We start from the raw sequence: 72,089 nt of genomic DNA on the forward strand, positions 1-72,089 counted from the left end.
TGTTATGACCAGAAGCTGGGCTCAGCAAGTTCTCTCTCTATGCAGTTTCATGGGCTCTCAATATGGTATCTTTAGAAAGGTAGCAGAAATTCTTACCTGGCAGCTGAGAACCCCAAGGCTGAGTGTTCTGAGAGACATAAAGTGGAAGCTTCTAAAATCCTGAGCCCCAAATTGGCCTAGCATCACTTCCTCTATATTCTATTGGTCAAACCAATTGAAGAGCCTGACAGACTTAAGGGGAGGGGACATAGACCCCACTTCAGTATGGGAGAAGATCCAAAAAATTTATGGCTATCTTTGAACTGCCATGGTGGCACAGCAAGAACCCTCTTAGAAAGGAGAGTCCATACTCAGACTAAGTGTCTATTCCAGTAAGATCAAAGGTGATTTTTCTTCCATGATGTAAGCTGTCCAGCAGAATCAACTTGGCACTGTGGCCACTTTGCTCATGAGCCCATTGGGTAATGACAGGGTGGCTGAGGAAAGAGGCTGAATGGTAACCACAGAAGGGATCATCCTATCCCTTTGATTATTAAAATTCTCCTCTGCTGAAATCACACTTGGGTGAGCATTCACACAAGACACAAATGGTTTGGTTTTTGTTTTGCCTATTCAGAGAAGCAGATCCACATACTTCTTCCCCAAACCTCACTGTCACCAATATTGCAATTGTGTTCCTTGTTAAATCCCTAAACAACCAGGTTCACTGTCATTCTCCAAGATCTACCTGTCTTTCACATACGCCAAAAGAGTGAGTTGAATGGGTTTGTGGGTGGGAATCACCGCCACTCCAGTATCCCTCAGATCCTTGATGGTGGCACTAATCTCTGCAATCCCTCCAGGAACAGTGTTTCATTTTTTGTTTTGTTAACTGTTCTGGTAGAGGCTGTTCTAGTGGCTTCCACCTGGCCTTTCCTACGATGACAGCCCTCGGTCCATAGATCAGGGAACCAATGTGCGAATTGTCAGTTGCCGAGTATGTCTATTCCAATTCTGCAACTGGGCAAATAACCATACGGTGACCTCAGGGATCCACTGTAAGATGGACCGAAGCTAAAACTTTATTCAGAAATGGTGATCTTCAGAAATCACTTCAGAACCAATATGCAGTAATTTCTGAAAAGTATGATTATCTTTACCCATTGCACTGTAATGACGCTGGCAAGCAGCTTTTAATCTTTTGGGGGAAGGCTGAGAGAAAGATTAACAATATCTGTGGTTGTTTTTGGCTCTCTGCTTCTCAGTTTCACGTGTCCTACAGAAAAAAGTTTCTTTGCGGGGGTGTGGGGGATCAGGAGCGGCCAGCAGGATATTTTTATTCCTCTGGAGGTCCCTTAAAGTGATGAGAAGGGGCAAACATCTCCCTCTATGACTTTGCCAGGCCCCAGAAATGAGGTTTCTACCTGAGCCTTAAATCCACGGCCCGTTTCGGCACTACCCACCTGGTGTCTCCAGGCTCTCAGCCCATCCCCAGCCGGCCCCGCCCCGCACCCTACTGACCAATCCGAGGCTCCGATCTGGGAGAGTCACAATGGCGGCTTCGCAGCCCCGCCCATGGTGTTCCCATGGTGATAGTAGGTAGCCATTGTGTATAGAGAGGCTCACTTTCCTGAGAGCAGGCAACCTCAGGCATGGAGACCCGCACAGGTACCTTAGGAGCAGGTGAGCAGCTGAGACTGCAGGGAAAACAGTTTCTTCAGAGGGCCCCGCGCCTCCCCCGCAGCCCTCCTTGTTGGTTAGTGAAAATTTTGGGTTCACCTAGCGTCTTCTGGTTCCCTCATCTTCTCACGGGTACTCTGGCCTCTTCTTGTCTCCGAAACCAAAGCTGTAGTAACATTCGTGGGGTGCTCTGAGCAAAGTTCGCGGAGCCTCCTGAGGGCCGGTCCTTGTGTCAGGGAGGAGGCAGCCTGGCTCAGTGTTGACCGTATCCGGAGATTTGGTACGGGGGACAGGTGTGTGGTTTGGGCGAGTTTTGTTCTGGGTAAATGGTGTGTGGAACTGTGGTGCCGCCTGTGACCATGAAGGGCAGGAAGAGCTTGTTGGGGAAGTGGGCTTAGTTACGGTGGTTAAGAGGCTGAACTAACGAAGCCCACCACCGGTAATACCCATTTCAGCATCTCCCTCTCACTCACATCTCCAAGCTTTCCAGTTTACCTCACCTTCACTCTTCTTTGAAGCCCTTGTCCACAAAAAAATTATTCACAACCTTAAAGTTGAAGATTTACTGCAGGAGCCTAAGAAGGGATCCCCCTATTGCTGCTCTGGATCCCTATCTACTCTCCCCACATATTGGAACATGTCACCTTGAACTTTCCCCCCACCCCATCCCTGTTCCTGAACTTACCTGTCCTGCTCACACTGGCCCCTTGCAGTTCTCCTGGCTTTGAAAACTGTTCCTCCTGCATGACTCACCTTTGCTGATCATTATATCTAAACCTGCCCCTTGGTCCAAGGCACTCCAAAATAATACTCCAAAGTAAGGAATACCACTAATAAGCATGTAAGGTAGTGTTCAGCTTCACAGTTCCGGTGGAATTACTAGTCTGGATGCTTCACTTTCCTGCAGTAGGGAAATGCTGATGTCATCAGCCACCATGACATCATGGTGAGTGGCATGGACTTCCTGTCCCTTGACACTGGGCTTGGCAGGGACTTGTTTTGAAACTCTTGTGGTTATGATGTGAGCAGAGACTTTTTCTCCTGTGTTTCTGCAGCACACAGAATGTATGCTCTTTCTGCAGCAGAAAAATGTATGTGGGTTCTCATTGGTCCCAGGAGAATTAAAGACCCAGGGAGCAGACCTGAGCATACCCTGTTGGCTGAAGTCCAGCCACCCCATGGATGCATAAATGTGGAACAAAGTTTTTTACACCATGGAAACTTTGTGGCTGTTTGTACATAGTATTCTGGCAATAACCAACCAATATACTTTTACAGGAACTTTTATACTTCAGAGATAATTTTTCATCTGTGCAACTGGCAGAGATATATAGAGATGCAGACTATGAAATATGTTTGGGGACTTCCCTCGCGGTCCAGTGGTTAAGATTCCATGTGCTTCCAATTCAGGGAGTGTGGGTTCGATCCCTGGTTGGGGAGCTAAGATTCCACATGCCTCTTGGTGTGGCCAAAAAATAAAATTTAGAAAACCGCAAAACTATGAAATGTGTTTTTGGTAAGGGCTCAGGAAACAGGAATGCCAATTTGTGGCCATATGTGTTAAAATTATTACACTAACCCAGTACTTCTATTACTAAAAACTTACTTTAAGAAACACTTAAGGGTCTTCCCTGGTAGTCCAGTGGTTAAGAGTCTGCTAATGCAGGAGACATAGGTTCAGTCCTTGGTCTGGGAAAATTCCACATGCCTCAGGGCAACTAAGCCCATGCACCATAACTACAGAGCCTGCGCTCAGGGCCTGCATGCTGCAGCTGCAGAGCTTGTGTGCCACAGCGACTGATGCCCGAGCGCCCTGGAGCCCATGCTCTGCAACAAGAGAAGCTGCCACAGTGAGAAGCACACACTGTAACTAGAGAAAATACACGCGCAGCAACCAAGACCCAGTACAGCCAAAAAAAATGGGGGGGCATGCACAGAGAGTTTTTATTATTATTATTGACAAGGATATTCACTAAAATGTTATTTCAAATGGTGCGTGTGTACTAAGTCAGTTCAGTTGTGTACAACTCTTTGCGACCCTATGGACAGGGTTGATAAATATTCCCCTGACAGCCTGACAGGCTCCTCTGTCCATGGGATTTCCCAGGCAAGAATACTGGAGTGGGTTGCCATCTCTTATGTCTTCTGCATTAGGAGGCAGGTTCTTTACCACCAGCGCTACCTGGAAAACCCATAAGTGAAAGTGTTAGTCGCTCAGTTGTATCTAACCCTTTGCACTCCCATGAACTGTAGCCCACCAGGCTCCTCTGTCCATGGAATTCTCCATGCAAGGATACTGGAGTGGGGATTCCCTTCTCCAGAAGATCTTCCCAACCTAGGGATTGAACCTGGGTCTCTTGCACTGCAAGTGGCTTACTGTCTGAGCCACCAGGGAAGCCCATTTCAAAGGGTAGTAAAATGTAAATATTAGTAGGGGACATTGTTATTTTATAACCCTCCAATGATAGGCAATAGAGCACTTCTGACATAGGCCTCGGTTATAGGGAATGTTTATCAATGTGCCAGGCAAATATTAATAGCTCTCTGCGTGAGGACTGGGACCCACTTTCATCCTATGGCCCAGACTTCACCCTCAGGCCTAACAATATGGAGTGAAGCTTGCCGACAGCCATTTGCTTGCCCACCCTGCTCCTGCCCCAAAGAACTGGAGACAAAAACCTAGTTAGGAATGTCAGGTTCTTCAGCAGGGAGGGGCCCACAGAGGGCTCCAGCAGGAGGCAGGAGCATAGCACTGCAAGGGGAAGGGCACACCATTGTTTTAGGGAAGCTACAGAAACTTGCTATAGTGACTTCACGAGTCTCTCCTATGTTGTCAAGTGGCCCTGGGTGAAGCACTTTCCATGATCTCATTTGATCTTCAGTTTGGGGCTGAGATGGACAGTGGTCACCAGAGCTCAAGGAACAATCTTCCTCGAGGTCTCTGGATGAAAATGACAGCTAACACCATGGGCACTCATAAGGCTATTCTTAGTTTTTTGAACATATTAATTCATTGAAGGGTACAAGGCAAGGGAAGAGGCTCTCTTACCATTATTCTATAGAAAGGCAGCGAGGCCACAGCCAGTTTGTGGCAGAGCTGGGTCATAAACTTAGGAGTCGTCCCTCAGGTTCCACACACTCAGCCCCTCTGGCCTAGATCCCAACTGGCTCCTGGATCCACCTCACTGGTTTTCAGCCTGACTCTCAAATATCTTCTCTGCCTTACTGCCTGGCCCTGGGAAAAGGGCAGGCCCTGAGGGCTGGGAGTAAGTGAATTGTCCTGTCTGGCCACACTAGGGCCAAAACGTATGGTTTCCTGTTTTTTTTTAAATAATTTTTTAATTGAGTTATAATGCTCATGCTTTACTTGCACAATTCAGTGACTTTGGTATATTTACAGAGTTGTGTAACTATCACCACAGACATAGAGATTTTTTGGGGGGCTACTCCCAGCACATAGGACCTTAATTCTCCAATCAGGGATTGAAGCTGTACCCCCTATATTGGAAGAACTTAGCTTAGTCTTGGCTGCTGGACCACCAGATAAATCTCTATACAGTTTCTTCTTGATGCCAAGCCCACTTTTAGGCAGGAATGAAGCCAAGGAGGATCCTGGAGTGGCAGCTGCCGACCTCTCTCAGGCATGAGCCAGGCATCTGTCATCTTGTGGGGTGGGGGCTGGGGGCAAGGCACTCTGGGCTATCCCTGTCTTTGTTTCCTTCCCCTCCATAGCACAGGCATGTCTACTCATGGAGTTCATCAGACAGAGTGAGGGCCCTTGCCAGAAGATGTGATTCTGTTCCCCTGCACCCTGAAGACAAGGCAGTGCCAACACATGATGCAACGATGTGTCCATCTCCGTGGATTCCTGAAACACAGACAGGTCAGTGTACCAGGCACACAGTCATGATTCACTTGCTTTTGTTCTGAACTCAGAGTCCTAGAAGCTCTCACTCAGTTCCCTGGGACAGTTTTACAGGTGATGTTAGCTGATGCTAAGAATCATGTACCCATGAGTCTTTCTTGTAGTGTCCTTTGCTGAATATACAATCCAGTCCTTCCCATCCTGGCTTTGAGAGGATCTTTTGTTGGACATGCAGTTTCTGGCTCTTAGCTTAAAATGGGTCTTCAGGCAAGCCTGGCAGGAAAGCAGAAGCCATCTGCTGAAGACATGACTGCTTGACCTGGTGAAATTATTACAGTAACCAGCAATATCAGAATGAAGAGAAGTAACGTTTCGAGGGGTTTGATACAGAACTACTTCACACATGACCTTTCCCAGAGGCCTGAGCACCATGACATAGCCAGACCTTCTGAGTCACTCTGTAAAGCGTACAAACTCTAAAATTTTTTTTAAATAAAACATTTTACTTATACTCTGTACATTTTGCATATACAAAATTAACCTCTAAAAGGTTGAACTTCATTTTTAGATTTTAGGGCTTTTCCTACCCTGCAGGCTGGATAAATGGGTCAGCAGGTCAGTTCTTTAATGTTGCTTTAATAAAAAATGTGGAGCTAATTAAATGTAAAGGATAACACTATGCCTCTTATTTCTAGGGTCTCTTACATGTGACTGCTATGACAGGTGGCAAGTGAAGGAGCAAAAATTTCTGGGGCTTTTGCTTATTCAGGAGGCATCAAGATAGATTGGGTGTAAAACCACATTGAGAGCACTGTTTTTTTTCCCGGAGTTTAGTGTCTGATCATAAGAAAGGCAACACCAAAAAGGCTTATCTGGACAGACTGACCTCTTGGTTGAGGCGGAATCCTGACTTCCTGGGAGGAAGACACAGGCACAAGGTCATGGACAGAGACTGTCCAGGGCATGTAAAGCCAGCCCTTTCAGGATACGGTGCAAAGAGAGTAAGACTATGAAGAAAAGCAAGGATTAAAATTGAGGATCAAAGCGAACCCCTGGGTGGGTCTCAGGGATATGGCCACATCTGGTTCGCCCCCTCGAATTGCAGCTCAGGCTCTGTGTACCTGATGGTGGTGTGTTTACTTCATCCACTGAGACTTAGTAATACCCTGGCCCTACTTCCTGGTGTTCTTTTTTTTTAAAAGTCTTTATTGAATTTGTTACAATGTTGCTTCTGTTGTTTATATTCTGGGTTTTTTTTTTTTTTTTTGGCTGGAGGCATGTGGGATCTGACCTCCCCTACCAGCAGTCGAACCCACATCTCCCTCATTGGAAGGCAAAGTCTTTAACCCTGGACGACCAGCGAAGTTCCCCTAGTGCTCTTAATGCCCTACCTTTATGACCTCTCATATACATAGTGTGACATTTATTCTTTCAAGATGAGAAAAACGATTACATATAAAAACTTGAATCACCACAAAATCTATGCAAGCCTAGAATACAGCACTGACGCTCACAGCCCTGATTCTCCCTGACACAAATGTCTTGTGCAGATTTGATCCAGGAAAAACTCAATTCCAAGATGAGATAAGGAAAAGAAACCAGCAAAGGATTGTTTTGGAGGTCACTACAGGAGAATTCCCCAGGCAAGAATGCTGGAGTGGGTTGCCATTTCCTTCTTCAGGGGATCTTCCTGACTCAGGGATCAAATTCGTATCTCTTGCACCTCCTGCATTGGCAGGCAGGTCCTTTACCACTGAGTCACCCAGGAACCCCCCAAAAGAAGTCCAGGCAACACAAATGGATGAGGAGGGACTGCTGCCATGAGGCAAATCTTGTGTTAAGTGACAGTGGCTGATAGAATCCCCTCTGCAAACAGGAGACAAATACAGAGACACAGAGCTGAGGGGAAGATGGCAGGACTTCAGAGGTGAACTGTGACCTGGAAGTGCTCAGGGATGGAAAAGCCCAGCTTGGGAGTGATTTCCTCTGAGAGCAGGCAGTGGGAAAAGGAGGGAGGGAGTCACTATCTTTTGTGATACAGCCTTAGAGAAATATTTGACTTTTCCAACTATGTGATACATAACTAAGATTTAAAACATTTACAAAGAGCCTCTTTCCTCACCCGACTTAGTGTCTGAGCCCTCTGGACAGTTTGCTTACAGGAATGATCAGGAGTCTGCCCGCACGTATCCAGGGCCTGGTGGCCTATTCTAGGACTGCTCTACAATGGAGAAGGCCTTCCTTAGGATGAGCTTTTCTCTCCCCCACCTTGACTCCCCACTAGCTGGTCCTAGATCTCTGCTTTTTATGTCTCCATGAACCTCTGGGCTTCCTCTCATGGGCATCCCACTCATGTTCCCAAGTCACCTTAAACCCCCAATCCTTGACCTCTCAGATGCTACACAGCCTTGGACCATAGGCTCATAGCTCCTGACCTCAGAGGCCCTCTGCCTCCTGTCAAAAGCACCCTGGCCACTCCTTCCCCAGGACCTTTGTAGCCCCACTTCTTCGTATTCTGCCTCATTGCACATAGACATCTGAGCACTGAATTAGGGATGGGGGTGTGAGGAGCTGGACATGATACAGAAACAAGAGTTTAGGGTTGTATGTCATCACCATGGAAACACCTTCTGTGATCTGGGTGCAGCTTCCTAGAGGTGGGACCAGAAACAGACCAGAAGAGGCACCAGTCACCTCCAGTTCACAGTGTTTCTCTTACTGAGCTGCTTCTCTCTCCTAATTTTGCCACAGCGTTGGGTCCCTGGGAAGCATCAGATTCCTCGGCCTCAGTGAGCAACTGGGGAGCTCTTGGGTTGAGTGGCTGCTCTCTGTAGTCTCAATGTGTGAGGGACGCAGAACAAGTATCAGATAAGGAGCCCATGACAGGACACCTACAGCTGACAAAGAAGCATAAACACCAGCTAAAGGAGATCATCAGAAAACCCTCAGGATTACAGATGTGAGTAAGTGGGGTGAGGACTGTCACCACTCAGCAGACCAGAGAGTAGAGAAGCCAGTCTTGGAACAGAAATACAAGAAGAGGGCTAGGCATACTGGAAGACTCCCATGACCCAAGAACTCAACACCTCTGATTCTGGCTTAGAAGAGGCCTAAGTCCTCAAGCCATGGTGAGGGCAGGGCTTTTAATGAAATAACATGTTAAGAAGGACTGAGTGACTTAAACGCTGTTCTGCTTGAGGATCCATGGCCTGGGCCAGTTTCTTATGGTGCACTGGCAGCCAGTGCCTAGTACCATTTTATTCTTGGAGCTCCACTTTCTTTAAGACATTGAGTCAATCACCATGAACTGAGCAGTTTAGAAATGTCTGCATAGAAATGTAGCAAGTGCTTGGAAAATGGCCAGATTGTGAATAGAGGGCCAGAGCAACAGAGTAGCCTTTTGAAAATACCACATGGCTGGCCTCCAAGAGGCAACTCCCAAAAGATATGTTCATAAAAATCTTTCCAGAAAAGTCACATCTGAGTCAAGAAGGCTCTTTTGGCCTGTCTCCTGAAACTGGAGAAGTCTTTCACAACCCACTGGGTGATGTCCCAAACTGACTCTCTAGTTTCTAAATGTGTCTGAAAATGAGCCTCAGCCTTAACTAGGGAGTCACTCACAAGTCCTCAAAGTCAAGCCACATACAGAAGGCCACACACAGAACTGAGAGAGTACCTGAAAAACTATGGAAAGAGGTTCATGACATTGTACAGGAGGCAGTCCATCCCCAAGAAAAAGAAATGCAAAAAGGCAAAATGGTTGTCTGAGGAGGCCTTACAAATAGCTGAGAAAAGAAGAGACGCTAGAGGCAAAGGAGGAAAGGAAAGATACACCCATCTGAATGCAGAGTTCCAAAGAACAGCAAAGAGAGATAAGAAAGCCCTCCTAAGTGATCAATGCAAAGAAATAGAGGAAAATAATAGAATGGAAAGACTAGAGATCTCTTCAGGAAAATTAGAGATACCAAAGGAACATTTCATGCAAAGATGGACACAATAAAGGACAGAAATGGTAGGGACCTAACAGAAGCAGAAAATATTAAGAAGAGGTGGCAAGAATACACAGAAAAACAATACAAAAAAGATCTTCAATGACCCAGATAACCACAATGGTATGATCACTCACCTAGAGCCAGACATCCTGGAGTCCAAAGTCAAGCAGGCCTTAGGAAGCATCACTACAAACAAAGATAGTGGAGGTGATGGAATTCCAGCTGCACTATTTTAAATCCTAAAAGATGATGGTGTGAAAGTGCTGCACTCAATATGCCAGCAAATTTTGAAAACTCAGCAATGGCCACAGGACTAGAAAAGGTCAGTTTTCATTCCAATTCCAAAGAAAGGCAATGCCAAAGATGTTCAAACTACCGCACAATTGAACTTACCTCACATGTTAGCAAAGTAATGCTCAAAATTGTCCAAATGAAGCTTTAACAGTACATGAACTGTGAACTTCCAGATGTTCAAGCTGGATTTAGAAAAGGCAGAGGAACCAAAGATCAAATTGCCAACATCCATTGAATCATTGAAAAAGAAAGAGAATTCCAGAAAAACATCTACTTCTGCTTTATTGATTATGCCAAAGCCTTTGACAGTATGGATCACAACAAACTGTGGAAAATTCTTCAAGAGATGGGAATGCCAGACCACCTGACCTGCCTTCTGAGAAAACTGTGTGCAGGTCAAGAACAAACAGTTAGAACTGGACATGGAACAACAGACTGGTTCCAAATTGGGAAAGGAGTACATCAAGGCTGTATTTTGTCACCCAGCTTATTTAACTTCTATGCAGAGTACACCATGTGAAATACCAGGCTGTAAGAAGCACAAGCTGGAATCAAGATTTCCAGGAGAAACATCAATAACCTCAGATATGTAGATGACAGAAAGCAAAGAAGAACTAAAGAGCCTCTTGGTGAAAATGAAAGAGAGTGAAAAAGCTGGCTTAAAACTCAACATTCAGAACACAAAGATCATGGCATCTGGTCCCATCACTTCATGGCAAATAGATGGAGAAACAGTGGAAACAGTGAGAGACTGTTTTTTGATTTCCAAAATCACTGCAGATGGTGACTGCAGCCATGAAATTAAAAGACGTTCACTCCTTGGAAGAAAAGCTATGACAAACCTAGACAGCATATTAAAAAACAGAGACATTACTTTGCTGACAAAGGTCTGTCTAGTCAAGGCTATGGTTTTTCCAGTAGTCATGTATGGATGTGAGAGTTGAGCCATAAAGAAAGCTGAGCACCGAAGAATTGACGCTTTTGAACTGTGGTATTGGAGAAGACTCTTGAGAGTCGCTTGGACTGGAAGGAGATCAAACCAGTCCATCCTAAAGAACATCAGTCCTGAATATTTATTGGAAGGACTGATGCTGAAGCTGAAGCTCCAATACTTTGGGCACCTCCTGTGAAGAACTGACTCACTGGAAAAGACCCTGATGCTGGCAAAGGTTGAAAGCAGGAGGAGAAGGGGATGACAGAGGATGAGATGGTTGGATGGCATCACCGACTCAATGGACATGAGTTTGAGCAACCTCTGGGAGTTGGTGATGGACAGGGAAGCCTAGCATGCTGCAGCCCATGGGGTCGCAAAGAGTCCGACACGACTGAGTGACTGAACTGAACTGAACATACAGAAGGCCCAGGGCTGCACTCACTGGGTCTCTGGAGGGGCCGGAAGCCTGCAGAGGCAGCTGGGGTAGGGGCAGCAGGAAGCACAATGCTGGGATGTGCAGCAGTCAAGGCCTGAGATATGCAGAAAGGAAGAGAGAAATGCAAGGCACAAGAAAATGCAGAGACAGGAACAAGCAAAACCCATCAGAGCAAATAAAAGCATACAAGGAGGGACTTCCCTGGCAGTCCAGATTTCACTTTTCGATGCAGGCAGTACAGGTTTGATCCCTATATGGTGCTAAGGTTTCATATACCTCTCAGGTGAAAAATCATGAAACAGAAGCAATATTGTAACAAATTCAATAAAGACTTTGCAAATGGTCCACATAAAAAAAAATCTTTAAAAACAACAACAACGACAACAACACACATGGAGAGGAGTCAAGAACTGCAGGAAAAATGACAGAAAACCATGGACCCATCTGGAATGCAGGCAGGCATCCTTGGTACCCAAGAGCCCCAGAATACCTCACTCCCTCCCCCTAGTGGCCACACAGAAAACTCTGGGGTGCTCAAAACGGCCCTTTGGTGGGAGCTAAAACTCTTTGTGGCTGGCCTTCCACTGAGCAGGAACCTGGCAGGCAGTGGGCTAGGGAGCAGATGGTATTTATTTGGAGACTGTCTCACTTTCACAAATCTAATAACACACTTCTTTTGCTTTATACCTCGCTAATGACCTATATGCTGTAAACGTCTTTGCTTGACACCTAATTTTTCTTGACAAGTGGTGCCAAAATGTTAGTGCTATTTGACTATCCCATAAGAGTGTTTTGGTTAAAAAAGCAAACCATCGAGTGGTTCCCAGTGACTGGTATTGGATTGTGGCACAGAAGCCGCCGCCGCCTTCTTTTTTTTTTCGACTGTGCCTCAAGTCTTGTGAGATCTTAATTCCCTGACCAAGGATTGGATCTGGGCCCTTAGTAGTGCAAGTACTGAGTCTTAACCACTGGACCACCAGGGAAGTCCCATGAAAGCCCTCTTGTTCATCCCCACAAATTGGTTGGGAACATGTGGCTTGCTTCCAGGATTATTCCTGACATTGCTCAGTGACCATTTTGGTCCATCAGTTGCTCCTCTAGGAAAAAAGATTAGATAACTTAATTCAAGTAGGGAAAAAAACTGGACCTCGAGTTACAAACAGGAACCCCAAGGGGAATTCTGGATTGCTTTCTTCTTTCCTCGGTCTTCTTGATTTCCTGCTTTACAGCAATCCCAGAAAATGGGGGACTGCCACATGCTATGACTCAGAGACCAGCAGGCAACTCAGACCAAGCACTCCAGTGCTGTAGATCTCATTATAGAGGTTTCTGAATTGGGTGGGGACTAGGGTGAGGCAGGTGTGGACATAACATTTAAAGGAGTGCCCCAGATGCCTGTAATCCAGACAATATTTTAATGTAGTCTTTTTAAAAATAAAAATTAATGCAAAAATTTCACAATGAATAAAATATCAACATTTGAAATAAAGAAGAATCAGTCCCATGCTAAGCCAAAGTGGAATTTGAAGCTAAAGAAACAATCAGTAATGTTGATTTTATTTTTATTTAAAATGTTGATATTTTTCTCATGATTTTTTTTTTTTGCATTGGTTTGTCACATTCACCTTACTCTAGTTCTGCATAAAATTGGACAGGGGATGGTTCAAAACAGAGTGTCCTTAGCTGTACCAGTGATCTCTCAAGGGGACCATGTGATATTTGGGAGGAAAAGGCAGTACTTACATTCCTGTGCATCTGTCTGATATTCTTAATATTAATATTACTAAACAGATGCAGGGGAAAAAAAAAAAGAAGGCAGATATGAAGGAGGAGGAGGCAGAGGAGGATGAGAAAATTTAAGCATTGGGTGATTCCAGGCAACTTCCACTTTTTTCTACTGCTTAACACTTTTCATTTTTACTGATTTTCTACAATCAACAGTAATACGTAATAGAGATTAAAAAAGGAAAATAGAAACAAAAATAGTCAAGGGCAGATACTTCACAGAACCAGAAACGTACTTTTAGCTTTCAAGTTCAACTTCTTGAGTTATTACGTGAAAACCAAAATCCTGTTACTCTTTTTCAGTTCTCATAGAAACAGATTAAAAACTCTAGGATATGAAATAGAGAGGGACTTCCAGGGTGGTTCAGTGGCTAAGACTCTGCTTTCCCAATGCAGGGGGCCCGGGTTTGTTCCTTGGTCAGGGAACTAGATCCCACATGCTGCAACTAAGAGTTGGCATGCTGCAATTAAAGATCCCACATACTGCAACTAAGACCTGGTGCAGCCAAGTAAGTAAGTATTTAAAAAAAAAAAAAAAGAGAGAGGGAGATAGCTGATAGACAGTTAGAAATGAGAGAAAAGAATAAAAAGAGACTGGAACTTCCCTGGCAGTCCAGTGAAGACTCCACATTCCCATCACAGTAAATGTTGGTTTGATCCCTTCTTGAGGAACTAAGAACCTGCATGCTTCAAGGCGCAGACAAAAAGAAAATAAAAAGAGAGGTAATAACATTGACATAATTCACAGGCAATGTGGCCATCTGTTAAGAATACTCTCCAAATCAAACAGTCATTTCTGTGTTTTGTCCCAAGCATCATGAGGCTCCTCCTTAATCTGGGTGGCAGAAAATGCCAGGCAATGGTAGTTCCCACAGTAGGAGTGCTAGTTTCTGCCTCTGGCATCCTAGGGGTAGCATGAGAGGAGAAAAGACTTGGGATTTACCCTAGCTGCAAAAGTAAATTTTACTATTTTTACCATGTTTAATACTTTTTCTGGGCTTCCCAGGTGGTGCTAGTGGTAAAGAATCCACTTGCCAATGCAGGAGACTTAAGAGATCCCTGGGTCGGGAAGACCTCCTGGAGGAGGGCATGGCAACCCACTCCAGTATTCTTCCCTGCAGAATTCCATGGACAGAGGAACCTGGAGGGTCACAGTCCATGGGGTCTCAAAGAGTCAGACACAACTAAAGCGACTTAGCACGCAAACAATGTCCTTTCTACCAGTTCAAAAATAGCTCACTCTCTCTCTCTCTCTCTCCACACACACACACACACACACACACACACGCACACACACACTACCTTGACCAAAGTAGTGTAAACTGGAATTAGAAAAGTATTTACTAAGTGACATTTCATTTTGTGGGCCATTAACTGTCTCTTAGGTTTTACATTGGAAAGAAAGGTAGGACTTCCCTGGTGGTCCAGTGGTTAAGAATTCACCTTCAAGCGTAGGTGACAGGTTTGATCCCTGGTCTGGGAAGATTCCATGTGCTGCTGAGCAACTAAGCCCATGTACCACAGCTATTGAACCCATGTTCTGCAACAAGATAAGCCACCACAACAAGAAACTCATGCACGGCAATGAACAGTAGCACTGGCTTGCCACAACCAAGATCCAGCATGGCCAAAAATGAATGAATAGAGAAATAAAATTAATTTTAAAAGTAGAGTATATATATAAGCAAAGATAGGTAATTGTATAATTGAGTGTCCATCCCAGAGGAGAAAAAATCAAGTGTATATACGGTTGACCCTCCATATCCTTCGGTCCTGAATCAGCAGGTTCAGCCAATCGTAATAAATTGGGTGAATCCTCAGAGGCAGAGCTCTTAGAGACAACCGGCTGGCTTACTGTGTCATTTTATAAAAGGGACTTGAGCCGCCACACATTTTGTTATTTGTGGGGTCCTGGGATCGATCCATCGAGGATATCAGGAGACTACTGTTTTTCATAAGAAACAAAGCCAAAAGCCAACAACAGTCAAAGAAAACTCCAGTTTACCTACTCTGGAGTCACTTTCAGGATTTGTTTTGTTGTAACTGGAAATTCAAAGATCCTGGTGATTGTTTCCAGGAACTGAGCCCAGAGAAAGTGAAGGCATTGATACTTAAAGAAATGTTTACATCTTTAGGAATATATTTCCTTTGATAGGCACTTCTTGCCTTTCTAGGAGGAATTAGAGATAAACTGATGGGACACCAAAAGCTAAGCACTTAGTCTGATGCCTGACACAGGCTGAGATTTCAGTTCTCACAAACTCAGCTAGTACAAGCAGCCATGGGTTCACAGGGCCAGCCTCTCCAGTACACAAGGATGGGAAACCAAGATGGTGCCAGGCAGCCACTGGACTTTAATATTTCAGAGGCTTTCCTGGCAGCTCAGTGGGAAAGAATCGGCCTGCCAATGCAGGAGACACGGGTTCAATCCCTAATCCAGGAAGATCCCACATGTCTCAGAACCACTTAAGCCTGTGTGCCACAACTGTTGAGCCTGCCTGTGCTCTAGAACCCGTTAGCTGCAACTACTGAAGCCCCCATGTACCCTAGAGCCTGGATTCTGCAACAAGAAAAGCCCGTGGACCACAAGAGAGTAGCCCCAGATCACCACAACTAGAAAAAAAGCCTGTGCAGCAGCAAAGATCCAGCACAGCCAAAAGTAAATAAATAAAATTTAAAAAATTTTTCATTGCATCCTTTAGGTAAGCAAATCAACATGTGGAAGACTCCCCTGTTGCCAGGAAACAAATGTAACAAAGAGACCAAGTCATTAACAAGCTAATTTATAAGGGAAACCTAATCATTTGAGTAAATAAAATTGAATGTTTATCTCTCAGGCCAAATACAGATCAAGCACAATTGTTGAAGAATTATTAAGTAAGAGACAAATTTCATATAAAAAGAAAAAAGAAATCTGGGAATGTCCTAACAGATTAGTTCTTGTAAAAGATTGGTTCTCAGGTAAAAAATTATAAGAAGAATAAGACTTAGGTAGAAAGTCTTTTCTGTGTCAAATCTGTTGTACATGACTTTCTACTTAAATCACCTGGAGGGTTTTTTTATTTTTGGCATCACTTTATTATTATTATTTGGCAACACAGCTTTTGGGCTCTTAGTTCCCCAAGCAGGGATTGAACCCATGCCCTCAGCAGAAAAAGCACAGAGTCATAACCACTAGACTGCCAAGGAATCTCACCTGGAGAGATTTTTTTTTTCCATTTATTTTTATTAGTTGGTGGCTAATTACTTTACAATATTGTAGTGGTTTTTGTCATACATTGGCATGAATCAGTCATGGATTTACATGTATTCCCCATCCCGATCCCCCCTCCCACCTCCCTCTCCACCTGATCCCTCTGGGTCTTCCCAGTGCACCAGGCCCAAGCACTTGTCTCACACATCCAACCTGGGCTGGTGATCTGTTTCACCCTAGATAATATACATGTTTCGATGCTGTTCTCTCAAAACATCCCACCCTTGCCTTCTCCCACAGAGTCCCAAAGTCTGTTCTGTACATCTGTGTCTCTTTTTCTGATTTGCATATAGGGTTATCATTGCTATCTTTCTAAATTCCATATGTATGTGTTAGTATACTGTATTGGTCTTTATCTTTCTGGCTTACTTCACTCTGTATAATGGGCTCCAGTTTCATCCATCTCATTAGAACTGATTCAAATGAATTCTTTTTAATGGCTGAGTAATATTCCATGGTGTATATGTACCACAGCTTCCTTATCCATTCATCTGCTGATGGGCATCTAGGTTGCCTCCATGTCCTGGCTATTATAAACAGTGCTGCGATGAACATTGGGGTGCACGTGTCTCTTTCAGATCTGGTTTCCTCAGTGTGTATGCCCAGAAGTGGGATTGCTAGGTCATATGGCAGTTCTATTTCCAGTTTTTTTAAGGAATCTCCACACTGTTCTCCATAGCGGCTGTACTAGTTTGCATTCCCACCAACAGTGTAAGAGGGTTCCCTTTTCTCCACACCCTCTCCAGCATTTATTGCTTGTAGACTTTTGGATAGCAGCCATCCTGACTGGCGTGTAATGGTACCTCATTGTGGTTTTGATTTGCATTTCTCTGATAATGAGTGATGTTGAGCATCTTTTCATGTGTTTGTTAGCCATCTGTATGTCTTCTTTGGAGAAATGTCTGTTTAGTTCTTTGGCCCATTTTTTGATTGGGTCATTTATTTTTCTGGAATTGAGCTGCAGGAGTTGCTTGTATATTTTTGAGATTAATCCTTTGTCTGTTGCTTCATTTGCTATTATTTTCTCCCAATCTGAGGGCTGTCTTTTCACCTTGCTTATAGTTTCCTTTGTTGTGCAAAAGCTTTTAAGTTTCATTAGGTCCCATTTGTTTATTTTTGCTTTTATTTCCAATATTCTGGGAGGTGGGTCATAGAGGATCCTGCTGTGATTTATGTCGGAGAGTGTTTTGCCTGTGTTCTCCTCTAGGAGTTTTATAGTTTCTGGTCTTACATTTAGATCTTTAATCCATTTTGAGTTTATTTTTGTGTATGGTGTTAGAAAGTGTTCTAGTTTCATTCTTTTGCAAGTGGTTGACCAGTTTTCCCAGCACCACTTGTTAAAGAGGTTGTCTTTTTTCCATTGTATATCCTTGCCTCCTTTGTCAAAGATAAGGTGTCCATAGGTTCGTGGATTTATCTCTGGGCTTTCTATTCTGTTCCATTGATCTATATTTCTGTCTTTGTGCCAGTACCATACTGTCTTGATGACTGTGGCTTTGTAGTAGAGTCTGAAGTCAGGCAGGTTGATTCCTCCAGTTCCATTCTTCTTTCTCAAGATTACTTTGGCTATTCGAGGTTTTTTGTATTTCCATACAAATTGTGAAATTCTTTGGTCTAGTTCTGTGAAAAATACCGTTGGTAGCTTGATAGGGATTGCATTGAATCTATAAATTGCTTTGGGTAGAATAGCCATTTTGACAATATTGATTCTTCCAATCCATGAACACGGTATGTTTCTCCATCTGTTTGTGTCCTCTTTGATTTCTTTCATCAGTGTTTTATAGTTTTCTATGTATAGGTCTTTTGTTTCTTTAGGTAGATATACTCCTAAGTATTTTATTCTTTTTGTTGCAATGGTGAATGGTATTGTTTTCTTAATTTCTCTTTCTGTTTTCTCATTGTTAGTGTATAGGAATGCAAGGGATTCTGTGTATTAATTTTATATCTTGCAACTTTACTATATCCGTTGATTAGCTCTAGTAATTTTCTGGTAGAGTCTTTAGGGTTTTCTATGGTAGAGGATCATGTCATCTGCAAACAGCAAGAGTTTCACTTCTTTTTCTATCTGGATTCCTTTTACTTCTTTTTCTGCTCTGATTGCTGTGGCCAAAACCTGGAGAGATTTTTTTAAACATACAGATACTCAGGGTCTCATCTGGAAATACCTAGTGCAGGGGACCTAGGACTGGTCTGAGAAACTGATGCTTTTAAGAGTCTTGGAGGGACTTCTCTGGTGGTGCAGTGGTTAAGAATCCACCTGCCAATGCAGGAGACACAGGTTGGATCCCTGGTCTGGGAGGATTCCATGTGCCACAATTACTGTAACCTGTGCACCTAGAGCCCATGCTCCATAACAAGAGAAGCTAGAAGCCCGTGCACCACAATAAAGAGTAGCCCTCACTCACTGCAACTAGCCATGCACAGCAACAAAGACACAGCATAGTAAAAAAAAAAAAAAAAAGCCAAAAAACAGTGTCTTGGAGTCTTTCCATTTAATAATAGTGACTCTCAGTTGGCATTTCCTTCTCTTTCCAAAACCAGATAAGAACAAATATGGTCTTCAACTAAACTAGGGAGAGCTGAAATGCCAAACCAATCAAGTAGAAGAGGAGCCATCCACAGGGCCAGAAGAGGGAGGCTGCAGAATGGGCTGCAGAATGAATGGACATCCTGCAGTCCAAAATGCAGACACCTCTCTTGTGAGATCAGGAATGAAATGCAACCACCTTCTCTACAGGGAAAAAAATGAGTGAGTATGAATAAGGAACCACACACTCAAGTCACATAGAAGATAGTTTGGTGGAGAAAAGGAGTGTGGGGAGTTTCTCCCATGTCTCCCACTGTCCACTCACTGTTGGTGAGAATGACAAAAATATGAAAGATGTGAAGGACATAGAACAGTGAGCCATCTCTGAGAGTTAGAGCATTGTCAGTACAGTAACATTGGAAACCAATGTGCAGGGTGGGGTAGACTTGGGGCCTGTCCCAGATCCCAGCAGTTCCTCTCCAAGAAGCATAGCCCGTGGGACTCTTGGAAAGGAGTCCCAGGGACCAGGTGATTTTGTTCTAGGCAGTCTAGATGGATAACATCGCAGAGTATGGGACAATACAAAGGTCCTTCAACAGAAGAATGGAGAAATCAGTTGTGTACAGTCAGTAGAATGGAATGCCATTCTGAAGGGAGTGTAACAAGTGTCAGTCACCACCACCTCCAGCATGGAGCCATCTCTCAAGTATGATGTTGACTAAGAAAATCATATCAGGGACTTTCTTGGTGTTCTAGCGATTAAGACTTTGCCCTTCAAGGGGCATGGGTTCTATCCCTTCCAATGGTTAGAAGACACATCATTCAAAAAAAAGCAAATCACAGAAGATAATATAAAGCATAAAACTGCGTCTTTGAAAGCCCAAGTATATATGATACTATTTAATAGAATGTGTAGACATAAAAAAGGACACTGAAAATCTGTGAAGAATAACAGGGATTAGTAAGCACACATTTAGGATTATGTTGCTTTAGGGTGGGCGCCCTGCAAGGGCCCCAAAGATGGAGATAGCACCTGATTTTGTTACCTGAGTTTCAGATACACTGATCTTTGTTCTATTTTCTTTCTTTAATCTTACATATACATTTTATATTTCATATATTCTCTCAATTTAATTTTTCAAAATGCAAAAGAAATAATTACACATTAAAGCCTTGACTAGCCCTGGGCCCTCCTCCAAGTGAACCTTCTGCAAAGTGCTGGTTCAGAAAACACCTCAAGGGAGATGAATTATCAAAAATGAACCAGAGAAAGTTCTATACAAAGACATTACAAGGGAAAGGGAAAGAAAAAAACAGTTGACCAATAACTTGCAGAAAAACACTGCTACAAGACCAACAGAAAGGAAGCCCAGCATTTCCCATGAACATTTACTGAGGTGTGTGTGTGTGTGTGTATGAATGTGTGAAAGTTGCTTGGTCATGTCCGATTCTTTGCAACCCCATGACTACAGCTCCCCAGGTTCCTCTGTCCATGGAATTCTCCAGGCAAGAAAATTAGAATGGGTAGCCATTCCCATCCCCAGGGGATCTTCTTGATCCAGGGATCAAACTGGGGTCTTTTGCATTGCAGGCAGATTCTTTACAATCTGAGCCACCTGGGAAGCCCTTACTGAAGTGATCACCTCTAAAAAACAAGACAGATTCTTATAGAAATACAAGAGTTCAAGACTAGATGGTGGTCTATTTCAAATACCTCAGCAAAACTGAGCATGGAACTGCAACCTGGTCCTGCCCTCTGCCTGTGTGTCAGGGAGAATGAGTATGTTCCCAGGGACTAAAACTGACTTGGGGAACTTCCCTGGTGCTTTAGTGGTTAAGAATCCGCCTTGCAATGCAAGGGACTCAGGTTTGATCCCTGGTCAGGGAACTAAGATCCCACATGCCATGGAGCTACTGAATCCCTCTGACTCTGGAGCTCTGGCACCACAACAAGAGACTCCCTGCACGGCAACGAAAGACCCGCAATGACACAACGAAGATCCCGCGTGCTGTGACTAAGCTGACACTGCCAAATAAATATGAAAAAGATAAAACTGACTTGGAAGAGTTTCTTAAGGATCTCTCCAGTCTCCCATATATCCTAACTGAACCACTTAAGCCATTTCGAATGATATCTATTTCATTTTTTTTCATTTATTTTTATTAGTTGGAGTGAATGATATCTATTTCATTTTTAACTGCTGTCTTTCAAACATTCCTGCATGTCAGGTGCTGTGCTAGGCAAGTTGTGTTCTAGAGCCCTTGGTGCCTGGAAGTGGAGATGGCGATTAGACGATTAGATGGTGCCACAGGTGGGGGTATCTAGGTCCCCTTTATGCAGAAGCGTCTAACTGGTCTAGGGGTCTGGGAAATTTGCCAGAGGAAGCATCCCAGATGGGGCCTGAAGGAGGAGTAAGAGTCAGCCGGGGAAGATAAAGGGTGGGGGTTGGGAAGGATGTTCCAGATAGGGAAATAGAATATGCAAAGGCCTAAAGGAGGCAGAGGGTATGGAATCCTAAAGGAAAGGCTTGAGTGGCAGGCCAGGCCCAAATAGGGATGCCTTGTAGGCCAAGTTAGGGAATGTATTTGCTGTCTTATAGGAGTTGGAAAACACCATTTTAAGCAAGGGAGTTATATATCAGACTGGTATTTTAGACCCCACCTGTGGCACAGGGCAGCCAAAAAAAAAAAAAACAAAACAGTTATAGGGGTCAGAAATCCACCATGGGTTTCACTGGTTGTATTTGCTAGGATGCAAGTCTCCTGTGGCTCCTGCATTGCAGGAGGATTCTTTACCCGCTTAGCCCTCAGGGAAGTCCATCTCAAACTTACTACATCCCAGATAGAACATCTGATTTCCCCACAACCTGTTATCCCAGCTTCTCTATTCCAAGAAATGCACCCTCTCCACTCATTTGCTCAAGACAAAGACCTGTGAGTCTTTGCCCAACCCCACTGCCAGTGCTGTGGAATTTACCCTACAGGTGCATCTATATCCATGTAATAAAATTATTGTCATAGCAGTGCTATCCAATAGAACTTTCTGAGATGATGGGAATACTCTATCTCTGCATTGTCTAATTTGGTGGCTACTAGTCTCATGTGGCTGTCAAGCATTTGAAATGTGGCTAGTGTACCCAAGGAGTGAATTTTTAAGTTAATTAGCTACATGTGGCTAGTGCTACCATATTGGAAAGCACAGGTCTACTGTGACTCATTTCATATCCTTTTTTGTTCTCAGCCCACTCTACTTATCTTTTCCCCCCACTTCTCTGCCAGGATTTCTTTTCTCAAGGCTACCAATGGTTATGCGTTGTCAAGTCTGGTGATCATTGCTCTGTCCTTTTTTATCTTACTTCTCAATTGTTATTGGCTCAGTTGACCAGACCTTCATTTTTATTTTTATTTTTTTGGCTGCGCAGCATGTGGGATTTAGTTCCCTGACCAGTACTTGAACCCGTGTGTCTGCATTGGGAGCATGGAGTCTTAATCACTGAATGGCCAGGGAAGTCCTGACCAGACCTTCATTATGGAGTGTTCTCTGCTGGGGTTCCATGACTCTTCTGTCTTCATCCTTCTGTACCATTGTCCTACTCCATCCCTGTGGCTGGCCTCTTCCTCTGCTTAAACTGGAAGTGTCTGAATGCCCCAAATATCTATTCTATACCCTTCGCCATCTATTCACCTCTTTCCAGGTGCTCTCACCCAGTTACCTAGCATTAGATACAGTCTATGTACTGATCAGAACCAACTTTGTGTCTCTAGCCCGTCTTCTCCACTGAACTCTGAACACTCATATCCGATTGCCTACTTCACATATCCATGGAGATTTTCAATAAGCACCTCAAACTTGAGCTGCCATCTTTGCCCCTGAATTATGGCAAAAACCTCACCATTTTTTCCTCTGTTGCCACACTCCCCCCACCACCACTGCATACAATGTCTGTACAGCAGCCAGAAAGAACATTCAAAATTGCAAGCACTTTAGAAAATGTTTTGAAAATCCTCCAGTAGCTTTCTCTTGCACTTAAAATATGGGATCAGTGAGTCTCTCTGTCAACCCACTCGGGAATTTCCCCACCTCTGAGTTTCATATAACGAGGGCCTGCGCTGTTATTGTTTAAACCCCTTTCATTTGGATTTACTGTTACTTGAAGCCAAACACATCCTAACTGATCCAGTGCTCAGTGGATCCTTACTGAGTGTGTGTGCTCAGTCTCTCCAGTGGTGTCCAACTCTTTGCGACCCTCTGGACTGTAGCCCACCAGGCTCCTCTGTCCATGGGGTTCTTCAGGCAAGAATACTGGAGTGGGTTGTCCTGCCTTCTTGCGAGGGATCTTCTCGACCCAGGGATTGTACCTGTGTCACTTTCGTTGCAGATGGATTCTTTACCCGCTGAGCCACCTGGGAAACCCAGAGAACTGCATTTTAGTAAATAAAGTCCTCTAAGATGGCAGGCTGCTAGGGTCCTAGGGAACTGTCTTGCTGGGGTCTGGATGGAGGGGGAGGTGAGGAGGTAAAGTAAGAAGACCAGTAAAAGTTGTTGCAAAGATGTTCTAATTTTGGCCTGACTGGGGAGGAGGTGTGTTAATTTCTTCTTTCCTGCAGCCATTCACAGGTGGGCTAGATCAGGATGTTTCCTTTGAGCTGAACAAAGGTATTTTAGTTTAACCTTCAGGCATGGGGGGGCTTCTCAGAGATGGGCCATCATGTAAATTTTAAAATAGACAGCATCCCTTTAGTGATTAACTTGTAGCAAAAGCAATAGAAAACAAAGGTTAAAGTAAAAGAAACAGATCTAATATGGACTCAGATTTGTTATTCCCTATCCTTATCCCAACCTAATTCAATTAATGAAGTTTTAATTAGATGAAGGTAAACCTGCAGGCCTGGATCTAAGTGACAATCAGTTCAGAATCATGTCAGAAAGTGACTGAATTACCAAAATATCTTGTAGTTTTTCTTACTGTATCAGAGGAGCTAAAGGAAGGCAGTTCTTTTTTTAAAAAATTACTATTTATTTATTTTTGGCTGCTTTGGGTCTTAGTTGTGGCGCATGGACTCCAGAGTGCGTGGGCTCAGTTGCTCTATGGCGTGTGGGATCATCCCTGACCAGGGATTGAACCTGTGTCCCCTGCGTTGGAAGGTGGACTCCCACCCACTGGACCACCAGGGAAGTCCCAGAATGGCAGTTCTGATCAGGCCAAAAATAAAATGGAAAAATCGTTATCCTATAGAAAATGACTGCAGGGTAACCATAGATGAACTTATTTTAAATGATTTAAGAACAGCGAGCTGGAAAGCATTCTGGTAGAGAGGAGTGTTGTAATTGATGAAGGTAAATTCTAGCTCCTAGGAAGGAAGGGTCTGTCCAGAGTCACTCAAGACAGTCTCTGCAGAACTTGAACCAAAGTGATTTTTAGAAGTCCCCAGATCAAATATTTGTACTCTATTTATTTTTGTCAATTGATGCTTCTATTCAACTAACATTTCTGAAGCCCTACTATGAGTCAGTTACCATTCTAAGCACTGTGCATGTAGCATTGAAAAAAGTCCCTGTTTTCGTTCCTTCTAATGGAGGGAGATAGACATCAAAAACTAATTTAGGACTTCCTTCGTGGTACAGTGGATAAGAGTCTGCTTGCCAATGCAGGGGACATGGGTTCAGTCCTTGATCTGGGAAGATCCTGCATGCTACGGAGCAACCAGAGCCCATGTACCGAACTACTGAAGCCATGCTCCTCAGTAAGAAAAGCCACTGCAATGAGAAGCCAATGGAAGAGTAGCCCCGGCTTGCTGCCACTACAGAAGACCCACGCAGAGCAACAGAGACCCAGCGTAGCCAAAAATAAAATAAAGACATTAAAAAATAATTTACCAGTGCAAAACTGGGCAGGTAGATGGAGAGCAGGTGTGATAAGGGTAGGACTCATGAAGGAATGGTTAACTCTGGAGCTCAGATCTGCAAAGAAAGGAGGGTCGAGGAGATCTGAGGGAAGATGGCTCTAGACACAGGAAAGAGCAAGCGCGAGTCTCCAAGGAGGGGCTGCCTGATCTTTTTGAGAAACTCAAGGAGGTCAGGGTGGCCAGAGCCTGAGGAGCAAGGGGGAGGTGAGCAGGTGGCAAGAAGGAGCCAGATTGCTGAGGGCCTTGGGATGTTTTAAGAACTATACTTGGACTGTGGATGAGACCATGTGCCACAGCCGTGAAGACTGAGCTGTGTCAGAATCTGACTTGTACTTGAAAATTCTCAGCCTGGCTGCTGTCTTGATGGTAGGCGTCAGAGTTCAGGGTGAGAAAAAGGGGGCTGGTTAGAGGTTCCCCTTGGATGCAGGTGAGGGGCCCTAGGGGCTTTGACCAGAGCAGTGGTGGGGGATGGGGTGAGGGGAGCTCAGATTCTGAGGACATAGAGCAGAGGGGAGTCACTGACAGGCTGCAGGTGGAGGCGGAAGAATGAAGAGAATTAACAGTGACTCCAAGGCTTTTGTCTTGGGAACTGGAAGAATGAGGTTCCCATTTTCTGAAATAGGAGGACCCCAGTTCAGGTTTTCTCTTTTCATCTGTAGCTCTCTCTCTCTCTTTCTTTTATTTATTCATTTGACTGTGTTGGTTCTTAGTTGGATCGTGTGGGATCTTTCGTTGTGGCACAGGGACTCTCTAGTTGTGGTGGGTGGGTTCAGTGGTTGCAGCATGCAGGTTTAGTTACTCCATGGCATGTGGGATCTTATTTCCCTGACCAGGGATTGAACCTGAATCCCCTGCATTGCAAGGGAAATTCTTAACCACTGGACTGCCAAAGAAGTCCCTGTCAGTCTCTTTCTGTCTCTCTTCTTTTGTAATGTATTGCTTACCTCTTGAAAAACTAGGTTACATGATCTGTATGGTTTTCCACAGCACGGATCTTGTTGATTGTTTCCCTTTGGTTAATTTTGATGTGTTCCCCTTTCCCCTCTATTTTCTAGCAGTTGGCAGGTAGGACTATTCATTCCTGTGTGCTCAGTTGCATCTGACTTTGTGACCCCACAGACTCTAGCCCTTCAGTCTCCTCTGTCCCTGAGATTATCCCAGAGTTTGTACTTGAGCTGGTTGCCATTTCCTCCTCCAGAGGATCTTCCTGATCCAGGGATTGAACCCTTGTTTCTTGCATCTTGTGCATTGACCGGCAGATACTTTACCTATCCTTTAGGACTATAAGCTTGGTGAAATCCATGTCTGATTTGTGTCTGCACTGCTTCACAGTAGCGCGGGTACCTGCTCTCCTGTCCCAAACCCATGAGACACACCTCTTCTCGTTTCACTTGTGGATGTGGTTAGCGGACATGAGTAATCCTCCTTGTGTGGGTGCATGCTCAATCACTTCAATTGTTTCCGATTCTTTGCGACCCTATGGACTGTAGCCTGCCAGGCTTCTCTGTCCATGGCATTTTCCAGGCAAGAATACTGACATGTGTTGCCGTCCCCTCCTCCAGGGGATTTTCCCCACCCAGGGATTGAGCCTGCGTCTCTTGCATTGGCAGGCGGATTCTTTACTGCTGAGTCACCGGGGAAGCCCAATCCTCCTTAGATTCTACTAACTTTTTACAAGTTACAAAATGATAACACTCTAATTTACCATTTAGCCTTTATTTATGAGCTGAAATATTTTCATAAAGGGAGTATCTATACTAAATAGTTATATTACACTTCATATAGGTAACTTGGACTTAATGCTGTATTTTTTTGCCTTCATATACTATATTCATATATTCAAAATAATGTGTTAGTTACCTAGCATCTTTCAAAATTAAATGTTTTTTTTTTCAGTGAACTCATAGAATTAAATATCCTTGATGTATTTTAATTCATTGCAGGAAATTCTGATTCATGTTAATTAAAATCTTTCTTCTTTGACCCTGGGGATTTTCGAATGGTCGTCTGTCTCCAGTAATTTATTTGTTTCTAGTATGACAATATGTTCCAGACAGCTTTTACCATTTCCAGCCCTGGAATCAGCCATTTCTCCAGGAGCTTAGTTTTCTCTCAAGAGAAAATGGTATTGAGTGGTGATATTCTGGTGCCAGAGGTTGGTCCTTGTTTGGGGACTTTGTCAGTGGACAGAGTTAGAACATATATCTACATTTTTAAAAAAGATAACATCATCATGGGTTTATAATAACACTTAAAAAAGCTTCTAAAAAGTAATTTTATTTATTTATTTATTGGCTGCCCTGGGTCTTTGTTGCTGGTCGGGCTTTTCTCTAGTTCCAGTGAGCAGGGACTACTTCCATTGCAGTGGCTTTTCTGGCTGTGGAGCACAGGTTCTAGGGCTCTCAGGCTTCAATAATTTTGGCATGTGGGCTCAGTAGTTGGTGATCCCTGGGCTCTAGAGCACAGGCTCAGTAGTTGTGGTGTACGGGCTTAGTTGCTCTGTGGCATGTGGAATCTTCCTGGTCGGGGATTCTTTACCATCTGAGCCACCAGGGAAGCCCATGAGAAGAGAGTAGGGGTACTTTAAAGATTACTGTCCTTAACTGTTCTATAGCAGTTCCAGGAAAACACTGTAAAAATGAAAGTATAGCTCACTTATTTTCTGACATTTGAAGATGCCTTTGCATGCTAAAAACCCCTCCTTGTGGCATTTTTCTCCCCACGGAGCACAAAGTATGGACCAGAGTGTCTCACTATGTGCAGATGTAGAGAACTGTGGTGGGTTACAACCCAGTGACCAGCGCATTTACAATGCCGCCCCCATGTGAGCAGTATGTCATTATTCTGGCAAGCTGTTGACGTTGTTGAACACCTCAGGTAGGCCAAGAAGGAGAATGTTACTTTTCATTACTGTATTAGCTGGTGATTGGAATGACCGAAACAATCCAACAGGTGTGGTTTATTCTCTGAACAGTCCAGTCTTCAAAGTGCTGGCAGCTATGAAATTGAAATAGAATCTCTTGGTCTGTTTTCTGGGTAAGGAAGCTAAGGAACGTATGATAAAAATTTCATTGTCTTTATACATTTTTTTCAATTTTTTATGCATATATGTGTATGTGAATGCTTCCAGTGTTTAATGATCAGTAAGTGCTTTGGGCAAAAGTTTATCAGAGCTCCTTGTGAACTTTCAAGTAGTTCCCTTTGAGTTCTTCGGTTGTCTTTAGGCTGTCTGCAGGTAAATAGCATAGAGAATAGTGATAGAATTTAGAGCTCTTTGCTGTCTGTAGTCATTTAACAGTATCTGTTGGTCTCAAGAAATCCTCTTTAAATTTCTTTTTTCACAATGGCTTACTTTTAGGATGTGTATGTGTATACATGAGGGGTGTAGAAAATAAGAGAGTTACAAACAGTATACTGGAAGTGTCTTTATTGCAAGACCCATACATTCTGGGGTTCTTGGCAGTAAGTTTGACATGATGACAGAACACCAAATCTCTCTGTCTCTAGTATAACATAGTGGAGATAATGCGCATGCTTTGAGTCAGAGAAACACAGGCTCGGACTTTTCAGCCTTGCTGCTCCTGGGGTATGTGGCTTTGGGAGAGTTCGTTGAACTCTTCTGCCTCAGTTTCCAATGTCTTTTTTCGGTCAAATAAAGATCATAATGCCCATTTCAGAATGATTGTGAGAATTTAATGTGGTAATGTACTTAGTGCTTATTATAGGACTTGACTCACTTAAGGAGTTAATAAATAGCAAATGATATATCGATTATTTCTTGTAATATTAAGCAACTTTGGAAGTAGCATTCTGTTAGAGACCAGTGGGCTGTTTGGAGTCACTGTTGTACTGAAGTCAGTGTTGTAGGGATTTGCTCACAGAGAAGAGTTATAAGCAAGACAATTAATATTTTGAAGATTTAAGTACTGTTTCTGTGCAAGTTCAGTTCAGTTCAGTTTAGTCACTCAGTCATGTCTGACTCTGCAACCCCAATGGACTGCAGCACACCAGGCCTCCCTGTCCATCACCAACTCCCAGAGTTTACTCAGACTCATGTCCATTGAGTTGGTGATGCCATCCAACCATCTCATCCTCTCTTGTCACCTCCTCCTCCCATCTTCAGTCTCTCCCAGTATCAGGGTCTTTTCCAGTGAGTTAGTTCTTCACATCAGGTGGCCAAAGTATTGGAGTTTCAGCTTCAGCATCAGTCCTTCCAAAGAATATTCAGGACTGATTTCCTTTAGGATGGACTGGTTGGGTCTCCTTGCAGTCCAAGGGACTCTCAAGAGTCTTCTCCAACACCACAGTTCAAAAGCATCAATTCTTCAGATCTCAGTTTTCTTTATAGTCCAACTCTCACATCCATACATGACCACTGGAAACACCATAGCCTTGACTAGAGGGACCTTTGTTGGCAAAGTAATGTCTCTGCTTTTTAGCATGCTGTCTAGGTTGGTCTTAACTTTTCTTCCAAGGAGCAAGTGTCTTTTAATTTCATGGCTGCAGTCACCAACTGTAGTGATTTTGGAGCCCCCCAAAATAAAGTCTGACACTGTTTCCGCTGTTTCCCCATCTATTTGCCATGAAGTGATGGGACCAGATGCCATGATCTTAGTTTTCTGAATGCTGAGTTTTAAGCCAGCTTTTTCACTCTCTTCTTTCACCTTCATCAAGAGGCTCTTTAGTTCTTCTTCACGTTCTGCCATAAGGGTGTCATCTGCATATCTGAGGTTATTGATATTTCTCCTGGCAAGCTTGATTCCAGCTTGTGCTTCATCTAACCCAGTGTTTTTCATGATGTACTCTGCATATAAGTTAAATAAGCAGGGTGACAATATACAGCCTTGACATACTCCTTTCCCAATTTGGAACCCGTCTGTTGTTCCATGTCCAGTTCTAATTGTTGCTTCCTGACCTGCTTACACATTTCTCAAGAGGCAGGTCAGGTGGTCTGGTATTCCCATCTCTTGAAGAATTTTCCACAGTTTGTTGTGATCCACACAAAGGCTTTGGCATAGTCAATAAAGCAAAAGTAGATGTTTTTCTGGAACTCTCTTGCTTTTTCAATGATCCAACGGATGTTGGCAATTTGATCTCTGCTTCCTCTGCCTTTTCTCAAACCAGCTTGAATATCTGGAAGCTCATGGTTCACGTACTGTTGAAGCCTGGCTTGGAGAGTTTTAAGCATTATTTTACTAGCGTGTGAGATGAGTGCAATTGTGCAGTAGTTTGAGCATTTTTTTGGCATTGCCTTTCTTTGGGATTGGAATGAAAACTGACCTTTTCCTTTTTTTTTTTTTCTTCTGACCTTTTCCAGTCCTGTGGCCACTGCTGAGTTTTCCAAATTTGCTGGCATATCGAGTGCAGCATTTTTATAGCATCATCTTTTAGGATTTGAAATAGCTCAGCTGGAATTCCATCACCTCCACTAGCTGTGTTCATAGTGATGCTTCCTAAGGCCTACTTGCCTTTGCACTCCAGGATATCTGGCTCTAGGTGAGTGATCATACCATCGTGATAATCTGGGTCATGAAGATCTTTTTTGTGTAGTTCTTCTGTGTATTCTTGCCACCTCTTCTTTTTTTTTTTTTTTTTTCTTCACCTCTTCTTAATATTTTCTGCTTCTCTTATGTCCATACCATTTCTGTCCTTTATTGAGCCCATCTTTGCATGAAATGTTCCCTGGGTATCTTTAATTTTCTTGAAGAGACCTCTAGTCTTTCCCATCCTATTGTTTTCCTTTATTTCTTTGCACTGACCAGTGAGGAAGGCTTTCTAATCTCTCCTTGGTATTCTTTGGAACCCTGCATTTAAATGTGTATATCTTTCCTTTTCTTATTTGCCTTTCACAGAAGACCTGGGTTCGATCCTTAGGTCGGGAAGATCCCCTGGAGAAGAAAATGGCAACCCGCTCCAGTATTCTTGCCTGGAGAATCCCAGGGACAGAGGAGCCTGGTGGACTGCCATCTGTGGGGTTGCACAGAATCGGACATGACTGAAGTGACTTAGCAACAGCAGCACCAGGTATTTCTTGACTTCCTACTTTTACATTCCAGTCCCCTATAATGAAAAAGACATCTTTTCTGGGTGTTAGTTCTAGAAGGTCTTGTAGTTCTTCATAGAACCGTTCAACTTCAGCTTCTTCAGCATTACTAGTTGGGGTATAGACTTGGATTACTGTGATATTGAATGGTTTGCCTTGGAAATGAATAGAGATCATTCTGTTGTTTTCCAGATTGTATCCAAGTACTACATTTCAACTACAACTCTTTTGTTGACTATGAGGGCTACTCCATTTATTCTAAGGTATTCTTGCCCACAGTAGTAGATATGATGGTCATCTGAGTTAAACTCACCCACTTCCAGTCCATTTTAGTTTGCTGGTTCCTAAAATGTTGACGTTCACTCTTGCCATCTCCTGTTTGACCACTTCCAATTTGTCTTGATTCATGGACCTAACATTCCAGGTTCCTATGCAATATTGCTCTTTACAGCATCAAACTTTACTTCCATCACCAGTCACATCCACAGCTGAATGTTGTTATTGCTTTGGCTCAGTCTCTTCATTCTTTCTGGAGTTATTTCTCCACTGATCTCCAGTAGCATATTGGACATCTACCGACCTGGAGAGTTCATCTTTCAGTGTTTGCTTTTCTGTGCAAAGCCTTGTGCTAAAGTTACAGACAAGTATAACCTATGAACTCTAAGAAAGTAAAGTCTGTAAAATAAGAAATTGATTGGTTCAGACAATTGGTGCTTCTGCTATTTGGAGAAAGAAGAGAAGACCATGCATGGCTGGGATGTTAAAGTAATGCTTTGTTAAAGAGGTCAAAAGGCAGTTTGAGTTTGTCGAAAGAGGCTCAACAAGAGTCTGAAAGACAGAACATGAATGATCCTTTAGGCCATGGTGAAAAGTGTTTTAGCAGAAACAGTGCTGTGCTCAGTTTGCGTGCTCAGTGTGTGACTCTCTGTGCCCTCATGGACTTTAGCTCACCAGGCTTCTCTGTCCATGGAATTTTCCAGGCAAGAATACTGGAGTGAGTGGGTTGCCATTTCTTACTCCAGGAGATCTTCCTCACTCAGGGATTGAACCCATGTCTCTTGCATAGCCTTCACTGGCAGGCAGATTCTTTACCATTGGTGCCAGCTGGGAAGTCCTGAGAACCATGGATGGGGGCAATAAATCCTTAAGGTCCCTACAGTTGTTTTCCTGTCCACCTTTACTTATCATGACTTAGCTACTGAGCATGCACACATGCTGGGCCACTCTCATCTTCTGAGATGGTTCATATTCTGTGAAGTGTGTTTCTCTCTAAATAAATACACTTCTTACAAAGAAGAAACTGCCTGAAGGTTGGATGAGGTAATATTTATACTCTTTGCAACCCCATGGACTGTAACCCTCCAGGCCCCTCTGTCCGTGGAATTTTCCAGCCTAGAATACTGGAGTGGGTTGCCATTTTCTCCAGGGCATCTTCCCAACCCAGGAATCAAGCCTGCATCTACTGTGTCTCCTGCATTGGCAGGCAGTTTAATGCAAAGCCACCTGGGGAGCACTTAAAATAAGTGTGTATGTCAAAATTTTCAGATTGCTTGTCAAAATGCTGATTCTCGTGATTCTGTCTTGGTAGAACTTGGTTGAGGCACAGGAATGTTTGTTTTTAACAAACATCCAGGGGTCATTCTATGACCTGTACATTGAAAAATACCATCTTGAATTTATGGCATGAGGTCTCTAATGTTGGATTTTCAAGTGTCAGTCCTCCAATGTAGGAAAAAATTAAAGGGAACGTTAGAATTTGTCTGGCCAGTCGAAATAAAATAACATACACAACTACCTCTTCCTTCAGCTAAAATATATTGACCTAGTGCTTCCCTTGTGGCTCAGCTGGTAAAGAATCCACCTGCAGTGCCAGAGACCTGGGTTCAATCCCTGGGTTGGGAAGACCCCCTGGAGAAGGGAAAGGTTACCCACTCCAGTGTTCTGGCCTGGAGAATTCCATGGACTGTATAGTCCATGGGGTCACAAAGAGTTGGACATGACTGAGCGACTTCACTTCACTTCAGTGGTGTTTTTAAAACCTTTTTCATAGACTAAATATTGTAAAGTGAATTTCAGCCTTCCCTTCTGAGTCATTTTTTGCATCCCAGTTTATATTTTCCAGGCTAATTGATCCATAGAACAGCTGAGGCAAGGAAAAGGAGTGGTTGATATAGCAAAATTTCTTGTATTATTGTATTCTGTACATGTCCAGAGAAGAAAGAAAACGATTTAATACAAATCTTTCATTTGCTATTTTAAAAAACTAATGTTTGCTGTAATTGGTTTTGTCCCTCCTTCCTGGTAACATGTAACTTTAAATATCCATTTACTTCTTAACTAAGGCTGAATTATATTGAAACTGCTGTGGTAGTACTTGTGACCTCCGTTTGAATACAAACTATATTCATCAGCATCATGGCAATTAAAAGGAATATCAAATGGGTTTATAATAGCTATGCACTTAAAATGTTATTGTTTTAAGAGCCTTACTACCACTCAAGAGTTCGTTTGGGGCTCTATAGTTTCTGGTGATACTTAAGATAAAGAGTTGATTTTGTATGTATATGGACCTCATTTTTATTTTGATAAATGTTTGGTTATACCATACTATTAGGTAATGTAGAATTACTCATTCATGCCTTCTCAGAAATTTTACTAGGATGGTATCTACAATATATGACCAGTAACATTCTCTCTTCTTTTTATTACTACAGAATTCTTTTTATTTATTTATGGTTGTGTTGGGTCTTGGTTTTTGCACAGGGAGTTTCTCTAACTGCAGTGAGTGAGGGCTACTCTTCTTTGTGGTCGGGTTTCCGTGGTGGTGGCTTCTCTTGTTGCAGAGCACAGACTCTAGGCACAGGCACAGGCTTCAGTGGTTGCAGCACTTAGGCTCAGTAGTTGTGGCTTTAGGTCTCTAGGAGGCACACTCAGTATTTGTGGAGCAGGGGCTTACTTGCTCCGCAGCATGTGGAATCTTCTGGATAAGGATGGAACTTGTATTCCCTGCACTGGCAGGTGGATTCTTATCCACTGTACCACCAGGGAAGTCCACAAAATTCTTTTTTTTTTTTTTGGTCTGGACACTTTTTTTTCAAAGCTGTTTACTCAGTACTAGATGTGTAGTGTTCGGGTCACAGGTGAGCCTTGTTTAGCTGTGGAAAAAGCCAGCTAAGTTTCTCTGGCATGTGGGATCTTCCTGGGTAAGGGATTGAACTTGAGTGTCTTGCATTTTCAGGCAGATTCTTTACCACTGAGCCACCAGAGAAGCCTCCACAAAATTCTTAAAAAAAAAAAAAAATTCTAACTAATGCTTTTGGGGACTTCCCTGGAGGTCCAGTGGTTAAGACTCCACTTTTCCACTGCAGGGGGCGTGGGTTCAATCCCTAGTCAGATTCCACATCACACGTGGAGGAGCCAGAAATAAATAAATAAAATAAAGTAATGCTTTTGCCATTCTTTATGATCATATATATTCTTGCAATGTAACTATTATTTCAATTGTCCTCAGCTTTATAAAAGACATAGAAACAAGACAAAGTTATTTGATTTCATACCAATTTGAAAATAAACAAATTAATTCTACCCAAACAGAAAAAAAACAGTAATAGTTATCCCAGACCACAAGGCTATCAACATGTTTTATATTTATATCCTTGATAATGCAAATATACTGATATCTGAAGTTAGGGAAAGGTAGAAATCTTTACACAACGTAATCTACTTCTGAAATAAATACCTTAATAACTTGAATTTGATGAATTAGACACCAGGAGAAAGTTTCACTTAGATCCCACTTGAGTCAAGTCTTAGTTGACAATCCTAATGCTTTTAGATGGCAAAAATATTCTTGTATATTTGGAAAAGACTTATTAGCCTTTTTAAAAATGCTTTTATGTTTATAAGAGAAATTATCATCATGTTTTACAAAAATTTTACAAAACATTCTGCTCTCTAAGAATTTTCTGTTGAACTATTTATTCCCTACTATGTATTTATTTAAATATAGAGGTATAAAGATGATGTTTTCTACCTTTCTGACTATATTTAGTGTAATTTTCATTGGTTCCCAGTGTATCATTTCTTTTAATTTCTCAATGTAGTCTTATTCTCATAAGTCATTGTTTTATTGTTTTTTTTTTGTTTGTTTAAAGTAGCAATATAAATTATCCATCCTTTGGGGTAGTTTACTGTTAGATCTTGTGCCTATTGTAAAGGAGTTAAGTTCACAAATTTGCCTATAAAGTAAGCTGTGTAAAATTCAGCATAACCTTGATGATACTAAACTGTGATTTAGGGGCAGCCAAAAGACAAGAAAGTTGCCCAGTTGTGTCTGACTCTTTGTGACCCCATGAACTATACAGTCCAGGGAATTTTCCAGGCCAGAATACTGCAGTGGGTAGCCTTTCCCTTTTCCAGGGGGTCTTCCCAACCCAGGGATTGAACCCAGGTTTCCCCCATTGCAGGCAGATTCTTTACCAGCTGAGCCACAAGAAAGGGAAAGATATACCCATCTGAATGCAGAGTTCCAAAGAATAGCAAGGAGAGATAAGAAAGCCTTCCTCAGTGATCAGTGCAAAGAAATAGAGGAAAACAATAGAATGGGAAAGACTAGAGATCTCTTCAAGAAAATTAGAGATACCAAGGGAACATTTCATGCAAAGATGGGCTCAATGAAGGACACAGATGGTATGGACAGAACAGAAGCAGAAGATATTAAGAAGAGGCGGCAAGAATAAACAGAACTATACAAAAAAGATCTTCATGACCCAGGTAACTATGATGGTGTCATCATTCACCTAGAGCCAGACATCCTGGAGTGTGAAGTCAAGCAGGCCTTAGGAAGCATCACTACAAACAAAGCTAGTGGAGGTGATGGAATTCCAGCTGAGCTATTTCAAATCCTAAAAGATGATGCTGTGAAAGTGCTGCACTCAATATGCCAGCAAATTTTGAAAACTCAGCAATGGCCACAGGACTAGAAAAGCTCAGTTTTCATTCCAATCCCAAAGAAAGGCAATGCCAAAGAATGCTCAAACTACTCCACAATAGCACTCATCTCACACGCTAGTAAAATAATGCTCAAAATTCTCCAAGCCAGGCTTCAACAGTACATGAATTGTGAACTTCCAGATGTTCGAGCTGGATTTAGAAAAGGCAAAGGAAGCAGAGATCAAATTGCCAACATCCATTGGATCATTGAAAAAGCAAGAGAGTTCCAGAAAAACATCTACTTCTGCCTTATTGACTATGCCAAAGCCTTTGACAGTATGGATCACAACAAACTGTGGAAAATTCTTCAAGAGATGGGAATACCAAACCATCTGACCTGCCTCCTGAGACATCTGTATGCAGGTCAAGAAGCAACAGTTAGAACTGGATATGGAACAATGAACTCGTTCCAAATTGGGAAAGGAGTACGTCAAGGCTGTATATTGTCACCCTGCTTATTTAACTTATATGCAGAATACATCATACAAAATGCCAGGCTGGATGAAGCACAAGCTGGAATCAAGATTGCTGGGAGAAATATCAATAACCTCAGATATGCAGATGACAGGGCAGAAAGCAAAGAACTAAAGAGCCTCTTGATGAAGGTGAAAGAAGAGAGTGAAAAAGCTGATTTAAAACTCAGCCTTCAAAAAACGAAGATCATGGCATCTGGTCCCATCACTTCATGGCCAATAGATGGGGAAACGATGGAAACAGTGACAGACTTTATTTTCTTGGGCTCCAAAATCACTGCAGAAGGTGGCTGCAGCCATGAAATTAAAAGACGCTTGCTCCTTGGAAGAAAAGCTATGACCAACCTAGACAGCATACTAAAAAGCAGAGACATTACTTTGCCAGTCCATTGGGGTCACAAAGAGTCAGACACAACTGAAGGACTGAACTGAACTTACAGACAAGGTAGGAAAACATGATGCTGGCATTCTAACTTATAACCTATTTTTAGCAAAATTCTACACTTTGGTGAAGCTATCAAGAAAGTGAATTTCCCAAGTTTGTGATATGCCTTATAAGAAACTATGATATATGACTCTTGTAACAACATCTTATAAGACATCACTCAAGTGCAACTAAAGATGGGCATTTTCAGTAAATGAGATCTATGCTGACTAGTCAGTATGTTAATCAAAAGATGAATCATTTATCTAATAAATTACTGTGTTAAGTACTTGTACTGAAATTGGAGAATACAATTAAATGGGAACAATGAAGGAAGAGGTAAAATTAGAGAATTAAACCTAGTAATTAAACCCAGCATCTTCACAGAGGACACTGTACAGTAAATCCCCTACATATGAATGAGTTTTGTTCTGAGAGTGTATTCGTAAGTCAACCAGGTTAGCCTTGGTACCCAACTAACACAATCAGCTATATAGTACTGTACTGTAATAGATGTATAATATTTTTCACACAAATAATACATAAAAAACACAAAAATTAAAACCATCTTAAATCTTACAGCATTGTACCTTGAAAAGTACAGTAGTACAATACAACAGCTGGTGTAAAGGGGCTGGCATTGAGTGAACAGGCAAGAAGAATTACTGACTGGAGGAGGGAGAGGAGGTGGGAGATGGTAGAGCTAAAGGATTATTACCAATAGGAGACAGAGGGCAAGCTGCAATTACACTCATGCCTGACATTGATGGAACACATGTTCGCATCTTTGATGTTCGAAACTTGAAGGTCAGTATATAGGGGACTCACTGTAGTTAAAAGGGGCAGAGTGATACAGAAGAGATTGGAGGCTATTTCAGTAGTGTGGATCAGAGTTGGTGGAAGTCTCGGCTGCAATAATAGAGGGAATCAAGCCATAAATATTTATTGTTTCTTGTGTATCAGGAATTGTGATGTATGATGTATAGGCTGAGATGTAAAGGATTCATATGAGTCAAGTAAGAGGAAAATGGCAGGGGAACTTCTAGGTTTGAGATGTCAGAATGGGCAGTATTCTGAGATGCAGGTCAAGAAACAGGATTTTGAGGGAAATGGGAGAGATCAGAGTGGCTGCAGCAGAGAACTTAAGTGTGAGAGAGAGGAGAGCAGACAGATCAGTCCGGAGTGTGTGTGTGATGTTGAGGGTTTCATTTGAAGGGCAAAGGGAATGGTTCTAAGTTGGGGAATTCTGGCTGTGATGTGGAGAACAGAATCCAGGAAGGGCAGAATTTGTATGAAGAGACCATCTGGCACAATGAGATTGGGTGAGATTGGGAGGTCCAATCGGAATTACAGGAAAGATTTTTTTTAAGATTAGATAGAATAAACAGGATCTGTGACTGCTTCTATGTGGAGCAATTCTATTGTTATTTAGTTGCTAAGTCATGTCCAACTTTGTGATCTCATGGACTGCAGCACGCCAGGCTTCCCTGTCCTTCACTATCTCCTGGAGTTTGCTCAAACTCATGTTGATTGAGTCGATGATGCCATCCAACCATCTCATCCTCTGTCATCCCCTTCTCCTCCTGTCTTCAGTCTTTCCCAGTATCAGGGTCTTTTCCAATGAGTCAGCTCTTTGCATCAGGTGGCCAAAGTATTAGAGCTTCAACTTCAGGGTCAGTCCTTCCAATGAATGTTCAGGGTTGATTTCTTTTAGGATTAATTGGTTTGATCTCCTTGCAACTTTGTTGTTGTTCAGTTACCCAGTCATGTCTGACTCTTGGTGACCTCGTGGACTGCAGCACGCCAGGCCTCCCTGTCCCTCCTCATCTCCCAAAGTTTGCCCAAGTTCATGTCCATTGCATTGGTGATGCCATCCAGCCATCTCATCCTCTGATGCCCTCTTCTCCTTCTGCCCTCAACTTCCCCAGCATCAGGGATTTTTCCAGTGAGTTGGCTGTTCTCATAAGAGGACCAAAATACTGGAGCTTCATCTTCAGTGAGTATTCAGGGTTGATTTCCCTTAAGATTGACTAGTTTGATCTCGTTGCGTCCAAGGGACTTTGAGGAGACTTCTCCAGCAGCACAGTTCAAAGGCATCGTTTCTTTGGCATTCTGCCTTCTTTATAGTCCATCTCTCACAGCCGTATGTGACCACTGGGAAGACCACAGCCTTAACCATATGGACTTTTGTTGGCAGAGTTATGTCTCTACTTTTCAACACACTGTTGACTTTAGGGAAGGTGAAAATGCAATCCTCCCATGTACCTAGAGGTAAGGATAAAATGAATGACTATGAATAGTTGTAAAGCCTTCATAAGGTGACTCAAAGAGGTCGTGGGAGGAGCAGGAAAAGAAAAGGAAGAAATACTAGTTTGAAAAAAATGATTGAAGGAGAGGATGCTACTAATTAAAGGGACTCAAAAATAATGATCAGAGCAGAAGGAGGAGAATCAAATTAGAAAAGCCTTACAATGGGGACGCCAAGGAAAATGAGTGTTGAACAATCCACAAGTAACAAATAAACATAATCAGGAAAACTGAGCTGTCAGTCAAGTCTTCAGATATCAAAGAAGGAAGCCAGCCCCTGGCTTTGGCTGTTTGGAGGCCATTGGAGTTTCCTGTCTAGTGGGTGGAGCCACTGAAGATTGAATGGGAGGGACTTCCCTGGTGGTCCAGTGGCTAAGGATCCATGCTCCCAAAGCGGGGGGCCTGGGTTCCATCCCTGGTCAAGGAATTAGATCCCGCATGTCCTAACCAAGACCCAGTGCAACCAAGTAAATAAATAGAAGAAGGAATGGGAAAAGGAAACAGCAAGTGAAGTTTTTTTAAAAAGTCCCATGTAAAAAAAAAATAAATAAAAAGTCCCATGTAAACGGTATGGCTAAATACAGAATTGCTGCTTAATCAGGAGTCAAAGCAAGGAACTGATATTTTTTTAAAAAATAATTTTAAGGGCGAGGAAATTATGAGTAAGTTTATAAATGTAGGAGTTGGTGGAACTGATGAGGATAAAGACGTGAGAAAAGGAACATATAAGACACTGAAGAGAAAACAGAGTATTCTGGACAAAGAATTAACACCTGCTTTGAGAAAGGAGCTAAAGGAAAAGGTGGAGATTTTCTTTAAATTCTATTGACCAATACTGTTCTTGACATTTTATCTCATTTAATTCTAAAAGTTACACAATGTGGGTTTTATTAGCTGCATGTTACAAAAACAGTGTCAAGAGGTGAATAAACACACTGAAGAGGAAAAGCTGGAAGAGGAAAAGCTGGGATTCACAGCCTGGGATCTATCCTATTGTAAATCTTTCTCTCTGACACACTGAGAAAGTGTGAACACGTAGAGAGGTCGGTGCCCTGCTCCCGCAGTGAGGGTAGAACAGACCCTAGCAGGAATCGCACCCACCCCGACGATTCAAGCATCATGAAAGAACCTGCTATTATTTACTCTTTCTGTCTTTGATTAGAACTACTCTTTGTCAAGTGGCCTTTGGTCAAGTCCAATATTTCAAAATAAATAAATAGAAAATAAATTTAAAAATTAAAGAAAAAAACTTAAGGTCAGATTTATTGAGGATAGGCCCGCGCTGTCCCCGGGCTGGGGAGGGGAGGGAGGCAGGAGGAAGGGCTGCGAGTCGCCCTTAGAGCCGACCACCACAAGAGGGCGCCAGAGCACCATCAGGGCCCGCCCGCAGCTCCTTGACCAAACCTCCCGGCTCTGAGATTAGGGTGGATGTGGTGTTGGCAGGACCCTAAGAAGGTGCCCAGAGAGGAGGAGCTGGTTATCGGTGCCTCTGAACTTACAGCTCAAATTGCCTCACCTCAAATACGGGGCAGAAGTCGGCCGTCAGCTTTGGTGGTGGCACTTCCAGCCTGGTGGGGTGACCCAGTGGTTATACAGCCTGACAGGCTGACTGGACCGATAGATTTTTGTTTCTCCAGAGGCAGGGTTCTCGACGCAGAAGTATGAGACTTCCAGCCTGGTGGGGTGCTGGGAAAGGTTTTAAGCTGCAGCTCTGCGATGGTGTCGGCATCCGGAAAACGAGACTGCTGGTCCCGAGCCCAAAGTCTGTACTGGCTGGGTGGGCTGTGCTCATTCCTCTGCCCTTTCTTTTTCTCTAGAGTTCTCCCCAAAGAATTTCTTTTCTTTCTCTCTGATTCTTTACTGTTTCCAACCCCCTGCCAGGGGGACCTGACCTAAAGCCAGGTCGCCTGAATTGAGGAGGAAATGATTGATTTAAAGCCTGGCGGCATCATGTGAGTTCACTTGTTCAGTGGCTAAGTTGTGTCTGCCTCTTTGCGACCCCATGGACTGCAACATGCCAGGTTTCCCTGGCCTTCACCGTCTCCCAGAGTTTGCTCAAACTCCTGTTCACTGAGTCGGTGATGCCATCCAATCACCTCATCCTCTGTTGTGCCTTCTCCTGCCCTAAACCTTTCCCAGCATCAGGGTCTTTTCCAGTGAGCCGGCTCATCACATCAGGTTGCCAGATTATTGGAGCTTCAACTTCAGCATCAGTCCTTAGAGTGAAAATTCAGGGTTGATTTCCTTTAAGATTGACTGGTTTGATCCTGCTGTCCAAGAAAATCTCAAGAGTCTTCTCCAGCATCACTGTTCGAAAGCATCAGTTCTTTGGCACTCAGCCTTCTTTATGGTCCAACTCTCACATCCATATATGACTACTGGAAAAACCATAACTTTGACCATACGGACCTTTGTCAGCAAAGTAACATCTCTGCTTTTTAATATGCTGTCCAAGTTTGTTATAGCTTTTATTCCAAGGAGGATGGAAGCGTCTTTTAATTTCATCATTGCAGTCGTTGTCTGCAGTGATTTTGGAGCCCAAGAAAATAAAATCTGTCACTGTTTCCATTTTTTCTTCATCTGATGCTGAAGCTGAAACTCCAATATTTTGGCCACCTGATGTGAAGAACTGACTCATTAGAAAAGACCCTGATGCTGGGAAAGGTTGAAGGCAAGAGGAGAAGGGGATGACAGAGGATGAGATGGTTGGATGGTTTTATTTATTTCAACTTTTTTATAAACTAGTAAATTTTATATTGTAATATCTAATTCATGACCAAACTTAAAAAATGAAGCTAGATCTTGCACTGTGTCTGTCTAAATATGTCTTGGTATGTCTTTGTCTCTGGGTATTGGCTTAAAAAAAAGGTAAGTGCTTACAAATCAAGTAATTCTAAATTAAACAATGACTTCCAGGTTCAGATAAACTGGAAAATATTCGGTATTAAATACCTGGTATTAATGTTTGTTTGTTGACCTATCTAATATAGACATGTCTTAGAGTAATTAACATCAAGTAAAATATTTTCATTATGCCTAGGTTTATTATAAGTTAAATATTGTTATATTGTAATATCTGTTACAAGTTTGTCAACAAGGAAAGTACCTCAAGTAAAGAAACTTCAAAAAAAATGTAAATGAGATAGTTTTTAGATAAACTATTAAAAATCATCATACTTTAAAAATGTCTCTCTCAAACAGTCCCTTTAGATTTTGGTAACCTGAATTTCTAGGGTTGTGCTAAGTTAAGTGACTGATTTATTGAATAGCTAGATCATTGCAAAAAAAAAAATAAAATAAGATTCTGAAACATTCATTACTGAATACTAACTTACAGAGAAACTAAAGATTTTAGACTATTAATAAATAATGTTTGATACCATCCTGAGATGTTCATTAGAATTTTTTTAGAAATTATCACTGGTATTTATGTTCACCAATCTATAGAATGCTCCTATAAAGGTAAATTCTTGGTTGCTTAAAGAAAGCAGGATGTGTTTGTTCAGTAAAAAAGGTATGAGGAATGAAGTTACGTTTTATGAAGGGAAAAGGAAGTAGGTCTGACTTACAGGTGGCTGTTTCAGGATGGGAGAACAAAGTAATGGATACAGAAAGTGTTAAGAAAGTTTGATGGAAAGTGCACTCCAAAGGAAGAGTTTTGTGCATAAATACAAGTTTTCTTGAGACGTTAAACTGCCTTTGATAATGGATTTTAAGTTTCTTTACCTCTGAAGTGATCTGTTCTATGTTTATCTTTAAAATCTTCTTTTTTACTTTGGCTAAGTAAATATATCATTTCACAGTGATCTATATGATTCTACCTGACAGAGTACTATAAACCCTTTTGATATTTATTGACAAAACTGCCTAAATAGCTTGACTTCTAGCTGACTTTGGGATGCTTCAGAGGGCCCCTGAGACATCCCAAAGAGCTATTAAACTACCTGAGTTCATTTGACATGTTAAATTGCATGGGAATTATTGTTGGAGGAGTGATAAATCTTCTCAGGTTATATTGTATGGTTGATGTTACTTATATAGATATCCTAGAAATTATGAAAAATTCATGAAAATCTGATATGTTCTGGTAAAATGTTGTCAGTTATAATTTTAGTTATCACGTTAAAGTGTTACAAGTCACAGCAATGACCAGGCTACTTTGTCAATTACAGTTTAATTAGATTTTAAACATGCCTTGTATGGTTTCACTCTCATGCCTTTAAAAAAATACTGCTAGTTCTTCAAGATTTATAAAAAGACTTTTCCAAGATTAACTGAAAAATTTTGTTTGTTTGCTATCCGGTAAGTTGGTAACAGACTGGAATTTAGTCTACTCTCTATGTTAAGAGAACAAAGTTTTCTTAGAATGAATCTTTCAATAACAGATTATGAATTTCTTTGCCTTTAAGTGATTTATATTTGTTTTTAAAATCTTTATTTAAGATTATGGTACATATAAAAGCTCATTCTGCTTCTACCGAAAATAACCCCTCACTCTTAGACTTGTGCTATCTTAATGTCTTAAAATTGACAACGCCCCTGCTTACACTTCTAAATCTTTTCAAGACTTTTGTACAAGGTTTCATATAAAACAGCATAGGTATCCCTTATAACCAATAGGGACAAGCCATCGTATAAAGAGCACATCAGACCCTAAAAACTCAAAATTTAAAACTACAGGAAGGTGAATTTAAGTATAGTTCCCCTCACCAGATTCTACAACACGCTCTTTTTGTGATAAACAATCTAAACACTGATTCATTTGGGGTTACTGCAATGCTCCGACATTGGAGTCCAGAGCAGCAGAGTACAAAACCTCTGGTTAAATGGAAAGACCTTCTTTCAGGACAATGGAGGGGTCCTGACCCATTACTAACCAGCGGCCGAGGGTGTGCTTGTATTTTCCCCCAGGGTGCTGAGTAGCCAATTTGGATCCTGGACAGACTGATTCGCCATGTTGCAGTCCCCCAGACATCCGGTTCCCCCATTGCTTCGACCACAAAAGAAGAAGGACACTCCTCTGCCCCTGCCTCTGCCGCCCACCTGGAAGGTCCAGCAGACTGTGAAACAACCGGCAGTGGAGATCCCGGAAGAACAAACGGAAACCACCAGGACGTCCTGCGCGAGCAACTCAACAAGCGTCCATACCCACATGGGGCCAAATTAAGTCACTTTGCCATCTAGCACAGGGAATAGCTTCTCTATAGAGATCTTCAGCCTCTCCTGAAAGGGTTTTTATTGGTATGCTTGCTTTACTTTCTTGCCAGATAAATGCTACCTCTTCTACATCAGAAAAATATTGGGCATATTTCCCTGATCCCCCGACCTTCCAAGTAGTTACCTGGAACAATGACCCTATACGGGTCAACACAGACCAGCCTCATCTCTTGGGAGGATCCTATACTTCTTATAATAAAGATCATTATCCCATCAATTTTAACTATACTTTTAGGGGATTAACGGATGACCTTCCCCTTTGCTTTAACTTCCCCCATAGTCATACAAGCGATCTTATCACTCCCTCTAAGGAGGGGTGTGTTGGAGCCTCCAAAAAAGCAATTCTGACATTCTCGAGCATGAAAATTTTCAGATAAAACAGGAGATCAGCTGGTTTGGATATTACAGGCCAGTAATGCTCCACCAAAATATCCAAATTGTATTGATGTTGCTCCTTCAGATGTCATATGGAAAACTGTAGATAACCGCCTTGGATACCCGGTATGGAAATCTTGTACTTATAATTTGAGAATAGATTATAGAATACCGGGAAGCGGAAACTATTCGGTACAAGACTGGAACAATCCAAATCCAAGTCAGAATCCAGGATCTGTTTCTGACCATGTCAGCAGGTTTAGCAATTGGAAAGATGATTCCCTCCCTTGGCCATTGGTGCCCAGCAGATGGTATTATAATCAATTTGCTCCCCCCATGTTGTCCTATACAACTAAGGGTAAAACTTTTTGGCAACCAGAAATTTGGAGAGCCCTTGCTGCCACCTCCCTTGTTACTCTATCTTGGCCAGAAAATGATTCCACCTATTCTGTGCTGGCTTGTTTACCCTCCCCTTACGTTTTTTTGCTTACTAATGATTCAAAAAGGCTTCATATACAAATGAATTATTCAGGTGGACCAAATATAGTCTACTGTGAACAATGCATGCTTTCATCCTGTTTAACCCCTCAATATAATATTTGTTCTTTTGTGGTGCTGCAATGTCCACCTTGTATTATGGTGCCCATCACAGTGAATGCCTATCGGTATGACAATTACGGTTTAGCCTTTCTGCAACAACTGCAAGATTTAATGCGTTCCCGATGGTTTGTCTGATTACTTATCTTAGGGATTTCAGCTTTGATAGCAGCAATCACCTCTGTCACTGTGGCAGTATCATTGACTCAACAGGTACATACTGCTCAATATGTCAATGATATGTCAAAAAATGTTTCTTTAGCTCTAGCTACGCAAAAATTTATGGATAGAAAATTAGAAGTAAAAATAGATGCCCTAAAAGAAGCAGTCATGCATATTGGAACTGAGTTTCAGGCTTTAAGGGTAAAGTTAGCACTATCCTGTCATGCCGACTATCGACAGATCTGTGTAACACCCTGAAAGTAAATGATACAGATTACAGTTGGGAAAGGATTAAAAATCATATTTCAGGTATATGGAATAGCTCCAGCATTAGTTTAGATCTTGAAAAGCTTCATGGTCAGATAAAAACCTTAGAACATTCCCGCCTGGACTTTACTGCTGCAGGAGCTGCTAATGGTTTTTTCCATACCTTTTCTAACTTTATTACTGGAAAAAATATCCTATCAACTATCTTCAGTTATGCTGCTGTAGCAGCCCTAGTTTTACTTCTCATTATAATCCTTCCTTGCATTGTCAGAACTCTCCGGCAGAGCACTCAGAAGCTCGCAACTGAGATCCATCTGGCTGTCTTAAAAAGTAAAAAAAGGGGGAGATGCCGGGAGCCAACACACGAGACCCTACCCATGACAAGGTCATGAGGGAGAAAACCTGATGGGCAAGGCGGATCAGGTTTTCAGGGGTTTCGAAAAGGCCAGCTCATGAGATCCCACCCATGACAAGGTCACGAGGAGAAAGCCTGACAGGCAAGGAAGATCAGGTTTTCAGGGATTTCGAAAAGCTGCCCCCGGTGCTCACCTTAAAGATGATATCTGTCTTTCTGATGCCTGCCTCAATAGACTACTCCCTAATTTCTGTGACACAGGCAGAAGGCCTTCCCCGATCTCTTCCCAAATAACAATCAATTCAGAACTTTAATCAATAAGTTTCCCAGGTGGTGGTATTTTATGAGATTATTCAGGGTGAAAGGAGTGTTTTAATTTAAACTCCTTTGCTGGTAGTTTGTTAGCCAAATGCATTTATGCCCTTGGTACTAATATGCATGATTGCTTATAATACCCTAATCATAAAATAACATAAAGAACCTGATCATATAAAGGCCCTAATAGACATAGAGGCTTCGGGGGGTGAGGAAGGCCTATTAGAAAACATAAGAAAAATTATTCTAAAGGTGGTTATTGGGTTAACATTTGCTTGCTGTGTTTTTACTCTTAATGTGCTAAGGTTGTGTTATGGAAACCATTGTTAATATAGTTAAAGATCTAGAAAAATAAGGGCTTAGCACTAGTGTGGTAACAATGAGATGGTTGTTAATTGTCAGCCTGGAGTGCTAGGCAGAAGCTGCCTCACCAAAGTCGCAGAGTCAGTGTGGGGTAAACTTCTTAGATAAATGGAACTGACAACTTCTGCAGAAGGATTAATTTTTGTGTTAACAAGGTTATGCTTCTACTCTGTACTGTTGCCCTATGAGACTGCTACCTTTCAGTTAAGGTCACCATAGAAACAGAAAATAGGTTTACATTCATCTGACTTGCATAAAATGTTAATAGGCCCCAAGGCCAGAAGATAATGTACAAGACCTTCATAAACAAAGAAGTATGCAGAAAACACCCTGGTTTCGTGAACAAGCTGATGTAATGTTAAACTGTCTTCCCCTTAGAAATGTACTAACTTAGGGTATAAAAGGTATGGTAAAAAATAAAGGATGGCCAGACTCTGCCAGACCCTGCAAACAGCCCCGTCTGGTCATTCTCTCTCTCTCTGTCTCTCTCCCTTGCAGACTTGGCCCTATCAAGGCTGGTCTCATGTGTCTTCTCTCTCTCGCTCGCTGACGCCGTTCATCCTGAGGGTATCCCCCGGATCCTGCCGAGGCTGGACCCCGGCAGATGGCATCACCGACTCAATGGACATGAGTTTGAGTAAACTCCAGGAGTTGGTGATGGACAGGGAGGCCTGGCGTACTGCAGTCCATGGGGTCACGAAGAGTCGGACATGACTGAACGACTGAACTGAGCTGAACAGAACTGAATTGAATCCTTCCTAAGGTCCACTTGACTTCATGTCACACTCTAGGATGTCTGGCTCCAGGTGAGTGACCACACCATCATGGTAATCTGAGTCATTAAGAGCTTTATTGTACAGTTCTGTGTATTCTTGCCACCTCTTCTTAATCTCTTCTGCTTCTGTTAGGTCCATACCATTTCTGTCCTTTATTGTGCCCATCTTTGCGTGAAATGTTCCCTTGGTATCTCTAGTTTGCTTAAAGGCATCTCTAGTCTTTCCCATTCTACTGGTTTCCTCTATTTCTTTGCATTGTTCACTTAAGAATATTTTCTTATCTCTCCTTGCTATTCTTGGGAACTCTGCATTCACTTGGGTATATCTTTCCCTTTCTCCTTTACCTTTCACTTCTCTTCTTTTCTCAGCTTTTTGTAAGGCCTCCTCAGATGACTATTTTCCCTTTTTGCATTTCTTTTTCTTTGGGATGGCTTTGGTCACCACCTTCTGTACAATGTTACAAACCTCCATTCATGGTTTTGCAGGCACTCCGTCTACCAGACCTAACCCCTTGAATCTATTTGTCACTTCCACTGTATAATCATAAGGGATTCGATTTGGGCCATACCTGAATGGCTTAGTGATTTCCCCTTCTTTCTCCAATTTAACTCTGAATTTTGCAATAAGGAGATCATAATCTGAGCCACAGTTAACTCCAGTGAGTTCAGGGGCTAATTTAATTTGAAGCGGTGGGGTAGGGAGGGGTGAGTGCCCTGGGAGATAAGGAAAGAGAACTATCCTCATGTGTAGGGCACTTCATTGTGCTTAGAGGGAGAGGAGGAAGAAATCAGGCTGGCAGGGCCTAAGACCAGTGTAGCCCCCCGGTATGGGGAGGGAGCGGAGGAAGGGCTGAGAATTGGAGTTAGAGCTGATGGCCACAAGACGGCGCCAGAGCACCAGTGGAGCCCTCCTGTGGACCCCTGGCCGTACCTCCAGATAGAGTTGGATTTGAAGTTGGCAGCACCTCAAGAAGGGGCTCGGAGAAAAAGGGTTGATAACTGGCCACTCTGACTCACTGGCTCAGATTTGATAGGGGCTCTTCTAGCTTGGTGGGGTGGCTAATTGGCCAGTCTACCGGCTGTCTGTAGACTGACCGCCCTGTTTCTCCAGAGGCAGCTTTTAAGCTGCAGGTCTACAACGGTATTGGCATCTGGAATACAGGGCTCCTGGTCCTGAATGTGGAGCCTGTAAAAGACCTGGTATTTGCTGGGCGGGCTGAGCTCTTTCCTGTGTCCTTTCTTTCTCTCTAGAGTTCCCCCCAAACTTCTTTCTTCCTTTCCCATCTGAGCCTCCTCTTCCTGTCCCCTCCTGATCTGACCAAAGCCAGGTCAGCTGAATTAATGGGGAGCAAACTGAGTAGGCAGCAGCATGTGAATTTGAGGGGGAGGCTATTTAATTTAAAGTAGTAGGGTGGGGTAGGGAAAGCTGAGTGCCGTGATAGACCTGGAGAGAGAAATATCCCCATCTGTAGGGCTCTTCTTTGTACTTAGAGGGAGAGGAGGCACGAAATCAGGCTGGTAGTCCCCAAGGCAGGTGCAGCCCCACAGGTTAGGGAGGGAGAGGAGCTGAGAGTTGGCTTTAGAGCTGACGGCCACAAGAGGGCGCCAGAGCGCCACCGGAGCCCGCCTGTGGGTCCCTGGCCACCAGGCTCCAAGATGGGGTTGGATTTGGGGTTGGCAGAACCGCAAGCAGGTGCCCAGAGAGGAGGGGTTGATTACTGGGCCCTCTGACTCACTGGCTCAAATCGCTTCACCTCACAGAGCAGGCAGAGGTCTGCCTTTGGCTTCGATGCTGGCACTTGCAGCCTGGTTGGGTGCCCAAGTGTCCAGACAGGCTGTCTGCAGACTGAACATCTCTTATTCCTCCAGAGGAGGGACACTCTGAACCCAGAAATACCTGGCCCAGCTCTTGGGCTTGCAGCTTTTAAGCTGCAGGTCTGCGAGGGTGTCGGCATCTGGAAAGTGGGGCTGGTGGTCCTGAACCTGAAGCCTGTAAAAGCCCTGGCACTTGTTGGGTGGGTTGAGTTCATCCCTGTGCCCTTTTCCTCAAAAGTTCTCCCCAAATGCTTTCCTTCCCTTTCCACATGATCCACTTCTTCCTGTGCCCACAGCACTGCTAGGGGAACCTGACAAAAGCCAGTTCACCTGAATTAATGAGGAACTAATTGAGTTAAGAGGAGAGTGAAAAAGTTGGCTTAAAGCTCAACATGCAGAAAACTAAGATCATGCCATCTGGTCCCATCACTTCACGGGAAATAGATGGGGATACAGGGGAAACAGTGTAAGACTATATTTTTTGGGGCTCCAAAATCACTGCAGATGGTGACTGCAGCCATGAAATTAAGACGCTTACTTCTTGGAAGGAAAGTTATGACCAACCTAGATGGCGTATTAAAAAGCAGAGACATTACGTTGCCAACAAAGGTCTGTCTAATCAAGGCTATGGTTTTTCTAGTGGTCATGTATGGATGTGAGAGTTGGACTGTGAAGAAAGCTGAGCGCCAGAGAATTGATGCTTTTGAACTGTGGTGTTGGAGAAGACTCTTGAGAGTCCCTTGGACTGCAAGGAGATCCAACCAGTCCATCCTAAAGGAGATCAGTCCTGGGTGTTCATTGGAAGGACTGATGCTGAAGCTGAAACTCCAATATTTTGGCCACGTCATGCGAAGAGTTGACTCATTGGAAAAGACCCTGATGCTGGGAGGGATTGGGGGCAGGAGGAGAAGGGGACGACAGAGGATGAGATGGCTGGATAGCATCACCGACTCGATGGACATGAGTTTGAGTGAACTCCGGGAGTTGGTGATGGACAGGGAGGCCTGGTGTGCTGCGATGCATGGGGTCGCAAAAAGTCGGACACGAGTGAGCGACTGAACTGAACTGAACTGAATTGAGTTAAAGTCAGGTAACTTCATCTGACTTTCGGGGGCTGATTGATTTAAAGTAGTGGTCTGGGGTAGGGAGGGGTGAGTGCCCTGGGAGACTCTGAGGGAGAAATACCCTCCTCTGTAGGGAACTTCATTGTGCTTGGAGGGAGAGAAGGGATATCAGGGTGGCAGGTGTCCAAAGCGAGCGCAGCCAATAAAGGGGAGGGAGGCAGGAGGAAGGGCTGAGAGTTGATGTTAGAGCAGATGGCCACTAGAGGGCGCCAGAGCACCAGGGCAGCTCACGTGAGGCTTCCCAGCTGGACCTCCAGGCTTGGACTGGGATTGAAGGTGGCGTCTCCATGTGGCCGCCCCAGCATAGAGGGGGCCGGGGAGAGGGGGTGGGGGCGCGCAGACTTCTCACTTGTCAACTGAGATACCCAAGGCTCATGTTCCAAGAGAGGTCCAGGAGGAGGCTGTGTTGACTCGTATGACTGACCTTTGGAGTCTCATGCTTTTGGTTGAGGCAGTTACTGAGGTCTGCCCAGGTTCAGGGCGAGGGGACTCAAGCCTCTTGGTGGAGGCGAGTTCCCGTAACACTGTAGAGAGAGCATGTGTGGCCACCTGTGGAAAATACTGCTGCAAGAGTTCCTACATTAACGTTCAACCTAAATCACAATCTGTTAAAAATACATAGCCCATCCTGTTGATAAGTTCCACCTGCATTTTTCTAAAATGCCTCTTTCTCTAACACCACTTCCATGTCTGTCTTGACCATTGAGGGGGACTGAATGATCCCCACCCACCAAAGGCAGATTACAACCTTCTGGGTTCCAGAGATGTGAGTTCTGGTTCTGCCACCTACAAACCCTGTGGCTTCAGTCAAGTCTCTTTAATCTCCCCAGCCTTAGTTTTGTTATTTTTAAAATGTGGGTGATAATATCTCTTTTCAGAAAACAAATATTTATTGAACTCTTACTGTGTGCCTGACCTCTTACTTTGGATTGTTGGATGCAGTGGTCAAACAAGCCTCATGGAGCTTATACTCCAGTGGCTGTGCTGGCTTGTGAGCTGTTGAGAAAATTCAAAGATACAATGCACAGGATGCAGGCATGCAGCCCAACCTGGCCACAGGACTGCTTGGGAATCCAGGTCATCATCGTCTTCAGCATCCTTCTCCTCTCTTCGACGCTCTTCCTCCTACGATAGGTAGAATATGTTCCCACAAACAATGATACCCAGGAAACCTTAAGACAATGAATTTGCGTTTCAAATCAAGAGTCTGAATCTTTTGGGACAAAGAAAGAGAAGAACTGGCTGGGGAAAAAAAAAAAGTTAAAAGCATTTCAAGCACATCATCACCAGTGTTATAATCACTTAAGAACAGTTAAGTCAACCATGAAATTAACAAGGAGCAGAAATCTGTGCTCCTTCCACTCAGATCTCTGTGGCTGGGCTTCACATTTACCAAGATAAACGTCTCCAACCATCATCCTGTGCCCCCAAGAGAGCGTCCCTTCTCAGAGATAATATTCTTATTAACGCTAGTCAAACAGAAGGCAGGCTTTGGCAGGAGTCCTAGCCCTGACAATCTCTGACCGCATGACAGTCTCCCTCCTGTGGAGAACCCTGGGCTGGGGACAAGGACAGAGGTCATCTACATATGGCTCTGCCCTATATCCAGCCCACCCCATGCACACCAACTGGTGCACCTGTGGTCTGCTTCCAGCCTCTGGTCTTCAGGGTCTGTGCCATCCCACCTACACTACATGACCTGGGGACCGGCCGTAAGCCTTTGGCCAGGTGTGCTAACACCTGGGATACCTGGCTTGTCTTCTGCCTGAATGTCTAAAATAGGATATGTGACACCTCATCCCAAATGAAGGCTTCCCTGGTGATTCAGTGGTAAAGAAGCCGCCTGCCAATGCAGGAGATGCAGGTTCTATCCCTGTGTGGGAAAGATCCCCTGGAGGAGGAAATGCCAACCTGCTCCAGTATTCTTGCCTGGAGAATTCCATGGACAGAGAAGCCTGGCAGGTTTCAGTCCATGGGGTTGTGAAGAGTTGGACATGACTTAGCGACTGAGCATGCATGCGTGCATCCCAAATAAGTCACTCACAAAATTTCATGATTGCTGAAAGACTTGGGGGACTTCTCTGCTGATCCAGTGGCTAAGACTCTGTGTTCCCAATGCAGGGGACCTTGGTTTGATCCCTGGTCAGGGAAATAGATCCCACATGCTGCCACTAAGAGTTTGCATGTCACAACTGGAAAAAAAAAATATCCCTCAAGCTGCAACTAAGATCTGGCACAGTCAAATAAATAAATATTTTTTAAAATGAAAAAAGAAGGACTTGGAAGATAAGTAATGATACTATTTTTACACTGAAACACAGCCAAGAATGCAGCATCACTGGGTCCCTCTAGGTCTTCAACCCAGAACATCCAAGATTCTCCACCTGCCCACCCCCTCCCTCTGCTCCATCACTCCTGGCAGTGCCACCCCCAGCCACTGTCCTTGGTCCCCTCCTGTGCCTCTGAAATTTGGAGAATTTCTCTTCCTAATTCACTATACTAAGCCTGATGGGTGCTTCTTCCTTCTGGGGAGATGGTGAGAAACCAACAAATACCCTCGGTCTGCTGTGCTTGTATTATTCAGCGTGGGCTAAGAGATGTTGCTGAAACAAATGATCCCAACTCTCAGTGCTACATGACAGCAAAGGATTATTTCTTACCTGCGTCTAAAGTCCACTGCAAGCTGGCCTCAGCTCTGTACACTTAGGGTCTCAGAATTCAGAAGCAGTCAGTCTGTGGGACCTACCAGTCTCCCAGGTGAGAGAAAAGAGCAATGGGAGAACCACATGATGGCTCCTTATGTTCCACTTGGAAGAGGCACATGGTACTTCCACTCAGATTTCTTTGGCCAAAACAAGTCAGTTGCCAAACCCACTGTCAGTGGGTGGGAAGCATGGTCCTAACAGGGAGGGGCTGTAGGAGGGACATCAGGCTTTCAGAGCAAGTCACGCCAAATGCAACAGAACCACTCACTGGGCTGGTGCTTCTCTGATGGTAATGCCTTGAGGCTCCTCCAAGGAACCCCGTGGAGAAGATAGAAGTGACTCATTTTATAGAGATAAATGGGGGCTCTGGGGCCATGTGAGCAGCAACTCAGGGAAGGTCTGGAATTCTCTCTGGAGAGCCCTGGAGTGCTGCATTCCAGCACTGGTTTGGAGTCAGAGTGACCTGGGAAATTCCACAGGGAATTCCAGCTCTAACCCGGGTGGGCAGAGGGACACAGGATGTTTAGGGAGACATGCAGAGGCAGGTGGAGTTCTAGTCAGATTGGTTGGGAGGGTCCAAGATGGCCCACGGGTGGGAATGGAGTGGTTAATGGGGGGGACTGGGATGATCCATAAGTAGGTCAGCCTTTCCTGCTGGGAGCAGCCCCGCTGCTCTGCAGAATGCCATCTGAATTTCCCTTCTGAGACTTTCTCCAAAATCAAGGGAGGATCTTTTGGTCCTGGCTGACAAGGACCCTGTTTTCCCCATTCTTAGTTTCTAGCTCCATGATCCTGGGCTCTCAAAAGCTGGGCTTAGCAATCCATGGCCAGAGACATTCGCTCACAGGTATTCCCTGGACCCAGTGGACTGTGGAGCCACCTTCCCTGATAGGTGGAGCCCCGTTCATTGAACTGCAGTCACACAGTCTTTCGCCACCCATCAAGTCCAAGTCCTGTCCCCAACAGTGTCTGGTCCTATGAACAGTGAGAGCCATGCTGGGCCACCCTCTCCAGGTGTTCCCAGAAGCCAGAACATACTGCAAGGTCGAGGACCAGCCCCAAGCCCTGTCCTCCAGAAGGCTCCCTTGGACGTGTAGCAGAATAGAGTGAGCACTGGATTCAGAGCCGCAGGCCATGAGTCAAGTCCTGACTGTCATTTATTGCCTGTGTGACCCTGAGGAATTGACTTAACCTCTGTGAGCATCTGTAACTTTGGACTGGAGCTGCATCAACCTTATTTGATGGGTTTCAGATGATAAGAAGACTGCACTGCCCGTTCCCACCTCCCCTGGACTTCCTACAGACAGACTAATGACTTCGCTGGGTGTATGGAGTTGATGGGAGAGAAATCATGCATTTAATCAGTTCTGAAATGTAAACTTGTATACCTCAACATTTCAGAAATCATGTCATCTCTCTCCATCAACAGTTCTAATTTTCTGTTGGCTTGGTGGAAGCCCTGGGGTTAATATTGCTTCCTGCACACGTTACTCTGTAGCTTACTGGATGACCTCACCCCCTCAATGTTTCTGTCAACAAACTGCTGAAGGACCATTGGAGGAAGGAACCAGAGTCTTGAATGGTGTCTGAAGTGTTCTACTGATGCCTTCTGGGAAGATCAAGAAAGAGCCAGCACGAAACCTTGTAGAATGGGGATCACTGGTGTATCTTGAAAAAGCTAATGGGGTGTTGTGTTTAGAAATGCCAGATCATTCATGCTCCTGTTGGCATGGAGGAGAGCTTCGTGTGGAAAAACCTAGAGGTTGACGTCACAGAGTCAGAAAGTGCCCGTCAGCACCTCTCTGTCTCCCACACACATACACACTCATCCCCTACCTTTGGACAAATTGTCTCCTGTGATGGGGCAGAGACTCATGTTCTTTCCTCTTTTTTCTGCCCCAGGAAGCCTTTGTGACTGGGAATGCAGCTCAGGAGGCCACATTAAGCATAACCAAGACCTGGCAGGTACTTTCACATATATGCCCATTGTTTGCTCCCAATCAAAACAAATCTGTTATGTTTACATTTGATTATATTCTAATTGAACAAATAGTACATACACATGTTCTGTTATTTAGAAAAATAAATGAAGCTTAGCAATGCATCAGAAATCTTCTCTCATGGCCACCTGCTCCCTGCCACTAAGCCCAAGGCCCTCCCCAAAGATGACATCATAACTGTCTGGGGTATGTATCCTTCCTTACAGTTTTTTGCTTGATTTGCTTTTGCATAATTTGGGTTTCATGGTGAGTTAACACAAATTGAAAATGAACAGAGATCATTCTGTCATTTTTGAGACTGCACCCAAGTACTACATTTCAGACTCTTTTGTTGACTATGAGGGCTACTCCATTTCTTCTAAGGGATTCTTGCCCACAGTAGTAGATATAATGGTCATCTGAGTTAAATTCACCCATTCCAGTCCATTTTACTTCACTGGTTCCTAATATGTTGATGTTCACTCTTGCCATCTCTTGCTTGACCACTTCCAATTTGCCTTGATCCATGGACCTAACATTCCAGGTTCCTATGCAATATTGCTTTTTACAGCATCGGACTTTACTTCCATCACCAGTCACATCCACAGCTGAGTGTCGTTTTTCCTTTGGCTCAGTCTCTTCATTCTTTCTGGAGTTATTTCTCCACTGATCTCCAGTAACATATTGGGCACCTACCGACCTGGGGAGTTCATCTTTCAGTGTCCTATCTTTTTGCCTTTTCATACTGTCCGTGGGGTTCTCAAGGCAAGAATACTGAAGTGGTTTGCCATTCCCTTCTCCAGTGGGCCACGTTTTGTCAGAACTCTTTGCCATGACCCGTCCATCTTGGGTGGCCCATTGGAAAAGACCCTGATGGTGGGAAAGATAGGCAGGAGGAGAAGGAGATGACAGAAGATGAGATGATTGGATGGCATCACTGACTTGATGGACATGAGTTTGAGTAAGCTCTGGGAGTTGGTGATGGACAGGGAAGCCTGGTGTGCTGCAGTCCATGCGGTCGCAAAAAGTTGGACACGACTGAGTAAATGAACTGAACTAACACAGATAGTTAACATAAATAGTATTCCGGGTAGTTAGACTTTTGCAATATGCTGTCTCTTTAACAGGAAATCTTGGAGAACCTCCCATATTAAGTGCATATAGGAAGATCTCATTTATAAACTGAATATTGATAAAATTTATTTACCCTTTTTCATGTTGACAGACATTTGGTTGTTTATTTTATATATTTGTGTTGCTACTATTGTTGTTGTTTTTGTTGAGTTACTAAGTCATGTCCAACTCTTTGCAACCCCGTGAACTGTAACACACCAGGCTTCCTTGTCCTTTACCATTTCCTGGAATTTGCTCAAACTCATGTCCATTGAGTTAGTGATGCCATCCAACCATATCATCCTCTGTCACCCCCTTCTCCTCTTGCCCTCAATCATTCCTAGCATTAGAATCTTTTCCAATGAGTTGGCTCTCCACATCAGGTGGCCACAAGTATTGGAGTTTCAGCTTCAGCTTCAGTCCTTCCAATGAGTATTCAGGACTGATTTCCTTTAGGATAGACCAGTTTGATCTCCTTGGGGTCCAAGGGGCTCTGAACAGTCTTCTCCAACACCACAGTTTGAAAGCATCAATTCTTGGTACTCAGCCCTCTTTATGGTCCAACTCTCACATCTGTACATGACTACTGGAAAAACCATAACTTTGACTATATGAACATTTGTTGGCAAAATTATGTCTTTGCATTTTTTAATACACTGTCTAGGTTTGTCATAGCTTTTCTTCCAAACAGCAGGCATCTTTTAATTTTGTGGCTGCAGTCCCCATCTGCAGTGATTTTGGAGCCCAAGAAAAACTTGTTTTCACTTTCTCCCCATCTATCTGCCATGGAGTTATGGGACCAGATGGCATGATCTTCATTTTTTGAACGTTGAGTTTTAAGCCAGCTTTTTCACTCTTCTCTTTCATACTCACCAAGAGGCTCTTTAGTTCCTCTTCAATTTCTGCCTTTAGTGTGATACCATCTGCATAACTGAGATTGTTGATATTTCTGCTGGCAATCTTGATTCCAGCTTGTGATTCATCCAGACCAGAATTTCACATGATGTACTCTGCATATAAGTTAAATAAGCAGGGTGACAATATATAGCCTTGACACGCCTTTCCCAATTTGGAACCAGTTGCTACTATCAGTTGAGTTCAATTTGGTCACTGAGTCATGTCCAACTCTTTGTGACCCCATGGACTGCAGCATTCCAGGCTTCCCTGTCCATCACCAACTCCCAGAGCTTGCTCCAACTCATGCCCATCGAGTCAGTGATGACATCCAACCATCTCATCCTCTGTTGTCCCCTTCTCCTCCTGCCTTCAATCTTTCCCAGCATCAGGGTCTTTTCTAATGAGTCAGTTCTTAGCATCAGGTGGCCAAAGTATTGGAGTTTTAGCTTCAACATCAATCCTTCCAAAGAATATTCAGGACTGATTTCCTTTAGGGTTGATCTCCTTGTTGTCCAAGGGACTCTCAAGAGTCTTCTCCAACACCACAGTTCAAAAGCATCAGTTCTTCAGTGCTCAGCTTTCTTTATGGTCCAACTCTCACATCCATACATGACTACTGGAAAAACCATAGCCTTGACTAGATGGACCTTTGTTGGCAAAGTAACGTCTCTGCTTTTTAGCATGCTGTCTAGGTTGGTCATAGCTTTTCTTCCAAGGAGCAAGTGTCTTTTAATTTCATGGCTGCAGTCACCATCTGGAGCAATTTTGGAGCCCCCCAAAATAAAGTCTGTCACAGTTTCCATCGTTTCCCCATCTATTTGCCATGAAGTGATGAGACTGGATGCCATGATCTTTGTTTATTGAATGTTGAGTTTTAAGCCAGCTTTTTCACTCTCCTCTTTCACTTTTATCAAGAGGCTCTTTAGTTCTTTGCTTTCTGCCATAAGGGTTGGTGTCATCTGCGTATCTGAGGTTATTGATGAAATAACCAAAATGAAAAGGCAAAAAGATATGACACTGAAAGATGGACTCCCCAGGTCAGTAGGTGCCCAATATGCTAGAAAATATATGCCCAATATGCTGCTAGAAAAGAGTGGAGAAATAACTCCAGAAAGAATGAAGAGAGGAACCAAAGTGAAAACAACATCCAATTGTAGGTGTGACTGGTGATGGAAGTAAAGTCCAATGCTGTAAAGAACAATATTGCATAGGAACCTGGAATGTTAGGTCCATGAATCAAAGTAAATTGGAAGTGCTCAAGCAGGAGATGGCAACAGTGAACATTGATGTTTTAGGAATCAGTAAACTAAAATGGACTGGAATGGGTGAACTTAATTCAGATGACCATTTATCTACTACTGTGGGCAAGAATCCCTTAGAAGAAATGGAGTAGCCCTCATAGTCAACAAAAGAGTCTGAAATGTAGTACTTGGGTGCAGTCTCAAAAATGACAGAATGATCTCTGTTTATTTCCAAGGCAAACCATTCAATATCACAGTAATCCTCAAGTCTATGCCCCAACCACTATTGCTGAAGCTGAAGTTGAATGGTTCTATTAAGACCTACAAGACCTTCTGGAACTAATACCAAAAAACAATGTCCTTTTCATCATAGGGGACTGGAATGCAAAAGTAGGAAGTCAAGAGATAGCTGGAGTAACAGGCAAGTTTGGCCTTGGAGCACAAAATGAAGCAGGGCAAAGGCTAACAGAGTTTTACCAAGAGAACACACTGGTCATAGCAAACACCCTCCTCCAGCAACACAAGAGACGACTCTACACATGGCATCACCAGATGGTCAACACCGAAATCAGATTGATTATATTCTTTGTAGGCGAAGATGGAGAAGCTCTATACAGTCAGCAAAAACAAGACTGGGAGCTGACTGTGGCTCAGATCATGAACCCCTTGTTGCCAAATTCAGACTTAAATTGAAGAAAGTAGGGAAAACCACTAGACCATTCAGGTATGAACTAAATCAAATCCCTTACGATTATACAGTGGAAGTGACAAAATAGATTCAAGGGACTAGATTTGATAGAGTGCCTGAAGAACTATGGATGAAGGTTCATGACATTGTACAGAAGGCAGTGATCAAGACCAAATCCAAGAAAAAGAAATGCAAAAAGGCAAAATGCTTGTCTGAGAAGGCCTTACAAATAGCTGTGAGAAGAAGAGAAGTGAAAGGCAAAGGAGAAAAGGAAAGATATACTCATCTGAATACAGAGTTCCAAAGAATAGCAAGGAGAGATAAAAAAGCCTTCCTAAATGATCAATGCAAAGAAACAGAGGAAAACAATAGAATGGGAAAGACTAGAGATCTCTTCAAGAAAATTAGAGATACCAAGGAAACATTTCATGCCAAAATGGGCACAATAAAGGACAGAAGAGGTATGGACCTAACAGAAGCAGAAGATATTAAGAAGAGATGGCAAGAATACACAGAAGAACTATACAAAAAAGATCTTCATGATCCAGATAACCACGATGGTGTGATCACTCACCTAGAGCCAGACATCCTGGGGTGTGAAGGCAAGTGGGCCTTAGGAAGCATCACTACCGACATAGCTAGTGGAGGTGATGGAATTCCAGCTGAGCTACTTCAAATCCTAAAAGATGATGCTGTCAAAGTGCTGCACCCAATATGCCAGGAAATTTGGAAAGCTCAGCAATAGCCATAGGACTGGAAAAAGTCAGTTTTCATTCTAATCCCAAAGAAAGGCAATGCCAAAAATGTTGCTACTATAAACAAGGCTAAATAAACATCCTTGTTTAGCCAGCTTATGTATTTCAGTTACCCTGAACTGAAATTGTTTTACGCTTTAGTAGATATGGCCAAATTGTCCTGAAAAATGCTGTACCTATTTATACTCTTGGGGCTTCCCTCGTGGCTCAAACGGTAAAGAGTCTGCCTGAAATCAGTCTTATCAATTCTAAATATTATTCATTTTTAAAAAATAAATTAGTGAAAAATGTACCTCATATCTTGAAGTTTTACAAAGTAATATTAGTGTAAATATATTTTATAGATTCTGTACTTTGTGTCTTAAGAATGACTTTCCTACCTCAATATATATTCTTTCATATTTTCTTTATGTATTTTAAAATAATTTCTTCAAATGATTTTTATCATTTTCTTGGAATAAATCATCTGTTTGTTTTAGCTATCTACCTTTATTATATTATAAATATATAGTTAGTCAACCCAGGACCATTTTAAAAATAGTGTATATAGTTTACACTCTTTCAGTTTATATAGTAAATTCCTAAATGGATAGGCCAGTTTCAGGAAATTTTGTTCTTTCAAAGTGAATATCTGATATTCTGTATGTTTATTCTTACATATTGCTTCAATCACAATAGTTTATTATATATATTTATATATCACAGATAATTCACATTTCATTGTTTTCCTTTTCCAAAACAGTCTTGACTAGTCTTGCACATTTTCTCCTTTGACTAAAAGAATGTGTTCGTCAATTTCATGGGGAAAAACCTGTGATATTGTAATTACTGTTGAATTTAAATTCTATACTAATTTTGGGGGAAATGGACATTTGTATCATATTTAATCTCTCCATCAAAGAACACAGTGTATCTCTTTTTTTTAATTAAAATTTTTTTAAAAGTGTCTCTCTTTATTCATGTATATTTTAATTAGAAATTATACATTTTATCATTTTCTCGTATAGGTACTGCATGAGATTTTTTTCTGTGGTTGTTGGCTTATCCCTCACTGTGAGGTAAGAGGGTTGCAATTATGAATGACATTTTTCTTTATATGTTACAATTCATTGCTGGTAGATAGGAGGGCTTGACATAGACAGGCAGTTCTCTCCACCTAATGAAATTTATCCAAATTATTCTTACAGTTTGTTAGCTCAGTTTTCTAGGTAGGAAATCACATTGTCTGAAACAAATGACCCTGCATTTTAGGACAAACTTTGTACTCTCTTGTCCATTTCCTCCCTTGCAGTTATTAGTTTGACTTTTCTCACTCATTTTGATAATTCACATTTTTCTGTGAATTTCTCCATGATGTCTATGATCTCAAACCTTTTACCATACACATTGGCTTGTTGTTGTTTAGTTGCTAAGTTGCGTCTGACTCTTTTGTGACCCCCATGGACTGTAGTCCTCCAGGCTCCTCTGTTCACAGAATTTTCCAGGCAAGAATACTGGAGTGGGTTGCTGTTTCTTTCCAGGGAATCTTCCAGGGGTTAGACCTTCATCTCTAGCATTGAAGGCAGATTCTTTACTGCTGAGCCACCAGGAAAGCTGACATGTCAGCCTGTTATGATTTAGTTTCCTTGATCTTGCTTCATTTTCCCTCACCTTGTCTGTGTTTTCTCCTCGTGGGTCTGACCGAGTTGCAGTACCCACGTTGTAAACATACATGTGACAGCACCGAACCACTCAGCATTTATGCAAACTCAGCATTGCTAATTCCGAGAGGACGTTTTGGGTTTTATGGATTAACAGGGCAAGTTTTTTCCTACTGTATGTTTGATTTCTATTTTATTACATTCATCTTCTTTATCAATCACTATTCAACTTTCTTGGGTTTGTTTTAATGTTGGCATTCCTGCTTTTGAACTAAGATAGTAGTTTAATTATTTTTAATTTTCCTTTCTTTAAGTAATGCATTTAAGATTCTAAATTTTCTTGGGCTACTGCTTTGAAAACTGAAAACTACTGCTTTGAAAACTGCTTTTGAAAACTTTAAAAAGTGGAGTACTCTGCCATCTATTTCTCAGTTGTCATCAATTTCTGTTATTATGTTGGTAATTTCTGTCATGGTGTTCTTTTAAATACAAGAGTTATTATTAAGTGTATTTTGTAATTTGTTGTTGGTGGTGGTTTAGTTGCTAAGTTATGTCCAACTCTTTTGCAACCTCATGGACTATAGCCTCCCAGGCTCTTCTGTCCATGGGATTTCCCAGGCAAGAATACTGGATTGGATTGCCAATTCCTTCTCCAGGGGATCTTCCTGACCCAGGGATTGAACCTGCACCTTCTGCTTGGCAGGCAGATTCTTTACCATTGAGCCACTTAGGAAGCTGTTGTGTAATTTGGGGGATCACTAATTTCTAATTTAATTACTTTGAGGTCAGTGAATATGTCTATATGAGTTACACTTTTTGGACTTAATTTAGAAGTATCTGAGAGCTTCAGTCTTTTCACTCACTCAGTCATGTCCGACTGTTTGCGACCCCATGGATTGCAGTATGCCAGGCTTCCCTGTCCATCACCAACTCCCAGAGCCTACTCAAACTCAGGTCCATCGAGTTAGTGATGTCATCAAACCATCTCATCCTCTGTCATCCCCTTCTCCTCCTGCCTTCAATCTTTCCCAGCATCAGGGTCTTTTCCAATGAGTTAGTTCTTCATATCAGGTGGCCAAAGTATTGGAGTTTCAGCTTCAGCTTCAGTACTTCCAATGAATATTCAGGACTGATTTCCTTTAGGATTGACTGGTTGGATCTCCTTGCAGTCTAAGGGACTCTCAAGAGTCTTCTCCAACACCACAGTTCAAAAGCATCAATTCTTCAGTGCTCAGCTTTCTTTATAGTGCAACTCTCACATCCATACATGACTACTGGAAAAACCATAGCCTTGACTAGATGGACCTTTGTTGGCAAAGTAATGTCTTTGCTTTTTAGCATGCTGTCTATGTTGGTCATAGCTTTTCTTATATCTCAGGAGATTTTGTACCTTTTAAAGATTAATTCTATTGTTGATAGAAAGATTTTAATATCAAACCCAGGTCTCCAAGCCCAGGTCTCCTGCATTACAGGCAGATTCTTTGCCATCTGAGCCATCAGGGAAGTCCAAAATTAATTCTACTGTTGATAGATTTTAATGGCATTTTTCAAGTTTATTTATTGGTTTTCCACTTTATATGGTGATTTACTAGTAAGATAAATAGATCTATAAATAATTATATATATTAAAAACCTACTATGTGTGTGTGTGAGCTATTTTAATATCTTCTAATGTTTCCATCAGTTTTAAAAAATAGCTTTAGTGACATATAATTCACGTTCTATAGAGTTCACACATTTAATGAGTACAATTCAATAGCTTTTGATCTTATTACATTATTAATTTTTTAAAATTGTGGTGAAAAATATAACATAAAAGTTGCCATTTTAACCATTTTAAAGTGCACAATTCAGTGGCATTAATGACATTCACAAGGCGACACAACCTTCACCAGTACCTATTCCCAAGGTCTTTCATCACCCCAAGCAAAAACTCTATCCATTAAACAAAAACTCCTCATCTTCTCCCAAGACCCTGGTAATCTTTAATCTACTTTCAATCTCTATGAATTTGCTTCATATATTCTGGATGCCTCATATTGTGAAATCATACAGTATTTGCACGTTTCTGTTTTTTTCACCTTATTTTCAGGGTTCATCCCTGTTGTAGCATGTATCAGAACTTCATTTCTTTGTATGGATAATATTTCATGTATATAATGCATTTTGCTTATCCATTCAGTTTTTAATGAACACTTGGGTTGTTTTCACCTTTTGGCTACTGTGAATAATGCAGTGAACACTGGGATGCAAATGTCTGTCCCAGTTCTTGCTTTTCAATTCCTTTGGGGTATATAACTAGGAGTAGAACTGTTGAGTCACAGTAATTCCATGTTAAGCTTTTTGAGGAAGTTCCAAACTGTTTTCCACAGCAGCTGCATCATCTTAACATTCCCACTAGCAATCTCTGAGAGTTCCAATATCTGTGCTTTTGTTGTCTAATCCAAAAAATAATTGCTAAATGCAATGCAATGAAGATTTCACTTACATTTTCTTCTAAGTATTTTATAGTTTCAGCTCTTATTTTTGAGTCTTTCATCCATTTTGAGTGAACGTTTTTAATATGGCTTCAGTCTGACTTTGTTTACGTGAATATCCAGTTCTCCTAGCATCTTTTGTTGAAAACATTATCCTCTCCTTATTGAATGATCTTGGAACCTGTGTCAAAAATAATTTGATCATGTGTGGGAAGGTTTACTTCTGGGGTCTCTATTCTGTTCCATTGGTTTAAATGGAATACAGGCCAGTACTGTACAGTACTGTACTTTAGGCCAATACTGTACTGTTTTTGATCACTGTAGCTTTGTAGTATAGCACAAAATCATAAACTGTGAGGCCTCCAGCTTTGTTGTTCTTTTTCAAAATTGTTTTGGCTGTTTGGGGTCCCTTGATATTCCATATAGGCTTCCTGGGTGGCGCAGTGGTAAAGAATCTGCCTGCCAATGCAGAAGATGTAGGAGACTTGGGTTCGATTCCTGGCTCAGGAAGATCCCTTGGAGTAGAAAATGGCAATTCACTCTAGTATTCTTGCCTGGAAAATTTCATGGTGTGGAGGATCTTGGTGAGCTACAGTCCATAGGGTTGCAAAGAGTTGGACATGACTGAGTGACAGCACCCATGATATTCCATATAAATTTTAGGATTTTTTCTGTAAAAAATGCCATTGGAATTTTGATAGATTGTAATCATTCTGTAGATTGTTTTGGATATTATTGTTATGTTAACAATATTAACTCTTCCAATCAATGAACATGGGTTGGCTTTTCATTTATTTATGTCTTCTTTAATTTATTTCAGCAAAATTTTCAATCTTCAGTATATAAATCTTTAAGTTCTTGGTTAAAATTATTCCAATAAGGACCTACTTCAGAGCATAGGGAACTATGCTCAATATTTTATAAAAATCTATAATGGAAGACAATCTGAAAAAATAGCTGAATCACTGTGCTGTATACCTGAAACTAATACCACATTGTAAATCAACTACACTTCAGTAAAATAAAATAATAAAGATTATTACTAAGAATTTTACTCTTTTTGATGCTATCACAAATCAATTACATTTTATCTTTTGATGTGTTTGTTATGAACATATAGAAATACAACTGATTTTTGTTTACTGATTTTATATCCTGTAACTTTCCTGAATCATGTATTCGCTCTAACAGTTTTTTTGTGTGTGTGTGGTTAGGAGCTTTATTGAGTTGTAATTTATGTAACATAAAATTCACTCATTTTGTGTGTGTAATTCAATGAGTTTTTAGTAAATTTACAGAGTTGTATAGCCACTGTGTGTGCTCAGTCACTTCAGTCACGTCTGACTCTTTGTGACATTATGGACTGTAGCCCACCAGGCTCCTCTGTCCATGGGGATTCTCCAGGCAAGAATACTGGAGTGGGTTGCCATGCCCTCCTCCAGGGGATCTTCACAACTCAGAGATCAAAACCAGGTCTCCCGCATTGCAGGCTGAATCTTTACTGTCCGAGCCATCAGGGAAACCCATGAATACTGGCGTGGGTAGCCTACCCCTTCTCCAGGGGATCTTCCCAACTCAGGAATCAAACCAGGGTCTCCTGCATTGCAGGCTGAATCTTTACTGTCTGCGCCATCAGGGAAACCCATGAACACTGGAGTGGGTAGCCTACCCCTTCTCTAGGGGATCTTCCCAACTCAGGAATCAAACCAGGGTCTCCTGCATTGCAGGCTGAATCTTTACTGTCCGCGCCATCAGGGAAACCCATGAACACTGGAGTGGGTAGCCTACCCCTTCTCTAGGGGATCTTCCCAACTCAGGAATCAGACCAGGGTCTCCTGCATTGCAGGCAGATTCTTTACCAGCTGAGCTGCCATTACCCTAATCCAATTCTGAACATTTCAGTCACCCCGAAAGAACCCTTTATGTCCATCTGTAGTAAATTCCTATTTCTACTCCCAGCCTTAGGCAATCACTAATCTGCTTTCTGTCCATAGATTTGCCTTTTCTTGGCATTTAATACAAATTGAATCATAGAATGTGTGGTCTTTTGCTTCTGGTTTATTTCACTTAGCTTTCAAGTTTCATCTTTGTTGTAGCTTGTATCTGTACTTTCTTCCTTTTTATTGCCAAATAATATTCCTTTGTATGGATACACTAATTTTGTTTACCAGTTCACCAGTTGGTGGACTTTTTGGCTACTAAGAATAATGCTGCTACAAACATTTGTGTACACATCTTTATGTGGAGATAGGTTTTCATTTACCTTGGGTAGATACCTAAGAGTAGAATCACTTGGATCATACAGTAAATTTATGTTTACCTTTTAAAGAAAGTACTGGAGTGTTTTTCCAAAGTAGATGCATTTTCCAAATGCATCATTTAAGTTTCATCAACAATGTATGCATTCTCACCAAAAACTGGTGCAGATAGTCTTTTTATTACAGTTATGCTCAGTCATGCCCGACTCTTTGAGACCCCATGCACTGCAGCATGCCAGGCATCCCTGTCCTTCACCATCTCCCAGAGTTTGCTCAAACTCATGTCCATTGAGACGGTGATGCCATCCACCCATCTTGTCCTCTGTCATCCCTTTCTCCTCCTGCCTTCAGTCTTTCTCAGCATCAGGGTCTTTTCTAATGAGTCAGCTCTTTGCCTCAGGTGGCCAAAGTATTGGAGCCTCAGCTTCAGCATCAGTCCTTCCAATGAATATTCGGGGTTGATTTCCTTTAGGATTGACTGATTTGATCTCCTTGCAGTCCAAGGGACTCAAGAGTCTTCTCCAACACCACAGTTCAAAAGCATCAATTCTTCTGCCCTCAGTCTTCTTTATGGTCCAACTCTCACATCCATACATGACTACTAGAAAAACCATAGCTTTGACTAGACAGACCTTTTGGCTAAGTAATGTCTCTGCTTTTTAATAATGGTGACCTCCTTCAGAAGGTCTTATGCATAGTTATGCTAGTGAATGGCAAATGATATGTCACTGTGGTTTCAATTTGCATATCCCTAAATGATGAATGATGATGAACATCTTTTCATTTGCTTATTAATGATCCCTACTATTCTTTGGTGAATGTCTCTTCAAATCCTTTACCTATTTAAAATTTTTTTTTTTGCTGATTTTTAAGAGGTCTTTATATTCTGAATACATTTTCTTAAAGCAGATATATGATTTACAAATATTTTCTCCCAGTTTCTGGCTTGATTTTTAGTTTTCTTAATCATGTCTTTTGAAATATAAAAGTTTTTAATGTTAACAAAGTCTAATTTACCTGTTTATCTTTGATTGCTTGTGTTTTAGGTGTCATATCTAAGAAACTATTGTTTAATCCAAAGTTGATGATTTATACCTGTTAGCTTCTAAGAGCTGTGTATATTTAGCTCTTACACTGATGTTTCACATTTATTTTCAGTTAATTTTGATATATTGTATGAGGGTAGGATCTGTCTCCATTCTATTGCATGTGAATGTTCAGTTGTCCCAATACCATTTGTTGAAAAGATGATTCTTTCCTCCATTGAATTGTCTTGGCAACATTTTCAAAACAATTACTCATAAATTTGAGGGTTTATTTTTGGATTCTCAATTCTATTTCTTTGATATCTCTGTGTATATCCTTATGCTAATATCACAGTCTTGTTATTGTAACTTGGTGGTAAATTTTGCAACCCCTAAAATTGGAAACCTCTAATTCAATATGGCTGTGTCCTTATAAGAAGGGGAAATTTGGACATAGACATGCACACAAAGGGGCTTCCCACGTGGCAATAGTGATAAAGAACCTGGCTGCCAATGCAGGAGATGTAAGAGACAAGGGTTCGATCCTGGGTCGGGAAGATCCCCTAGAGGAGGGCGTGACAACCCACTCCAGTATTCTTGCCTGGAGAATCCCATGGACAGAGGAGCCTAGTGGGTTATGGTCCATAGGGTCACAAAGAGTCGAACATAACTGAAGCTTCTTAGCACACTAGCTAGGAGAGAGGCCTGGAAGAGACCTTTCCCTCATAACCATCAGAAGAAACCAAACAAGCCAACAACTTTGTCTTAGACTTCTGGCCTCCAGAACCATTAGATGAAAAAATAAATCCTGTTTAAGAAACAGACCCAGACTTAGAGAATGAACTTATGGTGCTGGGGGAATGGATAGGGAGTTTGGTATTAATGTGTACACACTGCTATGTTTAAGATGGATAACCAACAAGGACCTACTATGTAGCACAGTGAGCTCTGCTCAGTGTTATGTGAAAGCCTGGATGGGAGGGGAGTTTGGGAGAGAGTGGATACTCTGTCCACCTGAAATTATCACAACATTGTTTATCGACTATACTCCAATATAAAGCAAACAGTTTTTTTTTTTTAAAGAAAATTAAAAACATTTCTATTTAAGCCACCTATTTTGTGGCATGTTGGTATGGCAGCTCTAGCAAACTAACACAGAATTGTTTTTCTAGCTTTATTTTTAGATTGATCACTGCTGGTATATAAAGACAAAACCGATTGTACACTGATCTTGTACACCCTGCAATCTTGCTGAGCTCATTTATTAGCTCTGATAGTTGTGTGTATGTGTTTTTAAATTTTATTTATTCTTTGGCTATGCTGGCTCTTTGTTGATGTGTGTGAACTTTGTCTAGTTGTGTGTAGACTTCTCATTGTGTGGTGTCTCCTGTTGTGGAACATGGCTCTAGGTGTGTGGGCTTCAGTAGTTGTGATACACAGGCACAGCTGCCCCATGGCACATGGAACCTTCCTGGATCAGGGACTGAACCTCTGTCCCCTGCATTGACAGGGTCTTAACCACTGGACCACCAGGGAAGTCCTCTATGTGTGTTTGTGTGTATGTGTGAGTGAGTGTGTATTCTTTAAAATTTTCTAGATACTAGAGTATATTATCTGCAAATAGAGATGGTTTTACTTCTTCCTTTCCAATCTGGATGCCTTCAAGATTTGTAATTGAATATTTCTCTGGCTTCCTAGTCAGTCAGATCTGCTTGTGGATATTAATTACACTTATGCTAAAGTCTTTTCTGTTTGCTCAGTTAACTCTAGGTCCTTGAATGTCGATTTCCCCTGGATGCGTTTGTTTCCTCTTTTGTGGGATTTGTTTTCCTTTGGTGCATGTTAAATCACAGGAACACGTGACTCTCACTCATCCTTGTCTTTGCCATTTCCTGTTTACTTTGTAGAAATGTTCTATTTCTTCCTACAGTCTCCTGCTCAAGAAATATGAGGGACAGGGGCAAACCTTGTGGTCAGTCATGAGCCCCAGTGATGGAGGTTTCTAGACAGGGGACTACTTGGCCTCCTAGAAGTTGCCCCAGGTTTTGTCCTCTGAAGCCCAAGTGCCCACACCTACTGCTCCCGGAGCAAGTGAAGGAAAGAGCCCTTCCCAGTGTCCCAAGTCTTGTCCCCTCTGCTCCGTGTCTATTTCCTCAGAGCCTCCAACACAGCCCACCTTTCACAGAGGTCCCTTTTTGATGTGCTTTCTTTCTTTTTTTTCACAAAGGTAGTTTTTTGTTCCGTAAAGTTGTGACTCTATGTGCTATGTTGCTTCAGTGTGTCTGGCTCTGTGCGACACTATGGACAGTAGCCCACCAGGCTCCTCTATCCTTGGGATTCTCCAGGCAGGAATACTGGAGAGGGTTGCCATGCCCTCCTCCAGGGGATCTTTCCCACCCGGGGACTGAACCTGCATCTCCTGCATTGCAGGCAGATTCTTCCCTGAGCCCCAGGAAACTCAAAGTTGTAGCCACAAGGGACTAAAAGACTGACCTCATTGGTTCCATCCTCTCATCTGTAAAATGGGTATACTACTCCTTTCTCAAAATGTCAACATGGAAAGGAACACAGGGAAAATTTCAGACAGCACCTGTGCATTGAAGTGCATTCAGATGTCCAAGACTGTCCTCACTGCAAGCAACTTTGGGAAGTACCTGCACCATGCTGGCTTGTCTGTAGGCCCCAGTCCCTGGCCAGTGGGTGGCCAGAGTCTCTGGGAACTCATGGGAGCAGGAAAGGTCACATTTTATCCTGGCTCCACCCCCTTGAGATTTCTAGAAGCTTCAACATGCTTTGCTACCTTCCTGGCAGTGCCCACATGACAGATGCCCAAACCGTGATGGTGGCCAGTTGACTGATGCTCACCTGAAGCTTGGCAAGGCTCAAGGAAACATGCCCTATTCACACACATGCCCCCACACCTGGCTCATGTGTGTGTGCACACACTGTCCCCTTAAGGAGTCAGTTTTATTCTTTCTTTCCCCATCCTTACCTGTTTCTTCATCTTTTCCTGTCCTTTTCCCACTCTTTCTCAAGAAGTCTTCTCTTCCTCCATCTCTCTGTCTCCCTTTCTGTCCCATCTGCCTCAGTTTTGGTTTTCTGTGTGTGTGTGTTTTTAAATATTTATTTGTTTGTCTGTGCTGGATTTTAGTCGTGGTGTGTGGGATTTTTGATTTTTGTTGTGGCACATGGGATCTAGTTCCCCAACCAGGGATCGAACCTGGGTCCCCCGCACTGGGAGTGTAGAGTCTTAGTCACTGGACTACTAGGGAGGTCCCTGTTTTGTATTGTTTTTACCAGCCATCAGCTGTGCTGCAGGCAGAGCAGGGGTGGTCAGTTCAACAGCAGTCACGATGGCCCCTGAGCAAGGGGGCAAGGCTGAAGCTCCCCTTGGTCCTGACTGGGGAGGGCTGGTGTGGTGTGAGAATCAGGACCACTGCAGTGCGCTCATGGAGCACAGACCCTGCTGCCCCGGGAGGAGGCTCAGCGCTTCCAGAACACCTCACCCCTCTTCCCTCATTTCCTGCGCAGGGGTTCATGGGGCACCGCTGCAGGGACAGCTGTGATTCCAGTCCTGGGGTCCCCAGAGGAGAACTGGAACCTGGAAGAATGGCCAGGGGACTGGCTGTGAGCCACTCAAGCTGCATGAAGGGTGGGGCGGGCCTGTTGCTGTGGGATCTGGACTCTGCCTAACCCCTGCCATTGGCTTGGAGCAAGTCCCCCAGCGCCTTGACTCAGTCTCCTCTGTCAGACGGCTGCATGTTTTCCCTGTGAGATGTGAGCGTTAGGGGACCTGAGTGGCCATCTTACCAAGCTAAGCAAACACCAGTTCTCCCCTGCATCTCCCACTTCTCTGCCTGTTTTCTTCATTCATTCATTCACTGATTCATCCATTCAGCCTGCCACGCGCTGGACGTGGCCCTGTGTTTCGGAGCTGCAGCAACACGCTCCAGCCCTGGCCCTTTGAAAACTGTTTTCTCTTTCATGCATCCCACCTTCCTTGCTTCTCTGGGAACCTTTAACTTATGGGCCCCCCCAACCTGGACCCCACTATCTGCTTCCTTGAAATTGACATTTAAAAGCAGATAAATCAGAAGAATGGAGGACATTTTTTAACCAGTTATGATCTGTTTAGATCAGAGATAAATATTGTTAACAGAAGCACACATGTAGGAGCTTTTTTATCTACCTCAGAGCTTTTTATCCAAATGAGAAATGAGTCGTTTAATAAGCTATAAGGAAGGGCAGAAGTTGGATTTCGACAAACACGTCAACCTTCAGAAAGACAACAGTACTCAACTCTCTCGGTCTCGATTAGCAGGACACCCCCCTACTCTCCAACCCCATATGTGGTTCTGTTTTCAAGTAGAGAGAAGAGTGGGGAAGGGGGAGGGGGAAAGAGGAATGGATGTGTCCACAGACCACCAGTGTCCTGATGGGTGCGGGTCAGGAGCCTGGGTGGTGAGGGAAGCATGGGTGTGGACCCAGGGGTCCATGTCCTTTCTCTTCAAATTCCAGCCACCCCCTCTCCTGTGGGGTTGGGGAGTGGGCAGCACATCATGTGGGAAGCAGGGCATCAACTGCATTTTCTGAGAAATGCTGTCGGCCTCAGGCATTTATCACTTGCAAATTGTTTTCATTATTCAAAACTCAGTCTCAGAGAGCATGCCCTGATGGATGAGTTAAGCAGGCTTTGAGAGGTGTGTGTGTGTGTGTACTGTCAACCTCTGTTGATCACTGCCACTGTGAGGACTTTCCTGGTGTCTTCCACATGTTACCTCCTCCTTTATCTAAAGAAGGAGCTTCAACTGACTCACTTGACTGAAGTGGAAACGGCTGCTTGTGGGGTATGAGGGATTGCCCAAGTCCGAACAGCCAGTGAGTGGCAGAACTGGGACAGAAATCAGCTGTGACCACTCCCAAGCCCTCTGGGACCACAGCTCTGTCTGCCTCTAGTGCAGTTGTACCTAACAGCTTTCCTCACCTCTCAGTTTGGGACACAACCCCCTCCCTCCAGATTCCCATGCTCTGTGGGTTTCAAGCAATCTCCTTACT

The 72,089-nt window shown here is 42.8% G+C and overlaps 1 long non-coding RNA gene across 1 annotated transcript; it reads left to right on the forward strand.

The window, feature by feature from the left end:
• The first annotated feature begins 272 nt into the window (after positions 1 to 272).
• LOC122446556 lies at positions 273 to 30,564 on the forward strand. The gene is made up of 3 exons (XR_006270901.1): positions 273 to 1,662; positions 5,392 to 5,542; positions 30,505 to 30,564. It is a non-coding gene; the product is annotated as an uncharacterized LOC122446556 (long non-coding RNA).
• Positions 30,565 to 72,089: the final 41,525 nt, after the last annotated feature.

The sequence above is a fragment of the Cervus canadensis genome, chromosome 8, assembly GCF_019320065.1.
Source record: "Cervus canadensis isolate Bull #8, Minnesota chromosome 8, ASM1932006v1, whole genome shotgun sequence".
Classification (NCBI taxonomy): domain Eukaryota; kingdom Metazoa; phylum Chordata; class Mammalia; order Artiodactyla; family Cervidae; genus Cervus; species Cervus canadensis.